We start from the raw sequence: 72,089 nt of genomic DNA, 5'->3' as shown, positions 1-72,089 counted from the left end.
TGATGCCCCCCACACGCGCCTGAATGGAAATCATTTAGGACTTTTTCGGCTTCCTCATGGGTGAGGCACCTCCTTAGAACTGTATCGATGCCACAAAGATAAAGTGTATCACCGACGATCATGTAGTCTTTTGATTGGTATCGAATAAATTTTTGTTCAGAGCGGGAGGTATTAGGCCTATATTTTTGGGTTTGGAGATAGATGATTATATCTCCATACCACGGATTGCTTGAAGATATCAGAAACAAAGATTCATCCACGATTGTTTCATCTGATGTTTCATCGTTGGACGACGATGGGAGATCGCATAGTAATTCCGTGAAAACCAGGGCTTTCTTTGACTTGGATTTTACAAATTCCAGATCAAACTCTTGTAGAATTGCTATCCATTTTGAATATTTGCCCCCCAGCAACTGTCGCGACAATATATAAGTCATGGGGTTGCAATCTGACAGAATGGTAGTTTTTCGAAAGAGGACATAGTGTTGAAATCTCTGTATCGCTTGAACAGCTGCAAGCGCCAGCTTTTCAACATAGGAATATTTTCTTTCTGTATCATTTAAGTTCCTACTTAAATAATATATAGGATGTTCAATTCCGTTGTCTTCTTGAACTAAAACCATTGCGATGGTTGTATCCGCTGCAGCTAGATACAGGTTAAAGTGTTTTTGATAATCAGGAGTGTACATTAATGATGCTTTCATTAGGGATTTTTTTAACGCCTCAAAGGAGGCTTACGCAACCTGATCCCAGACGAAGGGCACTTCCTTTTTCAATAGACGTGTATAACCTTTAGCAAGTTTGGCGTAATTTGGATTGAACCTCCTCAGAAAGTTTGCTTTCCCTTGGAGTTTCTGAATCTGAAGAAAATTTGAAGGTGGAGGCAAATTTATGATTGCCTGAACCTTACATGGGTCGAGACGAATCCCGTTCTTTGAGACTACAAAGCCAAGTAAACGACCAAAACTGACACAGAACACACATTTGTGTGGATTGAGTCGTATCTTGTAGTGTCGGCAACGTAGAAATATCGCTCTCAAATGCTGCGGATGATTGGTCCGCTTTTGCGAATGAGCCGGAAGGTCGTCGAGATATGGTTGAACGATGTTTTGATGTCATGGAAGGCATAATTCATTTCCCTCTGAAACGTTGCCCCTGCGTTCTTTAAACCAAAGGGTAATTTGCGATATGCGAATGTGCCCCACGGACAAATAAATGCAGTCTTTGACTGGTCCTGTGGGCGGATATTTATTTGATTATACCCGGAGAATCCATCCATGAATGAAAAGCTTTCGAATCCTGTGCATTCATCAATTATCTGGTCAATAAAGGGTGTAGGGTAGTTGTCTTTTGGACAAGCTTGATTTACATCCCTATAATCGACGCACACTAATTGTTCCTTGTTCTTTCATAACAGGAACAATGTTCGATACCCAATCGGTTAGAGGAACTGGGTAAATGAAACCAGCATGGAGAAGCTTTTCAACTTTTGCCTTGATGGCAGCAACTTTCTTGGGGTGCACCTGCCGCAGCCGTTGTCATACTGGTTTGACATCTGGATACATCTTGATTTCGTGTTCAACTATACTCGAGTCAATGCCTGGCATTTCATCATATGACCAAGCAAAGACATCTCAGAAGGAGCGTTATATATTTCCAATTCTGAAGGAGAAAAACATTTGCCAACATAAATATTCTCTACAACATCTGTTTTGGTCGAGATATTTATGGCGATAGTCTCTTCAATGTTGGACAAGTTTCGCTCGGACTCCACTGTGTTTACAGTATTTGATAGGAAATCAAAAACTGAAGGATGATGAAGGTCATCAAGAGTATCTTCTTTACAATCTGGAAGATGGGAACGATGGTGGTAATCTTCCCATGGTGCCCCTTCAATTACCATTGATTGAACAATTCCTTTGTCGATGTAATGCACTTGCGACCAAGGATCTGAAGGGGTGCCATATTCCTTAGACCTGTCTATCCAAACACTTGATGAGCGTTGATTCGGGTCTGCCTCCCATGCCAAAAACATTGATTGCTACAATATTTCTATTGGGCTTGGAGGCAATACCTTCGTATGATCCATGTTTATATCGTTTTTTGAGATCTTTTGAATCGAAGATACCATATTGCAGGTTCCTATCGATGCTACTTCCGCCAGATTGATTGGAGGCGGAAGGGAAAAAGTCCCCATTAATATAGGGTCTTTTAGTAGGCCTACTCCGATATTTTGAAGCGTATGGGGGCTTCCATGGATCATCAGAATGCTTCCCGTAACTTGGGAACTATTCGGGAGAAATGTTTGTTGGTCGACGATCATAATTCCTCCTTGAAAAGGAAATGCAATCTTCCTAAAGTAGGTCGACACAACTGCAGCCATAGCATATATCCATGGTCTTCCCAGTAGGATGTTGTAATCGAGGTTTCCGTCGATTACTTCGACATCTATTTCTACTGTTTTCCCTCCTAGTTCAACTTGCAAGTTACTTAGAATACCGTATGGGGTATATGTTCGTCCGTCAAATGCTTTTAATTTTGTTGAAGATCACGACAAGGTTGGAGATCCTAAAGTTTTCTAGCAACTCATCGACATAACACATGTAGATGCCCCCTCATCAATAATTGTTCGATGAACAGTTTTGTTGAGGGCTTTCACTTGAATGAGGAAAGCTAGTTGAGCTGGTAACTGAGGATCGTATCCTTTATGATTAAAGGACACAAGATTAGAATCCTTTGGGTCTATCCCATCGACAGCTGATAATAAAGCCTACTTTTGGGATGGGCGATTTTGCAATACCTCAAGTGTCGACATAGCGGATGGTGATTGGGCCAGATCTTCCACTATATTATAATGCTGTGCTACTCTGGCATGAGGATTAAATGTCGACTTGTGTACTACTCCCTTTGGCGGTTTTATTGTTAGCTCTGGAATGATGGGCGATGCAACTTCTGTCGAAGTTGTTTCCGAACTACTAGGTTGATCTTTATCCTTGTTGTTTGACAGTTTTGGATTCCTGTAATATTTGTTCCTTGTCGATATCAAAGCATCATTTTGCTGTTTCGAAACCGACAACATCAGTACTTGGGACGGGGAAGCATTTTCACTAGCAACCAGATTTGTTCCTGGATTTGGAAATGGATCAGTCAATACTGCCGAGGTTTTTGAATTCTTGATGAATCTTTTAAGCTCAGCCTTATGTGGACAATCTCTTGTCCAATGATCCTCATCACATATTACGCATGGATTTTTTGGTTTCCTATCTCCAGGAGGGTTTGCAGAAGATTTTTCAGGTGATGATTCCTCCTGTTTCTTCTTCTTCCCTTTTTTTTTCTTCTTGCCTCCCAGTTGCTTGGTTTCTTTGCCTTTATCTGTCGAGACGGCATTTACTTCCGAGGTGAGAAGTTCTTCTTTTGCATTTTGACTGGAAATCTTACAGGCCTTTTTAGATGTAGCCTTTGTAGATTTCATGTCTGTTGGACCAATCACACCATCATCGGCATGAGAGTCATTGTTCGATTTAGGAGGAGGGGGGACAGAAAATTCCGGTCTGGGAGCATCAGGGATTTTATCGTAGAGCGTGCCAGACTGAGTATAAATCAAGTCTAAATATTGCGCACGAGCAATAACTTGCTCTTCAGTGACGACTCCTCCTTTTTCCACATCTTCTGTAATGGAAGGTAATAAAGACTTAAAAAACCATTCAGCTAAAATCTGATCAGGAACATACGTTTTTACCATTCTACAACGACGTTTCCACTCATGAATATGATCGGATATGTGAGTGGTTGTTGTTTGCTTGAAATTGGTAAGAAGTTCTGTTCTCGTTTCGTACCTTATCGGTAACTGAAAATGGGTTAAAAAGGTTCTGGCTAGGGTACTGAAGTTGTCGAACGAAGCTCTGGGTAACTCGATATACCATTTTGCTGCCAGACCAGTTAACATCCTCTAGAAAAGGCGAAGTCTAATCGAATCGTCGTTTAGGGTGTTTGATGAACACCACAGATGAAATGTCATCACATGATTCGATGGGTCTTCACCCGGATTTCCATTAAATTTAGGAATATCTGACAGAAGTTTATGCGGAATCGCTGGCCACCAAGGGGCGTAAGCAATTGGATCGTTTGTTAACCTATTTAGATCCGGTAACTCCAAAGTTGCCACGAAGGGTAATTGTTGATTCAGGTTTGGCGAAGCATACCTAGGATATGATGGAATTGCCTGAGCAGTTGGTCTTTGCATACCAGCATAATGCATTTGATGCTGGTAACTTTGGTAAGGTTGATGGGCATAACCATTGTAGAATGGTTGATTTTGACCATTTTGAATATACGGCTGCCCACTATTTGCAAATATTTGTTGCTCAGATCCTTGGTATACTTGTTGGAATTGCGGTTGTTGGTATTGCACCAACCATGGTTGTGAAGCCATGTGCTCTTGTCCAATACTGACTGTTTGACCAAGATGAGGGGTAATTGTACCCGTTTGCACCTGTGTCACTCCACTAGTTGGAGATTGTGGTTGAGTCGTAGGGACAAGAGGCTGTTGCATTACCACTTGAGAAATCTGAGGTTGGCATACAACAGGCAGCACTTGTACTTGCGACACCGTCACAATAGCTGGCGTAGTCGGTATATTTGACATAGGTAAGCATTGTTGCATCGAATATACAACTCTTGGTAGTTGAGGTAGTATCGGCACCCAACCGCTAGATGTAATTCCAGCATAACCTGAATTTTGTTGTGAACTCCCATATGGTTGTCCTCTCGGAGGAGACAATGAAAGGGTATACTACCCCCCATACGGCAGTAATCCGGTACTTAAAGGAATTGTTTGCCCTTGAGAACCGGACTGCCCAAATTAACACCCTGAAGGATCAATTTGCTGAGCCTCAACATAAGAGTTCCCGATACTATTTCGGATGAAAAAACAGGAATGGGCCATACTGTCGAAATAACCCCTGAGTGGGCCTCGTCTAGCGATTGAGAGCTAGTTCGGACAGATGGTATGCCGGTGAACATTGTTGGAGTGACAGCAGGGAGTTCTGTCGTCGCTGTATCGGATGACACAGTCCTAGATGTCGACGGTTGTTTAGACATTTCTAATATATCCAAAAGATTTCCTAGCGATTCTACAGGAGCTTCTGATGGCGGTAGACTAATTTCTGATGAAGAAGGATATAGAGTGATCCCGACTCCAGATCGTGATGGAGTACTAGATGGAGGATCCTCCACAATCTCTTCTATAGCAATCAGACCAGTTGGAAGAGGTAGACCGTCAGGTCCGTAAAATATTTCTGGATCCGAAGAAGGTATAGAATTTGCAGCGACAGATCTTTGGGGAATAACACCTTTTGAATCAGCTATAAATGGAGTTGGCTCAGTAACACAAGTGTTTACCTTCACACTAGGATCAGTTCTACTGTCCTTTAGTGGCTGCTGAACTTCTTCTGTAAAGGCAGGGATGCCAGAAATGTTTGGAGTAACCGGAGTCGCCGATGGTGTTGGAACACTTGTTCTAACTTTACCAGGGGATTTGGAACTGGTTAAATGAGTTCGCTTTGTCTGTAACATTTTCGACTCTGGAGACAAAGACGGTTGACTCGTAAGCCTCCGTGAACGACGGGGTTTCAATTGACTTTCTTCCACGATTGCGGATTACTCGATCAACTAAAAATAAAGGGGAAGTATGTTTCCAAATTAGATGAATTTTAGACACTTTGACACAACTTGTTTTTTCAATTTTTAAGAGTCGAGAAAAAACGAAAGATGACTCTAGTCGCCTTAATTTTTAATGAGCCTGAAGTGACAAGTGCTCAGATGGACCTTTTCTATTAAGGAGTCTGAAAAGGAACGAAAGGGACTGCTCTGGAAATCTAGACAGAGGGATTACCAAACCAATTGCAAAACTGCAAAATACTTTTTACGGTATGGCAGTCAATCTTCCCGAATGCTGTGTTCAGTGCATTGTGATCGATAGGGTGGCATACATGGCTTCCTATGGATAAAGGATAAAGCCTATTGTGGTCTCCCAAAATATACTCAACGATACGTGGGAGCACAAGTTCGTACTGGCACTTATCATCTCAAAGTGGAGGAATCACCCAACCAACAGTGAAAACAATAGTTACCAGGCTTTACGACGCCGGAATATGTCTCTAGCCTAGACTTCTAGATGTTGTGCGTTAGGTTCCAAAGCGTTTTTAGATTCATTAAATTTATTTTATGGTTGATCTTTCTTAAGAAATTTTCCTTTCAAGTTCACCGTGTGATGTAGATGTACAATTCCTAAAATGAAATATAAGATGATAAACAGTCGTTTAATCTTCTTTTTGCAATGAAAATCCTAGCTACTAAGGAAAGAGAGACAGTGTTCTTTCAACAAAGAGCAGAAAACACAAACTATATGCACTGTCCTAAATCAAACCAACAAACAGTCTAAATGCAAATGCACATGCATGTATTTGTTTTCAGCCTTCTTAATGTGTGAATGATAAAAAGAAAGGTTGGTGGTAGCTGCCTAAGTTGAATGAGGTCGAAGGTTTGGACCAATCGCAATTCGTCACCATCTTGCCTGCTTCCGATTGATGACCATCTAATATATAAGTGTTGACCTAAGCTGCCGCACCATCACTGTGTGTGTTGGGGCTCGACTCCCGGACCGTACAGAAAAATGGGAAACACAAGGTATGTAGATAAAGCTTCTATTTCCTTTTCGTTTGAAGCCTTGGCATAGATCCGCGCAAATCTGAATTATTTTCCAAAGTGACAATTACTAACAAGTTTCTTTTCAAAACAAAATGAGGACAATGACGCCACTTCGTTATTTGGAATTGAAAACTTGCTTTCGACACTTGAAAAACTACTAACTCAAATCAAATACAAGAGTAACAGGTAATCGACTATCAAGAACAATCAGATTCTCTTCTATGACTGAAAATGACACTTGCGACACTTTCAAATCAAGAAACGAATGTACAATTATGCTACTTCTTTGTAAAGGAGAACTGAAAATGACTCAAAAATACATAAAAACATTTACAGTTCTTTGCACAATGGAGACGTAATAACAACAAGGAAAGGGGTTTCAAACAGAGGTGTACTGACTACAGGCAGCAAAACTCTTGAATAGATCTGAAAAGAGTGAACACAGAAACCAAAATTTAGGAACAAGGCCTTGTTTGTTCAGTGCACCTGTAACACAGTGAAACTGAAATGCAACGCACCTACTACTCTCGGGAAGTGCGATGCATTTGAAGTTCACATAACAGACAGTGCGTTGGACCAGGGACGAGACTTTGATTGGGTTCCAGGTCACAGTTTGCAGTTCAGTTCAGGGATTTAGGCCGAGCAAGTGGTAATCAGTAAATCAATCACAGGGGTAGATCTAAGGAGGTTACTAGAGCCACCACGAGGGCAATTAGAGAGCTTGTAATTCAATCGTTTAATTCATAAAAAAAACCTGGAGATTGACTGAAGCAACGTTGATCTACTTTGCACTTGCATAGAAAATGCAGTTCGAAGGCTAGCTGGCTTGACTTCAGGCTCCGTCTGTAAGTTTATAAAGTAAACAAATGTAGATGAACAAACAATCTATTCGCTCCCCAGCAGAGTCACCATTTTGTTATCGGGAAAACTAGTGTCTATGCAGAGCTGCTAGTCCCACTAAGGCTGGTAGCTACCTTAGAAACAAACACACTAAAAACTACTTTCGTTTTCCTTTATGAGAAATAGATAAGAGAAGAATAAGGAGACCAACCTCTCTCTTGCACTTGGTTCCTTGCTTGATTCTTCTCTCTTCTGGTAGGTCTTTGCCACTCACTGCCTTGTCTACCCAGCTTCAAAGAGTACCTGTAGAATCAAAGCAGCATAACACTGTCCAAGAAAATAGATCTATTATCATAAACAATATAGGATCAGATGTACATTGACCACACAAATTCATAAATCATTAATCATACAAGAATGTGGAGGAAAACTTGAATAGCTTTATTGATAATCAAGAAAGAGCAAAGAGGATTACAACCAATTGTTCTGACCCAGCATCATCCTCTCAGCAAGAAAGCCCTTCTTCACCTCATGAAAAGCTTAGATCACCCAACATTATGATATTGCACCAAGAAACTAACAACACTTCCTTACAAGATAAAAAATTTCAGCCTCTGGATCTCTGGGATGAGGGATCCATATATAGATGTCTGCAAGGGAGGTGAGTCAGCTTTTGAGATTTGATTAGTGTCTTCTCTCCGATAGTTTTTTATTCCACTTGGAGATTGATGATCTCTTACTCATCCCTGGTCGAATTCAGAGAGGCAAGTGTCACAGGAGAGGTTTCTGGAAGATGCCATGCTCCTCCACCTTGCGGATTGACCCTGCCATTTATCCCTTCTCGCCCATCGCACCCCATAGAAGGTCTTTTTGACATGCATCGCACCTACTGTGTGTATTCAGGTGGGATGCAACACACTTTGCCTATGGAGCAGGTGAAATGGTCCAGTTTTGACAAGTTCTGAGTAGTTTTTCATGGAGAACTTCTGGGAGATGCTGTAATCAGTTGACCTTGTTCTTTTAGGGGTTGGAACAACACCTTTAGGGACTTAGGAGCCCTTGGTTTATGGACATTTATGTTTGGGGTTGTAGTGCCCAAAATTGTCTATAACAAATCCCCCAACAAAGTCCATGGAAACACTTTCCTAAGGACAGGAAGGGACTGGCAGTGGAGTGTACAAGCCTAGTTTTCTATTGCTGGGCTTGCTTTTAGCACACATGGTACACCCTCTTACATATCTAGAAACTATTTCATGCATTTTTGGCCAATAGCAGTATCTTTGTAGTTGTGCAATTGTTTTGCTTACACCAAAATGACCTGATATCAAAGAAGTATGTGCTTCCCTAATTATATTAATCCTCTCTATTTGTGGAATGCATAGCTTTCCCACATATATATAAGGGAATGATATCTAACTCAAACTCATCTACAAATGCTGACCCAAAAGAAAACCTAAGTTTACATTGTTCAGTCACTTGTAGCTTTGCTTTATCACATAACCAACCTATTGGATATGGTTTCTTATGAGGCATGGTTAGTAATCCTAGCGTCTTTACAATTGCTTCATAAATTAAATTTACTTGTGAGCCACTATCAAATAAAGTATCAATCTTTTGATGCTTGGAAATAACTCTGATATGAAAAAGCTCATGTCTTCTTCTCTCATTTTCTTCACTATCAATAGTTTGGGTAGAATTACTAGAAGATGCTTCAGAATTTTTACCTTGTATACCCATGGCTGTGATGGTTGTTTCATCACTTCAGTCTGACCCCAAATCTCTCTGAACAACAGCAACAACCTTCTTCTTCTTACCATCAAACTTCTTGGGTTTCAACTCTGGATGCAAAGACCAACAATGTTCATCATCATGTCCATTCTTCTTGCAGTGAGTGCATGAAGGTTTGGTATTTTGTACAACATTGGCCTTCCTATCTTTCCATTTCTGCTTCCTCTTTTCCTTATTCTTGCTTGTAGTGGGTTTTGATGATCCCCCAATCTCTGGGTTCACATTCTTACCTCTATCCTCTTGATGGGTAGCTTGAATAGATACCTCATCTATGCTAGTAGGGTTAAACATGAGAATGGTATGTCTCAAATAACTATGTAGACCACCTATATACTTCAGCAAAGTTTCAGGTGTGTCTAAAGAAATGCCTAGAATTAAAGCTCTTTTTTAAACTCTTGGGTGTAGCTTTGTACACTTTTCCCTTTTAATTGGCGAAGAGTTTGCCAACTCATCGTAGCTTGCTGCATATAAGCTAGTGGATAGAATTGTTTTTTAATTGCAGAAACAAATTCACTCCAGACAGAAAGAATTTTACCATGCTTCTTCAAGTTAGCGTGTGTTCTGCCTTCCCACCATACCAAGGTAGTTCCTCTAAGGCATAGGCTGGCCAGCTAAATTTTACTTCTGTTTGAATCAATATTTTGCACCCTGCAATACACATCAACCTGTCTGATCCAGTTATCTAGCTTCTCTACATTTAACTCTCCATCATAAACAGGTAAATCAAATTTAACATCTAATTTAATCAAAGATGTTTTCTTCTTTTTATTTTCAGGGCTATCAGGAGGTGTGGATCGAGGAACCTCTTTTCGTTTCCCTTTGCCTTCAGAATGGCCATCTATAAGAGATTCTTATGTTCCTTTGTCTTGTTTGGAAGTGGAAGAATCTTCACTTCGACCTTTCTTAAATTCTCTATACATTTCTTCTACCATGGCTATCATGGTCATGAAACTGTCCATGAACTAAGAGTCTGATTTCAAGGGATTTTCCTCCTAGGATAGACTCTACCAATTTTTGGGTTAGTTTCAACCAATCCTCCTTCTCCTAATTTAAGCTTTGATCTAGTTATCATACACTAACAGTCTAGAACAAGCTTGTCTAACCTTAGCAACCTAAAGCTTTGATACCACTTGATATGATAATGAGATGTAAGACAATAATAAGTTATTACAGACTTATGTGCATGGATGTGCCTATGCTATTCTATGCAATGGATTGATCAGATTACGAAATACATAGACTTTGAAGTAGTTAAAGACTATAATAGATAAAACACATAAAAACACAGTAGATTTAATAAGGAGTTCACCCGATACTCGTGGGCTACATCTCTTGGTCTAGCCTTTAGTGGTGACCTCTCTATTATGTTTTCAAGCAGAGTTTTGTCTACAACAGTGAGCTCAATTTGAACCTCACACACAAACAGAAATAAAATAATAAGAGCTTACTTGAACCTCTCAATTTCTCTATGAGTACAAAGACTCCCCTAATGCTCTCTGTCCTAAACTTTGTCTCGCCATTTGCCTGAATACTTCTCTGCCCATTATGCTCTCTATCTATGGCTTTTAATGCCAACCGTGCTGCTTGTTCATTTCACATCTTTGGCTCTTAGTCTCCACATCCTCTTGAACGCTTTGAATCCCTCTCCAACATTATACAATCATTTCCTAATGCATGGAGAGAGGTGGCCACCCATTCCGTAGTGCTAGAGTGCTTCAGGCCTCTGAAACACCTGTAATGGTCGCGCTTTGTTTTTTCAGTGAAAATACATTTTAACAGAGAAAGTCTGCCAAAACTCAATATACTGGACTTCAAAGTCCTTTAAATATGATTCATTCGCCTATCAGGTCCACCCATAGGTCGCTATCGCATATTGGAAGGAACCATTCCTTTGTATTTTGGGAATACATGAAAATCGTGAAAATACATTAAAAAGGGCTCTATTATGGACTTGAAATTGTATCAAATTTCCTTTATAATGCTACCACATCTAATTATCGCATGGTGTATTGATATTGGCTCCACTCCATGTTCCAATGCGATATCGTATATCGCACATGACCCCCCACCGATTGTGAGTGCTCCACTGCATCCTCCAATAGCAATTTGGCGATGTAATATGAGTCGTCAATTTGCGTGCTTGATCGATGGTCCATATTAACTCCGCCAATTCACCGTCGCCATATATGTGTGTTGAGTGCCGATATCCCTGTTCTGCGAGTCCCAATTGTGATTTCCGATCAGATCTGGACCATTGATCGGCCAGATCTGACGGCACCTGTGCATCTATTATTACATGCCTCCACACTTTGTTTTATTCATGATTTCACAGGTTTTGGGCCTCCCGATAGTGTTTTTCTTCATTCTGAAGGGTTTCTCTACCATTCTAAAAGCATCCCTTTTGCGATATTTTCAATCCTTTAAAGGATTTTGGGCCTTGGGCACGATTTTTAAAAGTTTCATGAGGACTTAGAGGGCATTCTTGGATCCATTTGGATCAAACTCACTGCAAGGATGGAGATCTTTTCGGATAATAATAGGATTTTATTTCTTCTGTCTTAAGTAGACTTATCACGTATATAATAATCCCCTTCTATATATTGCCTACCCAAGGATCCGTAATAGTCCCTTACACCTCTAAGTGGCGGGTGGGCGAGAGTAGGTGGGCTCGATCCCCGGAGGGCAACCAGTTCAATAAAAAATAGATCTATCTAGCTCCTCACTGAACAGTCAGGATGTATCACCGAATAGGAAGGATAAGCTCATATATAATAGGGAAGACCCTATATTAATGCTATGTAGATCGATGAGGAGATGTGTGCTGGGGAGACCCAAATCGATGCTATGTAGATGGACCATTATAAAGTTGAAAGCTCTATTTCTTACCTATTTCAAGCCAGTTTATTATAAAGGGACTTATAAAATAATGTGAGGGAGATGGATATATAGGGGGAATATGCACTCCCTACTATCTAAACCTTGAGCCGCTTGAGCAAGATGTTGCTTTATCATCACTACTGGGTTCTCTCCCCTCTTGGTTACCATTGTAGGATTCTCTACCATCCTCTTCACCATTGGATTTCATACCCTCATTCTATTTTGCAGGGCTTATGTTAGATGGCTTAGTGTATATCCCAGGCTGGTGGATATATCCCCCCTTATTTGTCGGTATTCTTCACCTTTCTTTTCTTTCCCGTATTATATTTACTAGTCATGATGGGGGAAGGGGGGAAGGGATCACCGACACTCAGTTGAGTTGGGCAGAGGAGAGGTGGGAAGTAGCTCTAGAATGATTATATGGTATCCCCTGAGGCTGGGATAAACTAACTGGATGAAACACTTGGAGATGGGAACAAAAAATAGTAGCCTGGAGAAACTGGGGCTTACACATTGTTGCCTGCTGAACATGGGCTTGAACCACACCTACGGAATAACCAAACAAGAGGGAGAGAGGGTTCGAACCTGCAAATTCCGATATGACCGATAAACATCATTTGGTCATATACCGATAGCGTGAACTCCCTATTTTGGTCAGTAGTTTTGTGAACCTTTAGCATAACACCTACTTCTGCTATGTGGACTAAAATCTGGGGCTACTAAACACCTCACGACTAACTAATCTAGCCTAGTGGAATGAATCCCTGATCAGAAGAAATCCATATTTATTGGGAGAGGGCTTGACCAACCTATTCACCTTTAGGTATGCACCATGCACCGCTCACTTCAGGTCATTTGTGCACCTAAACGAAATCCTAATATCCTCTCCCTTCAATCAATAAGACCTAGTAAGTTGCATCAGCATATCCATTTGCATTGATCTCATACCCTCTTCTCAGTAAGTCACATTCGTACCCTCAAGTAGGTGGTAGCTCCGCTTATGATTTCATCTGAGTAGGTGAGAGCTAGGAAGGAGAACAAGAGTAGTGGTATGGACTAGACAGGGAAGGAACTAGGTTGACAAGAACACATTTATATATGATTATAATACTTATATACTATACGATTCTTGCTTGAACTAGTATAGAATAATATAGTTTTAGGAGTGAGAGTTGGGATGTCTTGCCTTATGTGACATTTTCTTCTGCTTTTTTTTGTCCTTTTAAGAAATAGAAGAAACGTTTGCTGGAATGGCTGAATCCACTGCATCAATAGAATTGATTGTTGCTTCTTTACGATCAATAACTAGTCCTGGTTCTGTAGGCTCTATTAGTCTGTAGGGTCTTATCCTTTATGGTATATCTTTTTAGAGTCTGGTCATATCTATTAATCTTAGAAGAGAAGGTAGTAGTTGGAATCTTATGCCCATATATTTAGACTAGTCATAGAAAGGGGAAGCTCATATGCCCATATATCTAGGCATAGAAGTCATAGGAAGGAGACCTACATAGTATGGATGTATGCATACCTTTCTCATATGCATAGAAAGCTTAGAATAGTATGGACGTATGCATACCTTTCCCATTCATAGAAAGGCTTAACTGATATAGCTGGAATAGAAATGGGAAACTTCTATACGCAACCCAAAGGGATTCAGCTAGAAAGAAGCTAGCTAGAAGTTAGAGTGAGGAGACCTACATACATAGAGGTTTAATTCATCTTCATACTATTCAGAAAAGAATGTATGTAATAATAGTAGAGGGAGGAACTATCATACATAGAGGTTAGAGAAAGGAGACCTGCCCTCACTTTAGTCATAGAGATGTTTTCTTAATCTTCATACAAAGCTAGGAGAGACTGAATACTATGGACTTATGCATACCCTTTTTGAGAAGGTTTCTTTAAAACACATACTAGCTAGAGGTAGAGGAAGGATAACTTGCTACCCGAAGGGATTAAACCTCTATCTAATAAGGCTAAAGGAAGGGGATATTTTTACCGAAGGAGGAAGTCTCTTTCTTTAAGGCTTCTACCCGTTCATAGAAAGGTGGTACTCATATACTACCCACTATCTAATAAAGCTAATAAGAAAGAATAAGAGAGAGGGAAAGGAAGGTTAGAAGGAAGATGATGAAACTTTACTCTCTAAACCACCTTTTAGTACCTCATTTTCCTCTCCCTAGCGGTCGAGCCTGCTTGGGAATCCATCTCTTGGGCCACCTTCCCATAGTGAATTTACCATTCTTAAGGTGTCTAACTCGGAAGGCAATGTATCCTTCCTTCCAAGTCAAGGCTACATCTTATTTACCTAAGGTCCTAGCCTATTATCCCTGTACCACATTAAGTGGGGACCAGAGCCTATCGAGGAGCCTCACAACCTGACTGGTTATGTGGGTATGAGAGCCTATCAAGGAAACAATTAAGGGTTAAGGGTGAGGTCCAAGACCAACCCACATCCCAAAGGAGCTTACTTGCTCTCAAGGGCCAGGCCCAAGCCCAACCCACACCCGAAAGGAGCTTACTTGCTCTCAAGGGTGAGGCCTAAGCCCGACCCACACCCCAAAGGAGCTTACTCGCTCTCAAGGGACAGGCCCAAGCTCAACCTGCCTCCCAATATGCAAGCTTTGTTACCCACATGAGGCTCTCAATGGCCAATATGCAAGCTTCATTAACCCCATGAGGCTCTCAACGGTGAGGCCCAAGCCCAACCCACTTTCTCTATGGTAAAGTGTATCTATCTGCCCAAGGAGGGTTAATGGTATGAATCATGGTATAAACCTAGGGTTTGAATCTAGAAAGGAAGATGGACTTCTTACCAGCTTTTATCCAAAGGGATATCCATGCACCCACCAAGGGCAACGATGGTCTTTTCTTTGCACCTGGCAATGAAAGATGTTGTCTAAGGCAAGGAAGGATTGAACGACATTCAATGGCATCATGACTAGCGCCTGAAGCATGAGAAGGACAAATATTGATTTCTATCCATGACCATCAGCCTTCCTTCCATTGGAGGGACACCCTGGCATGGTGAGAATAACCCCCCTTTATTGTTATGTCTCTTAAAGGATGTTTACTTATTCAATATATTTATTACCCAATTAGGCTCTCCTCAAGGGCCAACAACAAGCCCAACCCGCAAACCCTCGGAAAGGAAAGTTTCTTACGAACACCATCAGGCTCTCTCCCAAGGGCCAGCAACAAGCCCACCAAAGGAACGAAAAGATATTGATTGGAACAACTCCCTATATATATATATAGATATACATATATCTTAGATATAGATATTTTGTCATTCAGAAGGAGCTAGAGGGGGAACCCGCTATATCATCAGTTTACCAGATAGTCCATAGGAGCATGAAGCCACTATATCATATGTTTTACAGATAGTCCATTATTTCATCAATTTACCAAATAGTCCATACCGATATACAACCCATGACTATACATTTCTATGGTCCGCACCTCTTTTTCAGGTGCACATTAAAGCAAATATTTGATTCTATCTTATATCCTTATTTTAGAACCTCAAATACATTCAAAGGAATGCCAATTTAGGATACTTACTGCCACTCAAGCTATTTCATTTATTACTAAATTGATAGCTTTTCAAAACAAAAACTCTTCATTTGGCCTTCCTGAACCTTTCAACACACTTTTTGATTTGGGAGCTCACATGAGATTTTCACATCCCCATACGGATTACTAGTCAAAGGATCAGCTTCAACTTTTAATTTTACCCCTTACCACTTAGTTTGGTTAGGTTGTACCTTGAACATAGGGAGAATGCTTTCCACTCCACTGAGTTGTTTGGTTAGTCATACCTTGATAGGAACAATGGATATATATATATGTGTGTGTGTGTGTGTGTGTGTCTATAAGTATATAAAGGAGATAAGCATGGGTTGTAGTGCCACCTACAAGGATGGGTTACAAGCTTCAATTGATGACTTACCCAAATATTACTTTCTTTGTATGTCCATGCCTGGTCAGTTGAATCGTAATTCCCGGAAACAACAATAATGGGTCGGGATATGCATGCTTGAATATCCTCTTCCTCCAGATCTATAAACATAGGCATGGTATGGTTCCAATTTCTCAATCATAGGTGAATCATCACATTTGGCTAATTCCATAAATTTCAGGTTACTCATACCTACCCAAGAAACTGGTTATGGTTTCCAAATTGATGAAATCTTATTAGCCTAGGTTTTGTCCCTCCAAGACTTGGGTTAGCTAGGATGGATGGGGAACTATTGATAATAGAAATCTAGTACTAGTCTAACTTGAATTGAAATTGGTGTTGATTAGCGAAAGACATAGACGGGAGGTATAATTGAATTTGAGAATGATCGCACATCAATAGTTGGGGAGTAGGAAATAGTAGTTGGGGAGCATGGAAACTACTACTAAATTAGGTCAAATAAATGAGCTTTCCAAACGAGACATTCTTTCCTGAATGAGCTTGCAATACTTCTCTTCATATAGAGCCCAAATAGGTACATGAGGAGAAGACCAGATTCGAAAGAAGCAAATAGAGGGTTAGGGGAAGCTAATCAATATGCTTTCAGCTTGACCAATCATTCATTGAAAAGAGAGGGTTATGAAACCAGTCATTCAATAGAATGGATTTTTTATACTATCACTTCATGGAGAAGGAGAACACTTCCTTCTTAGCTTAGTTTTTCTTTTTAGACCATACTTCGCTTGAGCCTAGTGGAGTTACGAAGGAGAAAAACTCAGTGAAGTCATACCTTATTTACCTAGGCCTGGGTCAAACATTTGAAAGGAAGAGGATAGGGATAGCTCGCAAGTCTGGAATGCATTCTTTTTATTATTCCCAATGCTGGAAGGGGTTCAGTTGTTTAACCCACTTCTTCTTAGTCGGTAGTAAGATTAGTATATGCATCACTATCAATATTAGGCACTTCAATGCTTAGGGCCTTCAATGCCAGCAATAGCAGTAGCAATGGAATATGGTACTAATAATCCGTCATAATGGTATAAATGTGTCCTTGGAGAAAAGGGGTATTCTCATCCCTCATGACAAATAGACGATGTTCCCTCAAGATGGCTGAAAATGGTATCAGGTGCAACATAACACAAAAATATGAGGATTTGGGTTAATCGAAGTATTCTAATCCTCTCTGCTATTCTAGTGGTTAGTGCATCTATTCCCAATAGTTAATTCCTAGATAGTAAGATGCTAACCTACCTATTATTAATAGTAGGTTCTATCTAGAGATAGATCTGACCCAACGAATGAATAAGTCTTTCAATCCCACTCACCGAAAGTTGCAGGAAACCCACTTACTTGACCCTATACTTATTGCAACGAATTAACAAATCTCCCAATCTTTGTTACAAATTTCTTCCTACATCTATAGTTGATAAGCATGTGGTACCTATATATTATGACACAAGAGGATAAGGCGAGTTCTCGCAAATTGCTTCAACATGGGCAGCAATTAGAATTCAGGGGTAAGTCACTAGCCCAAATAGCTCATATGAATAGTATGAATAAAGAAATGCCTAAACTTAATTAATATATGTTTCCACTTCACTCCCGCTCCCAAACTAACTTTATTGGCAGGACCAATCACCCTTCCTCAAAGGAGTGGGAAAATGATCTTTACTCATTGCTTCAACTAGATTCTATAGATAACGCTTCATGGTAGCATTTGGTTTGGGGAACCCTAGATTATTAGCTTAGCCCAAGATTTTGTAAATGAACTTTGTATTGAGTATGAGTGGGCCAACTAGTTGATGAAATCTATATAGTTTGAAGGGGTATGAGAAGAAAGGCCCTGTTTTCAAGACCAAATCTATTTCTAGACCATATTTATTGAAACACCACCTCTAACCTCAATAATAAGAAATACATATTTATAAATTCTATTATGGGGGCATGCGATGGGTTTAAGGAGATCTTCTCTTTCTTATATCTCCCGGGCATAAGACTATCCATGTGGTCATGCATTCTATCTGTAATTCATTTTGCTCCTACTTTATAGCATGGTGGAAATAATGTATGACATTTTTAAATAGATATTTCTATGTATTTATATATGTAAGTGAATTTCAGTTAATGTTTCTTCTCTAAGGGGGGGTGCTCAGAGGGTTTTTTTCATGTGATATTTCCATCTAGTGCATGCAAAAGATGTACTTGGTAATGTATTCTCTCAAGTTATTGTCCAAGACCTCAAATCAAATCATGTTCATAATACTTGTTTATGTTGGTTGATGGGGGATGCCTTAATTCCCTCCTTCCAACAAATATCTTCCTATCGACATTGACTCATTTTATCTAGGAATGATATTTAGAGACCAAATAGACTTGGTGCTTGCAGTCATTAGTAGTGGGTTCTCTCATCTTCGATAGCGGGTATTCATTAATGGCCCCTGGTCAATAGATTCTACGAGTGTTTGACTTCAACACATCTATTAACACTTATTAGAATTTACTATGTACCTTGGGCATGGTCGCATACTATCTTGATGATCCACCTAGGATATTGTACAGTACCACTATGACATACACCATGAATATTGTGGAGGACCCTGTTGAACAACTTTCACATTCACAATCATTCTCTTGATGTACACTGAGACATAGATCCACCATTTCTATTTTGTGTCCATGATCATGCTTTTATATACATATTTCATGGATCCACAATGTATTTGATTTCGTGAACTTTTATATCTGAGCATGGGTATGCCCACCTCAGATAAGAAAGTAATTTTAGAATTTGGATTTTTTATAAGGTACCTTTCAAATCCTTGGTCTACTAGACTCCATTTGGATTCACTTGTAAGATTCCTTCGTACCATTCGAATTTCGTTTTGAAATCAACTCCCCTTCTAACCTCATACATTAGGGGGCATCTCGTATAGCTATATTTGATCACCCTTGACTATTGAATAAAGATAGGAAACCTTCATGCTTTCATTCACTAGTTTCTAGATCCTGTAAAAGAGTTTTGAAGTCCTTTCCCCCATCCTTTGTATTATTTCATAACAGGGTAAAAAGAGAGGAGACTTATAGGCCCTTGCAAGCATCTAATCTATCTCTCATATGTCTTTCAGCAAGTGACATAACGGAAGGAAATGGTTCCACTAGAACCCTATATCATTTTGGCTCAATTACTCCAACCCCTGAAATAATATAAAACCAATTCACAGTCCCTACTAATCATTGGGGTGGGGGTGTTTCATATGTATATAATCTTCTTAGGAAAGGAAGGGAGGCATTTCTCTCTCTTAATAGGGTAGGTCACGAGTTTTCTACCTACCAAGTGATTGGGGCAAGAGAGTCTAAGCCATTGCTAGGATCTTTTCCCATTCCCTATCTGAAACATGGGTAGAAGCCTTGAATAATAGGTGTTTCTAGTCAAGCCATAAAGAGAATAAAATAACTATTTCTATTCCACCGAATTTTCTTATATTTATATCTAACTGTGAATTAGTTCAAATTGTAACTAATTCTTATTAGCAAAATGTGATAACTTTATGACCTGAAAAAATGTGTTGGGATGCATGCGGGCATCACTCCCAAACAACGAACGATAGGTATTTCGTTGTTTGGTCATTCAGAAATAATCCTTACCCTAATGGATGAATTTATTGACTGCTCAGATCCTAAACCTATGAGTTGAAGGGCTTGAGGCTTTGGAACCTATTGTCCCTCTCTAGGTATGGGTAGGACATTTGGATCTAGAAATAGCTGGCCCCTTATCCTGCATTCATAAAAGACTAAGGGGAGAGGAATTTCAATAATGAGAGGAATCCCCCCTAAGTATCTCATTTCACAAGTAAGTCACGAAATCATTCATGAATTATGAGAAAGGCACCCCAAAGGGAACTGATGTGAGGAATGAGCCTGTAAGTAATGGGCTGCGAGCAAGCATGGCACCATGCCTAACACTTAAAATCTTTGAACCAGCACAACAACTTCTTTAATTGATAGGTGAGGCAACCACTTACTTACTAACTAATTAGGTAGGCGGGCCCTATTACTATTATATAAGGCCCTATTACCATTATGACAATGTTTTAATTATGAATATGTATGAAGATCCCAAACAAACACACACATAGACATCAGTTGGGGTGGGCCGATGATAGCTTAGCACACAAGCCCCCCTTCACCTTCGAATTCTTGGTCTGGAGCTCTGAACCAACGGAGATGAACCAACTCATTTACCTCAATTCATACATGCACAACTCACAATATTGAGCCTAAATTAAGGGCCTCGCTCCTACCAGGTGCTCACCCACTTTAGGAGTAAGCAGGGAAGCAACTAGAGGGGTATGAAATCTAATAGGGAAAAAGGAAAGTGATAGAGGATGTGTAAGCACACTCGACCAGACAAGCCTAAGCAATAAGTAGTAAAATAGGAGAGTGCCTTAAAAGAGATTTGTCATATATTAAGATCCTACGCACCCAGAACATAAAATGTACACTTCATTACATAAGTCCCGAGATTTCACTTTAAAAAATAGGCCCTCGCACATTACATAAGTCATAGGTTGAACGTAGCAAGGATATTGGGGCCTGGTCAACAATGGATATTAGGGTGGTGGCTGGGTGGGAGAGGAATAACTCAATCCTTTTGTTTTGTAAGGAACTTGATTCTAACAAATCTCAGATGATTTTTAAGTTATGGACAATGAGTTGAAGCCCATTAACAACCCTATAAAGCAAGAAGAGAAAGAATGCACTTGAAAATCCACAAACACTCTTGTCATGGAGACCAACAAGATTTTGGATGCTGAAGACTTAATTCTCTGTTGCCAAACTACTTCGAAGATGTTAAATTAAGGGGAAATTTGTAGGCTCAACCTATGCATTTTTTTAAATGAAGGAGGGGACGAAGGAAGGAAATAGCTTATCCAGGTTGAGTGGGAATAGAAATACCCAGGAGAGGGACTTACGAAGGTACTTGAGGGGCTCAAACTCTTATTAATGGCATACAAAGAAGCGGGCAAATGCATCCATCGGTCGCACTCCTCATTCCGAAGAATCAACATTGAGAGTCATATAAACATCACTGCCTTTCAGACATCTCCTAGACTTCAAGATTTCTTATTGATCCTAGTAAGGGGAGATGCCCCGAGCAGATTGAACCACTATATTATATGCGTAATATGATATGAGTAGATAACCCCAAACCATTATCTAACGCTTTTAGTTTCCCTTTTGCCCTCATGATAGAGAAAGTAAGCTTAAGTCCCAGAGATCGCTAGAGGGAGGAGGGTTTATGAACTCGTGGAGTTGTGTTTCGAATGCACTTTCTTCCTGATGATCTTGAATGCGTAAATCCCTCTCCACACCATACTCGATACCGGGGGTATCACCCATATCCTATAGACAAACAAACAACAAAACTCATTGAAGTGCCAACCCCTCTATGGGAATATTCCACCCCCCAGAATTATAGCCCCCCACCCAACCTTTTTCCTCCCACCCACCCGGGGGGGGTAGATAATTGGGTTGGAGGGAGGATGAATGTTGTTAGGGGATATAGTTGCATCAACACTCACTCATAACCCCTCTTCTTAAGGAACAAACTGTCTTTGAAATTCCACCTCTCCGGCTACATTGGGAATGAGTCATCTTGTCTTGAAAGCACTCGATCGCTAAGTTTTGAATTCATATCTCAAGTTGTTTGTTAATATGTATATAACAAGTGGATGTAAATCTGTGCTTTCGCACCCTATTGATCGCTTCTCTCATAAAAGTCACTGTTATCCTCAATGGCAAGCATCGTCGAGTCACATCAGTTCCCCTCCACTGAGCCTCTTTTGGTTAGTCTTCATAGTGGAGAAAAGAGAGTATCTTATATAATACGTATTTATATATGGAGGGTGATGGTGGGTGGATCGAGTGGATCGAATCGCCTATATATCTGGTCAGTAGTTGCTTGCCAGGTTGGGTCTTTAATCCCCAACAATGATGTTTTCAAAAGGGCACTTTAGACCTGATCTATGCGTTAATGTTAGATTTATTCCTGCCCTTATGTTTACCACTTGGTTGGCCTCTCTAGAAACAAAGAAGCAAAGTCAGGTTTAGAAGCGTCCTTCCCTCTCAAAGCTCCATAAAAACTGTACCCCTTTATTGGCTTGGCTATGAGGATTGGGAAGATAGTAGTGAATTTAGCTTTTGGTAAGCTCTAACGGGAAAAGGGACATTTTCATATTTACCCAACCCTGTTTTTGTTAGTAGGTCCACTCTTCGGGCGGGGGCTCAACTTAAGGAGAGTGATTAATGGAGGGAGATGAATAGAAATTTTCTGGCAAGCTTGACTCTAGTAGTTCCTCTAACGGTCTTGAAGACCCCAATGAGCCAACCCCATTCCTTGTAAATTTGAACTCATTGGGAAATAGAAGAGAAGGAAATGTTGGGTCACAAGGTTTCTCCGTAATGCAGTTGATTGATTCGTTGACCACTATTTCTACCTATTATCCCCTAGGATTGTTTTTTTTAGGATATCTGGATTGAATAACGACCCATTCTTAATGGCATGCTTTAACCAACTGGGTGCAATGCCTCGACTGGGAACTAGGATCATTCAGCAGGTTCAATATTGGAACCGCTCTTCCATCAATTCGACCTCCATCGCCAAGTTGTCTCTGAAGGTACTCGAGGGGCTCCAAACAAATCAACTAATAGTTCGTATCAATCTCCGGTGTTTGGCCCTTCACCCGGGTACAACACAACATCTCCCTACCCCCATGCATTTCTTTATTCAAGTTATGACCGATCGAATTGATGCATCTAAATAACTGTGTATTAGGCATGAATTAAGGGACCTGGATATGTTTCTTACGGAAGGCACTTCCCTCCGATTTATCCGCTATCACTTAAAACCTGGCTACATTTGAAGAGGGTTTTAGACAAGCTATTTTCAACCCTCATCCATCAATTTATGGTTCCCATCATCCGCACCTTAGGGTGGGAGGGAATTCTAGTTCTGGGTGGGAGGAAGATAGGGAATGGAGTCAGAAATGGATGCTCCAACGAAACATTCTTACCAACATTTAATGATCGATCAAAACCATGGGTGGTGAGAGGCCCTTTATTCCATTCCCAAAACTGTGAATGGGAAAAGGTTGTGATCACACCCAGCTCAGTGGCTAAAGAGCTTCAGTGGCACTTCCATTTCTTCTCCTCGCACGAGGGATGCACGTAGTTTTATCCTTTGGAAGGAAGGAATGACAACTTTCATGAACGGGTGAGCCTCAGTTCCATTGTTTCCCGATAGCTTGCCTAAGAGAGAAGGAGACTTTACAGGCAACACTCTTTAAGTCGTATCCGCATCTTATATAAATATTAACGATCATTGATTCAGAAGTGTTGGTTGATGTTCTCATTCATTGTTGGACTGCCTTCTTTGCTTTGCAGGAGAGGAGAGGGAATAGATAGACGCTTAAGAGTGGAAGAAAAAGAGGGAAGAATGCAGGTTCGACTTGAAGTCTCATTCCAATGAATATATCCTAATAATAATTAGATTAGCTCCATCTAAAGGAAGTGTTATGTGGAATTTTTCATCTACAGATAAACACAATTTCCCTAGGTGGGTAGTTACACCTAGAACAATAGATTTAAAGCGCTTAACCTTTTTCTATAGAAGATAAATAAGACAAGGGAGCTAATTGTTATCTTTTTCTTTCCCTTTGTCTCCTTTTTTTGGATCCCGTTTCTCCTTCTCTAACTTAATCTACTTGACAAGTACCTACAATCATAAACAGAGGACAAAAACCAATCAAAGCAAGAGATCTATCTACTATAAGCAAATGGAATAGAAATAATTTACACATATAATCATCATACATAAAGACAAGAATATGGGAAAACGTGTAAACAACTTTATTAAGTAGAAGGAATAATTACAGCCATGAAGTCCGATCCATTGCCACTCTTCCAGCTTGGGTTCCAACCAACATCACATCAAAAGCACAACAATTTGATAGCATAACAATACTCGCTTACAATATCAAACCTCACACCAATAGTATCTCCTTACAAAGTCTCAATGTCCAACCCCTGATCACTTAGATGAGTGCTCAATTTATAAGAAAATGGAGGTAGTTTGGTCATAAATGAGGGTAATGAATGGCCTTCAAAATTGGAGTTAGTTTCCATGGAGCAATGGATGAGAGGATAGGAGGTTAATTGATCCATAGCCTATCCAAAGTCGACCTCATAGGATGAGATAAGGGCTGGGCATCCTTCTAAAATGATCTAGAATCAGAGAATATTCCCAGAATCCAATGTGAATTTCGCTCATTCTCTTTGAGCGCAGGTAAAAGTGGGCCTAAGTGCACTGAAGTGCACCCTTGAATGGGCCTAACTATACTACAAAACACCTATCCCTGACCAAGGCTACGTTGGTCCCTCAAGGAGGCATTTCTGGAGGGATTCAGGCCAAGAAACTCTCAAGGAAGGAGGCATTCAAAGTGATGACTTGTCTAGGGTATATAGCAACTGAGTTAGGGTTTGATGAGCCCTAAAAGTACTGATCTGAATGATGGAAGTGATGTGCCAAAACAAACGTGTAACGGTTTCCCCTTAAAGCATGAAGTCAAAAATATTAATGTCGAGTGATATGCTTTACAATGTGATGATGAGGTTCCGAAGTGGATGGTAACCTGCATCAATTACAATACATAGTATCATGCTATTTTGGATTTTTTCATGAATCAATGAGGGAAGGCATACCCATGCTTAGCATATAAACTTTCATTACAAGTACATAGATAGTCATCTATAGATATAGACCCATGATGGGATGACCATCAGTGTAAATCCATTGTACGAATGATTTGGTACTTTCCTGAAATTGTAGCCTAGATGGATGAAACTAGATCTTGGGTCTTTTATCTCGTTCAATCATTTGCTCAAGCATGTGAATATGTGATCTAAAGTCTAACATGGGAAGAAACCGTCTGATTACTAGCCAATGGTGTAAGCCATTAACAGACGTGAGAGAAATCACCGATAATGATAATGATCCTCAAGGTACTGTAGTACATTCTGCATGGTGTGAATGGAGGTTTTGATGTTGAACATCATACAAAGTCTTTCGGTCAAAGGCTAGTGATATCAACCTATTGTCAGAAGCGAGAAACTTGTCATTGATGCATGCAAGCCCCAAGGTACTTAAAGGGTGTTTCTAAGTCAAGTTCTTGGATAATGTGTTGATGTTGACAAGAAGCGACTCATCACAGGAGGGCCTTGATGTATCCCACATCAATGACACAAAACTAGTGTAATTATTTTTGGAGACAGAATGTGATTGACGACAAAAGGTTCAGGAATGGCAGTCATGAAAATGAAGGTTTATGAGTATTGCAAAGTATGAATTTAGACTGAATGACTTCTCTTGAACATGTCAGCGACATTGAATGGATTGACAGCATTGACCCAAAACCAAAGTAATGGATGGTATGATAGACCAAAGTATGATGACCATCAAGTAGATAACCCAACCCAAATGGTCACAATGATGAAGTGAAAGTGTCATGTGCAAGAGCGACCTACTACCATAAAGTGGTTTATCCCTTTTCCCATTTTCTCTAGTCATTACTGATCAATACCCCTTTATTTTTTATCAATCTTGAGGAGGATAACATATGCTTGTTGTATAATTCCACCCTTCAGGTGAATCCATCGCTATGTGATATTTTAACGAGTCTAGAGAAAGTGAAACTCGGTCTTGTAATGATGGACAAGTTTGTCGCTATTTGATGTTTTAACGAGTTTAATGATAATGATAACTCAATCCTTTTCATGTTTAGAGAGTTTGAAAAGGGACAAAAAGAAAACTCCACAAGTTTTTTTTCGTAAGTTTGTCTCTCAAGTTCAAAAAAGTGTAAAACAATACAAGAGAGAACCTATTGACCATGTTTGATCAACGTATTCCTTTTTCGTAAATAATTTATCTCACTTCGGAAAAGGGTTAAACTTATACTGAGTAGATGTCGTTTCCAATCCATTAACGAGCTGAAAAGGACAAGTTCTCTACAATATTTTCATATTTCGAGAGTTTGAAAAGAGATTAAAGAGGATTCCACTTAAAGGAACAAGTGGTGTCTAGGATAGCAACTGGTTCCTGTGATATTGGAACTTCTCAAAACATGTTGATTTATGTGAAGAGGCTAGATAATAAGAGCACTCATTGCAACTGTTCCTCAAAAAGGGTAGAAAAACTAAGTGAAAGCATATGATCGACCAAGCATATTGTGACGATAGAAGGAGAAAAAACAAGGCTCATCTGTTATAGACATATTTGGGCACTAAAACCCCAATCTCATATGTCCATAAACCAAGGACTTCTAAGACCCTAAAACTGTTGTTTCATACCCTAAAGGAACAAGGTGAGTTGATTACATCATCTCCCAGAAGTTCTCCCTGAAAAACTACTCAGAACTGGTCAAAACTGGACCATACAGACTTCTCAGTGCTAATGGTGTGATGCATCTCACCTGCTACATGCAAAAAGTGTGATTCATACTAAAAATCCCTTCTGTAGGGTGCGATGAGCAAGAGCAGTCAAATGGCAGAGGCAGTTTGCTAGGTGGAAACCCAGAGAATCTTCTAGAAACTGCTCATTTGACACTTGCCTCTTTGAATTTGCCCAAGGATGAGTAAGAGATCATGAAATCTCCAAGTGGAACCAAGAACTATCAGTGGAATGACACTAATAAAAATCCCAGAAGCTGACTCACCCACCTGCAAATATCTATATATGGATCCCTCATCCCAGAGATCCAGAGGTTGGAATTTTTGTATTTTGTAAGGAAGTGTTGTTGGTTTCTCTGTGCAACATTGTATTGTTGGGTGATCTAATATTTTCATGAGGTGAAGAGGGCTTTCATGCTGGAAGGATGGCGCTGGGTCAGACCAATGGGTTGTAATCCTCTCTTCTACTACTTCTATCAATAAAGATATTTGAGTTTTCCTCCATATTTTTGTATATCTCTGAATCTTGTATTGACATATGCATTTGTATGGTTAATATACATCTGATCCTATATCGTTTATGGTTATAGATATCTATGCTTTGATGGTATTATGCTGCTTTGACTCTACAGGTGTTCTTTGAAGCGGTACAAGTAAGGAAGGAGTGGAAAAGCTCTATTAAAGGAGGAAGGAAACAAGCAAGGAGCCAAGCGAAAGACTGAGGTTGGTACTCTCTACTTCTCTCTCATATATCTCTCATAAAGGAAAACACAAGTAATTTTAGTTTGTTTGTTTCTAAGATAGCTACCCATCTTAGTGGGACTAGCAGCTCTGAATGGACACTAGTTTTCCCGATAACAAAATGGCGACTCCACTGGGGAGCGAATTGTATGTTTGTTTGTTTCTATTTGTTTGCTTTATGAACTACAGACGAAGCCTGAAGTTAAGCCAGTTAGCCTTCAAACTGCATTTGCTATGCAAGTGCAAAGTAGATCAATGTTGCTTCAGTCAATCTCTGGGTTTGTTTATGAACTGAACAACTGACTTGTAAACATCCTAAGAGCCCTGGTGGTAGCTCAAGTAACCTCATTAGATCAGCCCCTGTACTTTGTGTTTATTGCCTATCATTAGCTCAGCCTAAACCCCTAAAATTAGCTACAAACTGTGAGCAAAAACCAAGCTCAATCTTGTCCTTGGACCATCGCACTGTCTCTCATTGGCAGTCTTGATGCATCGCACCTCTCGTGTGCTGAAGGTGAGATGCATCCCTGTTTCCCTGTGTTACAGATGCGATGATTAGGTAAGGCTGTTTCTGCCTCCAGATTTTGGTTTTCTCTTCATTGTATTCAGCTTTATTCAGTAGTTTTGATGTCTGTGATTAGTATATCACTGTTGAAACTCTCTTCCTTTGCATTATTCAGCCTCCATCGACAAATAATTGTGAATGTTTTTATGTGTTTTTCATCATTTACAATTCTCCTTTGCAAACAGTATCTTAATCGAACTATCGTCTTTTGATTTGAAAGTGTCGCAAGTGTCGTTTTCAGTCAAAGAAAAGAGTGTTGTAAAGTCTTCCTCTTTTTGATAGTCGATTACACTTTTGCCATTGTATTTGATTTGAATTATTAGTATTTCAAATGTCGAAAGTAGTTTTAATTCAAAATCGCAAAGTGTCATTGTAATCTTCCTTTCGTTTTTTGAAGAGGAAATTGTTAGTACTATCACTTTGAAAGAAAATAGTTCAGATCTGTACTTAGTTTTCTTTTTCTCATTCTCACATTAAGGAAACTGAAAAACAACACATGCATGTGCATTTGTATTTAGACTGCATGCTGGAATTAATTTAGGAAAAGTGCATCTAGTGTGTGCTCTCTGCTCTATGTTGAAAGATTCCTATTTCTCTTTCCTTAGTAGCTAGGATTTTCATTGCAAAAAGAAAGTAAACAACTCTTTATCATCTTAGATTGCATGTTTAGGAGTTGTATATCTACATCATGCAATGAACCTTAAAGTAAAACTTCTTAAGAAAGATCAACTGTAAAATAAACCTCAATGAACATAAAAATTATTTGGAACCTAACACACAACATTTAGAAGTCTAGGCTAGAGACATATTCCGACGTCGTAAAGCTTGGTAACTATTGTTTTTATCGTAGGTTGGGTGATTCCTCCTCTTTGAGATGACAAGTGCCAGTACGGACTTGTGCTCCCACGTACCGTCGAGTATATATTGGGAGACCATAATAGGCTACATCCTTTATCCTTAGGAAGTTGTGTTTGCCGCCCTATCGATCACAATGCACTGAACACAGCATTCGAGAAGATTGATTACCGTACCATAAAACGTATTCTGCAGTTTTGCGATTGGTTTGGCAATCCCTCTGTCTAGATTTCCAGAGAAGTCACTTTCATTCCTTTTCAGACTCCTTAAAAGAAAAGGTCCATCTGAGCACTTGCCACTTTAGGTTCATTAAAAATCGAAGGTGACTAGAGTCATCTTTAGCTTTTTCTTGACTCTTAAAAATTGAAAAAGCAAAGTTGTGTCAAAGCGTCATAAAATTTATTTTAATCAGAATAACATCACTATTCCCTCGTTGGTCTTAGGTTGAGAAAATGGAGTCCACCAATTAAGGATTTCCCCTTGGGGGAAATCCTAGTCCCTTCTCTTCTTGGGGAGATGTTGGTGCACCTCATATGGCTACATTGTCCCTTCCAGGACTTACAATTGGCCTGCCAGTATGGATTTTCTTGACCTTGGTCACATTGTCCCAACCTTCTACTTCATTTGTTTCTCCCTCTCCTTCTTCCTCTTCGCTTGGTGAAGCTAGTAAAACTAAGAACCAAGTAACTGAGAAGAATAAGAAATGGAAGGAGAAGAAGAAGAAGAAGCCAATGGCGAGAGGGGTGAACCATGCATCGTATGGCAAAAATCCACACACTGCACCATCCAAACCTAAATATCCATTCGTCATTTGCAAAGGAGACCACTATCATCGAGATTGTCCTTGCATCCCATGGATCTTAAGGGACTGGTCTCCTCACTTGCACAATCTGGTGTCCTCAACCTCTAACGATCATGTTGAAAATACACCGTCAACTAGTGAAAACGAAGTTAATGGACAAAAAGGAAGATCTAAATTTCCTTGTAGACTATGTGAAGGTGATCATGCCCTCCACCATTGTCCCTTCCTAGACGAAGCTAAAAGAGTCTTGGATAACCATCCTACGTCACCGCAGCGACTTCCTCCTGGATACAAGAAACTCCTGCCGAGTCCATTGCTAGTTGAAAATCTGATTGACACACCTTTTTTGTCGGTTAAAGCACCTATCATTGAAGATAAACCCTCTGAGTCTGCCCCGAACCAAAGTCAATAGGTCGAGACGGCAGTCGACCTAGTCTTGTCTTTAGAAGGTCCACCTTCAGTTGATACTATCACCAAAGAGAATGAGGATGATACCATTCAAATTATTTTCGTTAACACAGAATCTGATGAGCATGGGGGAAATATACCCGTTCCTTTACCACAAGAAGGAAGTTCGTCAGAGATTTACCTGGCCATTCATTCAGTCCCTCCTCCAAACAATCTAGTTGTTTCCTTCGATTGGAATCTACTAGGTAGACCCCGCTTACCATCTAAAGTACCATTCTAAATCATAGTACAAGATTACAGAATGATCATGGTTGGTACTATCATAGATGAAGGGGATTTTGTGAGTATCCTTTCCTCAACTGCATGGAAAGCGCTTAGTTCACCATCGCTTCTGCCTAAGATTTGAAATCTGACAGGTTTAAACAAAGGAACCAATCGACCGTTAGGGATCCTTCTGAATTTTCCTATAACTTTGAGAAGGAAAACCGTTCATCTAAACATGATGGTAGTCCAAGGACCTTTATATTACAATCTACACGTTGGATGTGACTGTATTTATAGCATGGGAGCCATTGTTTCCTCACTCTTTCGAGTGATGTGTTTTCCGCATGAAGGTTGTTACAGGGAAACGTGTCTACTCAGAATTTCTTATCCCACTAAGGTGTGATAGCTGCCTTAGAAACAAACAAAGTAAAGCTACTTTCGTTTTTCCTTTATGAAGTATAGATAGAGAGGAACAAAGAAGACCAACCTCTGTCTTGCGCTAATCTCCTGGTTCGATTCCTCTCTTCCTTGATAGTCTTTCGCTACTTGTTCCCTTGCACGCCCAGCTTCACAGAGTACCTGTAAGATCACAGTAGCATAGCACTATACAAGAACATGGATCTATAATCATAAACAATCTAGGATTAGATGTAAATTGACCATACAAATGCAGCAAACATAAATGACACAAGAGTATGGAGGAAAACTTGAATAGCTTTTATTGATAAACAAGAAAGAGCCAAGAGGAGTTACAACCAGTTGTTCTGACCCAGCATCAACCTCTCAGCAAGGAAGCCCCTCTTCACCTCATACAAAGCTTAGATCACCCAACAATCTGATGTTTGTCTCAAGAAACCAACAACAATTCCTTACAATATGCAAAATTCTAGCCTTCGGATCTCTGGGATGAGGGATCCATATATAGATATCTGTAAGGGAGATGAGTTAGCTTGTGATTTGATTAGTCTTCCCTCTGATATTTCTTGCTTCCACTTGGAGATTGATGATCTCTTACTCATCCTTGGTCGAATTCAGAGAGGCAAGTGTCACAGGAGAAGTTTCTGGAAGCTTCCATTGCCTCTCCACCTCGCGGAATGACAATGCCATTTGTCATTTCTCGCCCATCGCACCCCATAGAAGGGATTTTTGAAATGCAACACACCCACACAATGTATTTAAGTGAGATGCAACACACCTGGCCTATGGAGCAGCTGAAATGATCCTGTTTTGACCAATTCTAAGCAGTTTTTCATGGAGAACTTCTGGGAGAAGCTGTAATCAGTTGACCTTGTTCCTTTAGGGGTCAGAACAACACTTTTAGGGACTTAGGAGCCCATGGTTTATGGACATTTCATGCTTGGGGTTGTAGTGCCCAAAAATGTCTATAACAGTTGCCCCCTAAAGCATGAGGTCGTTAATCTTTTGATGTCGGGTGAAATGCTTTATTATGAGGATCCGAAGTTCTTTCAAGTTAGGAGGAGACCTGTAATAAGATACAATACAATACATTATCTTCATAATATTTTCATGATCTAGCTGAGGCGGGCATTCCCATGCTCAACTTTATAAATTCAATTTCATGTACATAGGACAGACAATCATCTGAGTGTAGACTGATGATTCAGATAGAGCCATCATCCCTTTGATTGGATGATTATCTGTGCAACAATGATGTACATTTGATGTCTTTATTTCCCTGAATATATATCGCAGCCCAGATGGATGAAACTAGATCCGGGGTCTTCAATCTCGTTCGATCTTCACTCGAAGTACAAATCTATCCATGTGAGAGATGTTCTGGAGTCAAACATGGAAAGACATCGTTTGATTACCAGCCAATGATATAAGCTGTTAACAAGCGTGAAAGGAATAACCGATAATGATAATGACCCTCAAGGTACTGCAGTACAATTCACGTGGTGTGAATAAAGGACTTGGCGTCAAACACCACGCAAAATCTTTCAGTCGAAGGTCATTGATGTAAACCTGTCGCCGGAAGTGAGAAACTTGCCATTGAGGCATGCAAGCTTCAAAGTACTGAATGGGGTGTTCCTAGATCAACTTCTTGGATAATGAGCTGATGTCGACAAGAAGCGATCCATCACATGAGGGCCTTAATGAATCCCACATCAATGACACGAAACGGAGCAAATGATTTTAATGGAGGTGAAAACAATCTGGTGATATAAGGTTCAGGGTGGCGGTCATGAAAGAATGGAGTATAAATGTATTGTAGTGGGTGAGACATAGGTGAATTCTCTGAATGACTTCTCTTGAACATATCAGCGACACTAACGTGATGGATTGGTAGAATTAACCCCAAATTTGGATGGTATGATGGGACCATGGTGATGTGACCGGTGAATGAAACAACCCAACCTGACTTGGATGCGGAGTGAAAGTGTCATGTTCAAGAGCGACTTGCTACCAACAAAGTTTCTTCAAGTTTTCTTCCAAATTTTTCCCCAGTCATTGCTGACCAGTACCTCTTTATTTTTATCAAGCTTGAGGAGGATAACATATGCTTGTTCTATAATTTTCCCTTCGGGAAAACCCATCGCTATGTTTTAACGAGCCTAGTGATAGTGAAACTCGTTCTCGTCTATAGACAAGTTTGTCGCTATTAAAATTTTAACGAGTTTAACGACAAAGATAACTCGGTCCTTTTCAATTTTAGAGAGTCTGAAAAGGAACGTAAAGGAAACTCCAAAATTCCTTTTTCATCATCTAATACCTTAAGTCTGAAAAAGTATAAAACAATACAGAAGGGATGAATTTTCGATCCTTTTAATGAGCCGAACAAAACAAGCGCTCGATCTTTTTGTGTAATAATCCCTTAGGTCCAAAAAGATTAAAATTTAGAGGAGGGATAGCACTTCCGGTCCCTTTAATGAGTTTTAGAGGCCAATGGCTCAACAATCTTTTCATATTTTACGAGTCAATTGAAAAGATCTTAAAGGAGACTCGTCTTTTGAGGAACGAGTGATAAAATGGGTAGCTACTGATTCCAGGTAAGGTTTGGAATTTTCCAATCACGGTAGTGTTACAAGGATGGCTAGTGAGATCACTCTTCGCAGTTGTTCCTCAAAATGGGTAAACAACCGAATGGAGGTGAATGATCGGCCAATGCAAAAGTGGAGGTGACGGTGCAAACACGACCAAGGCTTTAAAGGCTGAAGTATTGCATTCACGATGGTTATTTACTGGAAAATTGGTTCATTTTTTAATGAGCTTAAACTCTGGAGGAACATGTGCTCATTGCGTATGTTTATTTTTTGACGAGCATGAAGTCCGTGCTAAAACTGCTCGATGTAACGGTCATTTCTTGATTTTACCGTAAATAGCTTTGTTCTTTCAAAGAGTGTACTGCATTTTCAATTGCTTCATCAAACTAGTTAGAAATGAACAATAGATGTCTGAAAAATGAGTTAGAACACTAATATTTTACTTCGAACTACATAAAAAAGTAATGTAAAAGTGCTTTTACCTCTCATTTTACCATTTCATTTGAACTTTGGTTTGTTGGAGCTTTGGAGGTGCTTTCCCCCTTTGATTTTCATCAGCTGATTTTGGGAGATTCTGTGGACGATTCTCGGCGCCGTCTGGACCAGGTAGGAGCTAAACTTGAGCTCTTTCATTTCATGCTTTCCATTTTGCATTCTGAGCTTGATTCCTAGTTTTTCTGAGCCTCTGGGGTTTGAAAAGGTCGCTCTGCCTTCAGCGCACCCTCTGTGTATCGAAAGGTGCATTGGATGTTGGCCTGTTCGTCCAGTAGTACGCCTGAGAGTGCCAGCTGCCGCCCCAGCAGGAGAGGTTGTTGGAAGGGCTATCCTTCGCAACCTCGATGTGGCCGAGACTCTCACAGCATTACAGGAGCAGGTTGAGGGCCTCACTCTAGGTATTCCAGATGTGAGGACTGACAAGCTGCCCTTGAGGTTGCAGCAACATACTACTGGTGTGCCAAGATGATGGCCTTGGCTCTTACGCATGATCGCACAGGCTGTGACTTGCTATCACGAGCATCATTAGACTAGGGTGCCCCCTAGCGTTTTGAGTTTTTTGGTCATTTGACCAATTTTGTCTTGGTTACAGAACATTATGTGTAAACCATAAACAGTTATATATATTTTGATTTTCGGAGTTTTATTTTGGTTAAGTTACATGATCCAAATGCAAATATTAATGGTATGCTTCTTTTTATAAATGTTGCAAATGTCTATCTAACACATAATTTGCCAATGAGTCAGTTAATGTGTTTAAGTTTCTGGAAATAAGTTGATATTGAATAAAATCAAATTGTCTTTCCAAAATCTTAACCCTTAGGAACATGCGATAAATAGCTGGATTTCGGGCAGAGTAGATACCAGTGAGTTGTAGTATGACGAGTTGTGAGTCTAGCCTGACAATCAGTTGGCGTATACCATGTGTGATGGCATCAGATAGAAGTTCTATCAACGCGCTATATTCAGCGATGTTATTCGTTGATCGACCAATACATACCCCTCTGAAACTTACTAACTCGCCGCTTGGATAAAAAATGGCCCAGACCGCGGAAGATAGGTTCCGCGAACTACGACTCGCTCCGTCGGCATATCCAACACATGACTCCAATAGGTTTGACATCTGCAATAAATGTAAAAAGTGGATTAGTTGACCAAAATAAACACTTTAGCGAAAAAAAAAAACATAACAAAAGCGTACAGGTTACCATACTGAATTACGCATAGTAACGCTTGAGGTACAACCCGTTACGAGGTTGTGCCAGTGGAATTCCGTCATAATCCATTAACTCATAGGCTCCTTTTGCTAACACTCGCTTAACAATATAGGGGCCCATCCATAAATACTTAAATTTACTTGCTCCCAATTTATCGGATTCTTGGTCATAAAGCAAGACCAAGTCACCTTCTGAGAAGACATGGGGTTTGACATTTTTGTCAAACTACGCTTTGACTCGTTTCTTATGGGCTTCGTTAGCCAAAGTGGCGTCACGACGGGTTTCATCCAATTGGATTAGTTCCAAGAAACGAGCTTCTTCTTCTAAAGTTCCGGGTAGGAGATCAATTGCGAGTTTGAGGGACGAGATTTCACATTGGATTGGTAAGACTGCTTCCAGGCCATATACCAGTTGGAAAGGTGTAAACCCAATTGCATTCCTTACCGATGTTCGGTAAGCCCACAAGGCTGAGTACAGGATTAGGTTCCACCTTCTTTTGTGAACTCCAATCATCCTTTGCAGCATGCGCTTCAGGACCTTGTTGATTGCTTCAACTTGTTCATTGGCTTGCGGGTAATATGGAGTAGAGCTGTCATGAGACAACCCTAGTTTGGCAGCTAATTCAACCATCATGTGATTGAAAAAATGTGATCCATGATCTGTGACTATAGCTTGTGGGACACCGAATCTGGCGACTAAATGATTGAAAAAGAAGAGGGCAGCTGTTTCACCAGTATTATCTAATGTAGGCATCACCTCGGCCCATTTGGTAAAATAGTCAACTGCGACTATGATATACCCATGCCCCCTGGTCGAGGTGGGGTTACATGTCATGAAATCGATGCCCCATTTGGCGAATAGCCCAACAACAACTATTGGCTGCAGAGGTGCGGGTGGTCTTCTGGTTTTGCTATCGAAAATTTGACAAGCATGGCAACTTCTGACTGCGTTTATGCAATCTTTAAACATTGTTGGCCAGAAGTATCCTGCTCATAAGATTTTTTGTGCTGTAGCATAACCGGATTGATGCCCCCCACACGCGCCTGAATGGCAATCATTCATGAATTTTTCAGCCTCCTCATGCATGAGGCAGCTTCTCAGAACTGTATCGATACCGCGACGGTAAAGTGTATCATCGACGATCATGTAGTCTTTTGCTTGGTATCGAATACGTTTTTGTTCGGAGCGAGAGGTATTTGGCCTATATTTTTGGGTTTGGAGGTAAATGATTATATCCCCATACCACTGATTGCTTGAAGATATCAGAAGAAAAATTTCGTCCACGATCGTTTCTTTGGATGTTTCATCGTTGGACGATGATGGGAGATCAAAGCTTTCTTTGACCTGGATTTTACAAATTCCAGATCAAACTCTTGTAGGATTGCTATCCATTTTGAATATTTCCCCCCAGCAACTTTCGCGACAATATATAAGTCATGGGGTGGCAATCTAATAGAATGGTAGTTTTTCGAAAGAGGACATAGTGTCGAAATCTCTGTATCGCTTGAACAGCTGCGAGCGCTAGCTTTTCAACATAAGAATATTTGCTTTCTGTATCATTTAAGTTCTTACTTAAATAATATATAGGATGTTCGATTCTGTCGTCTTCTTGAACTAAAACCATTGCGATGGTCATATCCGCTGCAGCCAGATACAGGTTAAAATATTTTTGATAATCAGGAGCGTACATTAATGATGCTTTCATTAGGGATTCTTTTAAAGCATCAAAGGAAGCTTGCGCAACCTGATCCCAGACAAAGGATACTTCCTTTTACAAAAGACGCGTATAACCTTTAGCAAGTTCGGAACTGCTTATCCCACTAAGGTGTGATAGTTGCCTTAGAAACAAACAAAGTAAAGCTACTTTCGTTTTTACTTTATGAAGTATAGATAGAGAGGAACAAAGAAGACCAACCTCTATCTTGCGCTAATCTCCTGGTTCGATTCCTCTCTTCCTTGATAGTCTTTTGCTACTTGTTCCCTTGCATGCCCAGCTTCACAGAGTACCTGTAAGATCACAGTAGCATAGCGCTATATAAGAACATGGATCTATAATCATAAACAATCTAGGATCAGATGTAAATTGACCATACAAATGCAGCAAACATAAATGACACAAGAGTATGGAGGAAAGCTTGAATAGCTTTTATTGATAAACAAGAAAGAGCCAAGAGGAGTTACAACCAGTTTTTTTGACCCAGCATCAACCTCTCAACAAGGAAGCCCCTCTTCACCTCATACAAAGCTTAGATCACCCAACAATCTGGTGTTTGTCTCAAGAAACCAACAGCAATTCCTTACAATATGAAAAATTCCAACCCCCTGGATCTCTGGGATGAGGGATCCATATATAGATATCTGTAAGGGAGATGAGTCAGATTTTGATTTGATTAGTGTCTTCCCTCTGATATTTCTTGCTTCCACTTGGAGATTGATGATCTCTTACTCATCCTTGGTTGAATTCAGAGAGGCAAGTGTCACAGGAGAAGTTTCTGGAAGCTTCCATTGCCTCTCCACCTCGCGGAATGACACTGCCATTTGTCATTTCTCGCCCATCACACCCCATAGAAGGGATTTTTGAAATGCAACACACCCACACAGTGTATTTAGGTGAGATGCAACGCACCTGGCCTGTGGAGCAGCTGAAATGATCCTATTTTGACCAATTATGAGCAGTTTTTCATGGAGAACTTCTGGGAGAAGCTATAATCAGTTGACCTTGTTCCTTTAGGGGTTAGAACAACACTTTTAGGGACTTAAGAGCCCTTGGTTTATGGAAATTTCATGCTTGGGGTTGTAGTGCCCAAAAATGTCTATAACAAAGGCGGAGTGGTCCACCTAGTTGACCAGCTTTCATTCCCTGGTTCAAACATATCTACTAGTCAAATGCCATCCCTAATTGGTCTCTTTATGCAAGGAATGTCTCATCAATCTCCAGTTTGTCCACTTGATGATTGCGAGTGATTCGGTGATTGTGATTGAAACCCAGGAGGCATGCGCCCTGGTCTGCTTCTGCAGAAAAACCCCATATATAAGGTAGGTTTCCGCATAGGAATATGACTAGTTTGACTATCCTATCCATTTAGGAAAATGGATCAGACTGGAAAAGGATTCCCCCGTCAAAGGTTATGTGATTGGCACTGACAACAGTCACCTTTTTCCATTTCGATGAACATCACCAAGGAAGTGTTTTGTCTGCTATGCAAATGGAACAATCTTGCTAATGCAGGAACTTCCGTATGGTAACCTGGAAATTCTACTTCGTTATACTTGGGGGCATGCAAACATTTTTACATGCAAGTGAAAAGCGACCATTTATTTTCTTAGTTTGTAGGCTCTCAACCCTTTAGACTCATAGGTTGGTCATTCCTAGCTTGCATAACAAAAGGCTTCAGAGCAAAGTTGCGCATGGGGCAAGCTCCCTAAAAAATGAACCTACTAATAAGAGACAGCCTTATTATATGACTGGGACGAGAAAGTTTATGCGAAGTTCAAGCTCGTTAAAAAATAGACCTAGCAATGAGAAAATGTTCCCCCAGAGTTCAAGCTCATTAAAAAATGAACCCACCTTCGATAGATAACCATTGTGATCACATAATCATCAGATTTTGAACCTTGGTCGTGTTCTTACCATCACCACCACTATTTTTTAGCCAATCATACGCCTCCATTTGATTGTTTACCCCTTTTGAGGAACAGCTGCGAAGAGTGATTCTATTAGCCACCTTCTTTACACTGCCATGATTGAAAAGTTCCAAATCTTACCTAGAACCAGCTGCTATTCGAAAACATCACTCCTTCCTCAAAAAACGAGTCTCCTTTAAGCTCTTTTCATCTAACTCGTAAAATATGAAAAGATTGCCGAGAAATTGGCCTCTCCAGCTCATTAAAGTCATTGGAAGTGCCATCCCTCCTCTATATTTTAATCTTTTTGGACCCGAGGAATCATTACACAAAAATATCGAGCGTTTGTCTTGTTCGGCTCATTAAAACTATCGAAAAGTCATCCCTTTCGAATTATTTTATACTGTTTCGGACTTATGGGATTATACTATGAAAAAGGATTACTGGAGTTGTCTTTCTGTCTCTTTTTAGACTCTCTAAAATTGAAAAGGACCAAGTTATCCTTGTCGTTAAACTCGTTAAAACAATAGCGACAAACTTGTCTATGCAGACAAGAGCGAGTTTCACTGTCGCTAGGCTCGTTAAAACATAGTGACAAGTTTGCCTGAAGGGAAAATTATAGAACAAGCAAATGTTATCCTCCTCAAGCTTGAAAAAAATAAAGAGGTATTGGTCAGAAATGACTGGGGAAAAATTGGGAAGAAAACTTGAAGAAACTTTATTGGTAGCAGGTCACTCTTGAACATGACACTTTCACTCCATCACCATGGTTGAGTCGGGTTGGGTTATTCCATTCACCAGTCATATCATCATTGGTCCTCCATACCATCCATCTTGGGGTTAACGCTACCAATCCATTTCAGTGTTTCTGATATGTTCAAGAGAATTCGCTCAGAGAATTTACCAACCTAGCTTACATCTCATCCGCTGCAATACCTTCATGGTTCATTCTTTCGTGACCGCCACACTAAACCTTGTATCATCAGATCGTTTTCACCTCCACAAAATAACTTTCTCTGTTTCATGTCATAGATGTGGGATTCATTAAGGCCCTCCTACGATGGGTCACGTCTTGTCGACATCAGCTCATTATCCAAGAAGTTGACCTAGGAACAACCCTTTCAGTACTTTGAAGCTTGTATGCCTCAATGGCAAGTTTCTCACTTCCAGCGACAAGTTTACATAAATGGCCTTCGACCGAAAGATTTTGCATGGTGTTTGACATCGACTCATGTATTCACACCATGTGAATTGTACTGTAGTACCTTGAGGTTCATTATCATTATTGATGATTCCTTTCACGCCTATTAACAACTTACATCATTGGCTGGTAATCAGGCAATGTCTTTCCATGTTCGACACCAGAACATCTCTTCACATGGATCGAATTATACTTCGGGTGAAGATTGAATGAGTTTGAAGACCCCGGATCTAGTTTCATCTATCTGGGTTGTGATATGTTCAGGAAAATAAAGACATCAAATTTACATCATAACTACATAGATAATCATCCAAGCTAAAGGATGATGGCTCCACCAGAATCATCAATCTATCACACAGATGGTTGTCTCTCATATGTACATGAAAATGGATTTACAAAGCTGAGCATGGGAATGCCCGCCTCAGCTAGATCATGAAAATATTATGTAGATAATGTATTGTATTGTATCTTATTACAGGCCACCTTCCAGTTCGAAAAACCTCGGATCCTCATGATAAAGCATTTCACCCGACATCAGAAGATTTACGACCTCATGCTTTAGCGGGCAACTGTTATAGACATATTTGGGCACTGCAACCCCAATCTCATATGTCCATAAATGAAGGGCTTCTAAGCCCCTAAAAGTGTTGTTTCATACCCTAAAGGAACAAGGTTAGCTGATTACATCATCTCCCAGAAGTTCTCCTTGAAAAACTACTCAGAACTGGTCAAAACTGGACCATACAGACTGCTCAGTGCTAAGGGTGCGATGCATCTCACCTGCTACATGAAAAAAATTTGATGCATACTGAAAAGCCCTTCTGTAGGGTGCGATGACCAAGAGCAGACAAATGGCAGAGGCAGTTTTCTAGGTGGAAACCCAGAGAATCTTCTAGAAACTGTTCATTTGACACTTGCCTCTTTGAATTCACCCAAGGATGAGTAAGAGATAATGAAATCTCCAAGTAGAACCAAGAACTATCAGTGGAATTACACTAATCAAAATCCTAGAAGCTGACTCACCCACCTGCAAATATCTATATATGGATCCCTCATCCCAGAGATCCAAAGGTTGGAATTTTGTATTTTGTAAGTGTTGTTGGTTTCTCTGTGCAACATTGTATTGTTGGGTGATCTAAGCTTTTCATGAGGTGAAGAGGGTTTTCATGCTAGGAGGATGGCACTGGGTCAGACCAATGGGTTGTAATCCTCTCTTCTACTACTTCTATCAATAAATCTATTTGAGTTTTCCTCCATATTTTTGTATATCTCTGAATCTTGTATTGACATATGCATTTGTATGGTTAATATACATCTGATTCTATATTGTTTATGATTATAGATCTCTATGCTTTGATGGTATTATGCTGCTTTGACTCTACATGTGTTCTTTGAAGCGGGACAAGTAAGGAAGGAGTGGCGAAGCTCTGTCAAAGGAGGGAGGAAACAAGCAAGGAGCCAAGCGAAAGACTGAGGTTGGTACTCTCTGCTTCTCTCTCTTCTATCTCTCATAAGGGGAAACACAAGTAATTTTAGTTTGTTTGTTTCTAAGATAGCTACCCATCTTAGTGGGACTAGCAGCTCTGAATGGACACTAGTTTTTCCGATAACATCATCTGATTAAAGAGGCTGGTAGAATGGCAATCACGAGGGTTAAAATGGAGATGGGTTCATTTTTACACAAGCTTGAACCATAGGGAACTATTCTTGGATTCAATTTCGTGTTTACACAAGCTTGAAATGAAACAATATGCTTGGATTCAGTTTCATGTTTACATAAGCTTGAAATGAAAAACTATGATTGGATTGGTTTACATGCCCCTAGCATGATGACTTGATTCTAGGTGCATGCCCCCCAAGCTTCATTACATTCACCTAAGTAGACTACTCATGGCTATCAGGTGGATGGAATGAAGGTTCATTTACAAGATTAGGTGAAAGATTCGACTGGGATTTTACGAGATCTAATCAAAGACTCAAGTTGGAACTTTTCTCCAAGGGACCTTGTTTCAATTTTTAATGAGCTTGAAATAAGACAAGGAAATCTGCTCAGATTCCTTGTTTCATTTTGTAACGATCTTGACACAAGGCAAGCAACTATGCTCTCAGACCTGTTTCATTTTTTAATGAGGTTGACACAGTAAAAGAACTATCCTCATATTCCTTGTTTCATTTTTTAACAAGCTTGACACAAGACAAGGAACTATGCTTATATTCTTGATCATGACCCATAAGAGGTCATGACTTCTAAGAGGTTCTCATCATATGGGAGAACGATGCTCTGGAAGGAGAGATTTGGTTCCAATGCCCAAAGTACATAATGTACAGCATCACGGAATTGATTGTCCGTGGATGTAGGCATGGAACGAGTTTCCACATAATTAACCCATGGCGGGGAACATACCATTGGGACAAAAGGACCATTTAGGGAAGATGGTTGACTAGAAGCCATATTTGGACCGGGAAATGAAAGTTGGTCAATGGTGACAATTCTGTCTTCATGCGAGAAACACATCACTCAAAAGAGTGTTGAAACAATAGCTGCCATGCAATAAACATAGTCATGCCCAAGAAGTAAATTTTAATATAAAGGGCCTGGGTCTACCATCACATTGAGATAAACAATTTTTCCTCCAAAATTACTTGGAAACTGAAGAAGGATCCCTAACGGTTGACTAGTTCCTCTGTTAAAAGACAACATATTCTCGGTAACAGGCACAAGTGGCGGCGAACTGAGCACTTGCCAAGCAGTAGAGGAAAGGATACTCACTGATGCACCTTCATCTATAATAGTTCTAGGTACGACCATATTAAAAACCTGTACTATGACTTGGAAATGAACATAAGAAGGAATATGACATGTTGCTAGTCGATTCCAATAAAAGGAAGTGACAAGACTACTTGTAGGGGGTGCCATAAGAACGAGAGAATTACCCCCTTGAGTTACAAGAACAGGAGGATTTTCCTTCTGTCTTGCCTCCAAGCTCATTGGAATATGAAAAAAAAGAACCTTAGTGGTATCATACTCACTCCCTACGGGAAAGGTGCGATTAGCTAAAGGTGAAATCGGGTCAGCTGTTTCCTCAACGTGTGATTGGTCAGGTATAGACTCATGGGATTCACATTCAGAGAGAGTGTGTTTGACCAACAGTTGATTTGGGTTAGTAAATTTATCAACTAGTGAAGGTTTAAGGGAGAGTCTCCTGTAACCATATGGAAGTTGCTACGGAGAAGCAAGACAGTTATCTAACACTTTTTTGGCTTCATCCAGATAGGGACAAAGGTGAATGGGGTGATTCCCTTCACATAACCTACAGGGAAACTTAACTTTACCCTTCTTTCCATGAACTTTACTACCACTAGTTGATGGTGTGTCACCAGCATGATATCCAGAAGTTGATGACACAGGATGATGTGAATGAGAAGACCATTCTTCTAAGATCTGAGAAATATCAGGACAATTTCGAAGAAGATAGTCTCCCGTACAAATTTTCCATGGATATTGAACTTTGTGAGGCTTATCAGACAATTTCTCATCAGAATTTTCACTCAAAGCAATGGTTTCTTGGTTTCCCCCCTGATAATTTTATTCTTCTTCTTCTTCTTCTTAGCCACATGGTTACTAGTGTCAATACTTTCACCAGGCGAAGAGGAAGAAGGGGAGGAAGAAAAAACCGAGGAAGAAGGCAAAGGGTCAACTTTAGGATCAACTGGAGGTTGATTTTGTCCAGTTGGAGGAGTACTCGATTGCGGAGAAATCATGACATTTTGAACCAAGGAGGTTGAAAAAAACCATATTGGCAAGCCAATGGTAAATTTCGGAAGGGACAATGTAGCCATATAAGGAGCAAAAATATTTTCGAAAGGAGGAAAAGGGCTAGGATTCCCATCAAAAGGAATTCCTTGATTGGTAGACTCCGGAGTTGTTGCCATATTTCTCAACCTAAGATCAACTAAAGAGTGATGTAGAAGATGTTATCCACGGTAAATTAATTTATTTTAATCAAAATAACATAAGAAAACAAAAGAGAGATAATCTAGGCAAAAGGATTCTCAAGTAACTGTGAACTGCAAAATACCTCCTGGTGAATTCAGAAGTACGGGCAAGCAATCTCCCCGAATGCTGTGTTCGATGTATCGCAGTGTACAAGGTGGTTGACTCGGTTACCTAAGGATGGATAGCAACCTAATGTAGTCCTCCCATATATACCCAAAAGTACGTGGAGGCCCAATCCGTGTTAGCACTGTCTAATGCGAAACCATACAGTGAGAGCATTCGGTTGACTCGGTTACCTAAGGATGGATAGCAACCTAATGTAGTCCTCCCATATATACCCAAAAGTACGTGGAGGCCCAATCCGTGTTAGCACTGTCTAATGCGAAACCATACAGTGAGAGCATTCCTTTATACTTTACATACTGTAACACCACACTATATACCCAAAGGTACATGGACGAGCCACGATATACTCATGTACGTGGAATGAGGTATCATACTTGGAATGTATCACATACAAGTTAGCGACAATTGCTATGTTCTACGAAGCCGAAACACATCTCTAGCCTAGACCTCTAAATGTTATGTGTTAAGTTACAATGCTCCATTAGGTTAATTGAGATAACTTTTAAGTTGATCTTCTTAAGAATTTTCCTTTCAAGGTTCACCATGTGATGTATGTTTGCAATTACTAGAATGCAACTAACATGAGAAACATTTTTTCATTCAATTAACAATGAAAACTGTAGCTAGTAAGGGATAAAGCAATCAAATCTTTGACAAAGAGAAAAGAGCACACATAATGCAATTTCCCTAGCTATTCCTATCAAGCATTCATAAACTACAATATGCACAATGCAAATTTTTCTTTTCAATTCCCTTAATGTTGAGATGAACAAAAGGAAACTAATGCATATACAATCAATCAATCTTTTTGCAAAGAACGAAGACTTTACGACAGTTCCTTTTCAAAAGAAATGAAGACTTTTACGACACTTTCTTTTGAACAAAGATTAATCGACTATAAACTAACTTCAACAATGAATTGATAGTGATAAAGAAATCATTTAAGAAACACTAAACAATCAAGGCCAAAGTAGGGCTAGGGGGGGAAACACAAATTGATTTCAGATGTACAACAATCATTGATCTTTCGGCAAGAAGAAACAGAAGGAAATTTGGGAAAAATTAATTCAAAGATGAGATTTTTTACCTAAGGAGGATCAACACAACCCTGAATGGGAGACAATGCACTCCAGAGCATTGTCCTCAAGCCAAGGGTGCTTTGCAGTGCTCTGTCTCTTGACCAGACCTACGTTGGTGCCAGAGAGGCAATCCTAGGGGCTTACAAACAAAATTTTTACCAAAACACACTTCAAAAAGGCTGAAACAAGATCAATGGAAGCAAGTAAAGTCTACTAGGTTGCACTAGGATGAAGGTAAACTACCCGGAATGATGATCGATCCCTAGTGGAGTCGCCAATTTTTTATGTGGAATTTTGCATCTACAGATAAACATAATTTCCCTAGGTGGGTAGTTACACCTAAAACAACATATTTAAAGCACTTAACCTTTTTATATAGAAGATAAATAAGACAAGGGACCTATTTGTTATCTTTCACTTTCCCTTTGTCTCCTTTGTTTGGCTCTCGTCGCTCCTTCTCGAACTTAATCCGTTGGACAAGTACCTACAATCATAAACAGAGGACAAAACCAATCAAAAAAGATATCTATCTACTATAAGCAAATGGAATCGAAAGTATTTACACATATAATCATCATACATAAAGACAAGAATATGGGAAAAGGCATAAACAACTTTATTAAGTAGAAGGAATAATTACAACTATGAAGTCCGATCCATTGCTACTCTTCCAGCTTGGGTTCCAACCAACATCACATCAAAAGCACAACACTTCAGTAGCATAACAATACTTTATTACAATCTCAAACCTCGCACCAATAGTATCTCTTTACAAATTCTCAAAGTCCAGTCCCTAATCACTTAGATGAGTGCTCATTTTATAGGAAAATGGAGGTAGTTTGGTCATAAATGAGGGTATTGAATGGCATTCCAAAATTGGAGTTAGTTTCCATGGAGCAAGGGATGAGAAGATAGGAGGTTAATTGATCCATATCCTATCCAAATTCGACCTCATAGGATGAGATAAGGGTTGGGAATCCTTCTAAAATGATTTAGCATCATAGAATATTCCTAGAATCCAATGTGAATTTTTCTCATTCTCGCCTAGCGCAGGTCAAAGTGGGCCTAAGTGCATTGAAATGCACCCTTGCATGGGCCTAACTACACTGCAGCACATCTACCCCTAACCAAGGCTGCGCTGGTCCCTCAAGGAGGCATTTATGGAGGGATTCGGACCAAGAAACTCTCAGGGAAGGAGGCATTCAAAGTGATGAATTGTCTAGGGCATGTAGCAACTCAATTAGGGTTTGATGAGCTCTAAAACTACTGATCTAAATGATGGGAGTGATGTGTCCTAATAGACCTATAACATGAAGGCCTCTGGGTGATGCGACCCCTTATCCACCATTATTTCTCAATTTCTTTCTTTATAATGCTTTTGGTGAGGGATAGTTTTCCCCAAGTGGATGTGAGAGGGTTATATCACTCGACGATCCATCCCTTTGGAAGGGAAATCTAGGCAGTATTCAAATATTCATTTCAATATAGCTCGACTTGTCATAAATGGAAATTGATGAAATCACTCGAGGCATTCCATTACCAATCATATTACGTATATTAAATACTTGGATCCTTTCAAGTCGAAGCGGGTGGATATTCGGAGCTTTGAGAGCGAGATTCGATGTAGTTGAAAGGCGAAGGGGCAAAGGCACCACCAAGAGAAGGAGAGCGAATCAGTGAGCCGACTAATAGTTAGTCACTTTCCAGCATAGTTGAGTGCTATAAATGGAGGTAGGAAGGTCGAGTGGATGTTCACCAATGTAGGCTAAGCTGGGTCTTTGCTCTGAACTGACACCGTCTTAATATAAAGGAAGGGGAATTGAAAATGACAAGACACGTCCTTACTGGGTATCCCATCCTCCATACCATAATCCTAATAGAGCCTTGGATATTGGAAACCGGTATCCAAACCGAGGATATTTTTCGTTGTTTTCTTACTAGAGACTTAAGGGTGGGAGAGTGCATTTCAAGGGATTGACAGGGACAATACCAACTAGGGCAATGAAAAGTATCCATCCATACCCCCCATAAAGACCATCGAATCAAAACTCATCAACATCTTTCTCTGACCCAACCAGAGGGGAAGATCATGTTTCACCCCATTATCGAGTGAGAGTGTCTATGAGACCATTACCAAATAAGATACTTTATATCTGTCTCATACTCTATCTATCAATGAAATAATTACCCTCTAATAGGGCCTACCAAATTGAGATCTTAACAACCGCCATGAGAATCCAAATAGAAACTGATGTAAATGGATCTGGGTATAGCTGATCAAGTCCTCCTACTATTGGTTCCTCAACAATTGATATCCTACAAGTCCAAGTAATACCCTTCGCACCCTTGATTCCGCATCTGTGATGATTGTCCTTACTTGGCTTATTATTATTGAATATCCTACTAGGACCTTTATCATTGGTATGAATGATTCTTTCTCACTTCTTAGCAATCCCAAAGAGACTTATTTATATATTTTATCTCTTTCGCCCCTATGGATGGGATGAAATGAATCTCACCACAAGCTATGGATGGATGAGATGCCATAGCCTATGAAATAAGAAAAGCAACGTTCTTAGCGTTTATAAAGAAAACACCCCAAGTCAAAGTGAACGAACCTCTGCCCTTGACTTACCTCGACATGTTTGAATAGGTCTACCAATAGGTAAAGCTAGCATTAAAGCATGATATGATACCTTGGGTCAAGCATGTAATAGGTATTTCTATTTATCGTTTCAGGAAAAGAGGTTTGGGGCCATGTTTTCACTTTCAAATTCATGAGTCATTTTCTTACTTCAATGGTCAATTAAGCACTTGTAAGGCTAGGTTATTGAATTCAAATTGACCAGGTACAATACATGTTTCGTAATGGGGGAATAATACATTCTTGTGGGACATGTTTACCTACCTCTCATTCATGCCACCATCCTATCGCACCTTTATTCTATTGGGACATTTCTTATCGTAGCCTACCTCTCTCATTCTAAGGATGATTGGCTTCTCAATAGTGTGCGTAGGTAAGATCATGGCAATAACAGTGCTTTCAATAATGTGCGTAGGTAAGATCATTTGACAGTGCCATTGATGGTGGGTTATCCCAATTGATGTTTCTCATGGGGCAGGTGATTCTCGATATCTTAAGCGATGGCAGTAGGTGGGTTGTTGGGGGGGGGGGGGGGGAGAACCATTTCCAAGGCCAGTTGCAACATGGAGTGTGCAATATATATCCCTATCTATAGTGGTTTGTTTGCCAACTCTGTGTTCATTAGTGACATACTCTAAATTCCTATGGTCGGTTCTTCTTTTACCAACAAAAAGCATGGGAGATTGTATCAAGATCCTTTGTATACGATATTATGCTTGTTTCTTGCCATCTTTCTAAGTAAGTATCCCCTAGCCTCATAGCTTTTTTCACCCTATCTTCGACTAAACCAAGTGCTTTCTCTTCCCATAGCTGATCTTCTATTCCCTTGTGATTATAAGTCTTTGTCCAATAGAGTTTCTTCTTCGCCCCATATTTGGCCAGTAAGTCTATATATATAGCGTTTATTTCTTCCCCCAAGGCTATCAGTAAGTCTTTCTATTTCCAACATTTCTTTATCGCCCTAGTTGTTCGGCCAGGTCTGTCTCTCTCTTACCGATTATTGTCTTTCCAAGACTAACTGATTCATTATCCCAATAGCCTTTCATTACTCCACCCTAATCCTTTATATCTTATCCCTATCTGTGTGGTTATTAAGCATTTATTTTTTCCCTAATCCAATCTTCTCTTACTACCCAAGTGGTACGGTTCACCAGCCATTATTATTCACCCTAAGTTTGGCTATAAGTCTATGGCTATAGGGCATCTATTCCCCGCTACCAGTTCTATCTCTAACCCTATGTTGTATAGTTCTGGAGATAAGCCTATCTTTCTCACCCTAATCCTTTCTGTTTTTCCCATAACATCTCTGTCTAACCCGATTTCCTTTTGTTCGGTCTAAAACAACATCCTATTCTCTTAAGCTACCACCTACTGTTAGGGCATATCTTAAGTGCTTCTCTCTACAACCTATCTTTGTTGCCTATGAATATGGCTTATGCTTACTGTCTTTATTCCATAGTATATATTATCTATCTCTAAGACTATATTTACCTCAGTGACTTATTTGGTGAGGGTGAGGGTGAGGGTGTTGTTTCTACAAGTGCTTCTAGCGGTGGTGCTATTACAAGTCTTTGCATCTGCCTTTGCTTCTACTTTGAGTCTAAGTTATGAGTACTTATGTAACGCTTGCCTAGCTTGATGGTTACGAATAGCTTACTATAACTATAGAGCTACAGTTACTTACTAAGATTCTTTCTAGACAGCCAATAACAGAGGTTAGGTTACTTCCAGATAGCAGAGATCAAGTTTCTTATAGTGCTATAGAGCTATGGTTACTTCCTAAGATTCTTTTTATATTGAATTGAGCTATAGAACTATGGTTACTAATAGCTTAATAGATATATATCCCCAAGAGATTGAGAGAGAGAGAGATAAGTAACTTAGGTACAGAGTCACTCTCCCTTAGTAGGCCCCCCACCCAATAAGTAACTTAGGAAGGCAACTTATTTCATATCAATGAATCTATTTCTTGCTAGTCATAAGGTGTCGTAAAGCCTAAAGACCATAAGGGTGCATAAGAAATCTTGACCATAAGGTGCCATAAGGCTTAAATACCATAAGGGAGAGGGAGAGGATATGTAAGCAAGCTTGACTAGAGGAAGAGGGAAAATGGGTAACGTCTATCTATCTGAAAGAGAAATGGTTTTCTATTTGGCTTTCTGGCAATGTTGGCTCAATGGGCATTGGAATTAATGGCCAATAGGAGTAGGGCCCACGTCAATGGATGACTAAGTGACTGACAGGAAATTTAATGGCTGGCTTAAAAGTGGGAAATTCACTACTGAAAGGTGGCCTATCAAGACGCGAACACAACCTATCGAGATGGGAAATTCCCACGATTTCAAGTGTGGTGGTACGACTGCTATGGTTGGGTGGGATTGATGGGATTGTTAGTATCATTGGAATAGCCAGATTTCTAAATGGGATGGATGCTATGGAGAGAGTGGATGGAATGGAGGGAAGGATAGAAGGCAAGCAATGCTCTCTTGCACTAGATTCATGAGGAAAATAATTGTGTTACGGGGCTTTCATCTTGTGGTGCTTAGTTTATTTTTATGAGAATATGGATGCAACAAGTGAAGGTACTAGAGGTCAAGGTCCTGAAGAAGAAATAGAAATAACCAGAGGAGTTGTTGCAGAGGTGGACAAGACAGTCGAGGAAGGCATCGACGAAGCTGGTAAGAGCACTGTTGACATGGTCACAAGCAGGGGGGCCATGATAGTTGAGGCAGAGACTGATGAAAAGGATGAAACCATGGTTGCAATAATGGCTGTAGATGGTATCACTAGGCTGGTCATGCTAGGTATTGATGGAGCTGTCGATCTAGGTGCAGACAAGACAATGGAAAATGGCACTATCGAGGTGGTTGAAGTTGGTGCCATTGAGATAGTCAAAATAGTCACTGACGAGGCAGTAGTAACTTCAATCGACTATTGCAATGGCATTGATAATGCCTTAGAAAAGAAAGGTATGGATGTGAAATTACTACGAACTGATGTTGATAGGAATTGTTGAATTTGTTGGAAGCCTTCGGCTAAGGTGGAAACAACGATCGATGGTATACTTTGAAGTAATTTAAACAGTTGCGGTGAAACAACAGATGGTGGCGGAAGATGACAGGATGGGGACAATGCTTCCTCGGTAATTGGCACAGATAAGGTTGGAGGGATGTCTTTGGTTAGTCAACTTCTGGAGTCGACCTATTTGAGGTTCTAGGATTGGTTGGAACAGAGAAGGCAGGCTCTCATTGCTAGTTTAAGGTGGAGCGGGGCTTTCGGAGATCGACCTTTAGGGATATAGCTCAACCAATATGCCACCGAGAGATCAAGAACCAGGTTGTTGGTTTCATGTCGAGGAAAAGAAACCTTTTACGTAATGCATTCAATTGATAGATATGTAGAGGATCGCTTGACCTTAAGGATCCCAGTTGCTATTTTTGTAGTAGAGTACTTAATAGGCCAGGGTGAAGGCTGATCATCCATGCCTACTATATCTAAAGAAAAGGTTTCACTAAAATCCTCTTCTTTCCTTGAGTAAATAAACGGGCTTTATGTTCCTCCCATCCAATTCCTAGGCGGAAGTTTTCACAGCTACCAATAGAAAGTCTTCGAAGTTTCTTAAGGAAAGTGCCTACAAAACTCCTTGGAGAATAGACCTAAAATCCCTCTAGAATCGACTTGATTCTCACTTTCTTTCCCCTGCAAGCTTATGAAAAGTGAATTATACCTGTCGATTCCGGCATATAACACTGTAGCAGTCCCAGGCATGAAAGAGTGAATCTAGTAGTAGTATTTCCTCGCAAATGTCATGCTACCCTCCCAGAGATTCACATTCGGGCCTTAAAGGCAGCCGATATTGCTAGAAGAAAACTAGGGATTTTGTTACCCATCATGAGAATAGGTACGTTCCTTTCCTTGACAAATGTAGATTTCAAATTTCGCTCTAGCCCAATATACACACAAAAAAACTCTTTGAATATTGCAGAGACAAAAGTGTTTATAAGGAGTTTAGCTCATCAAACACCCTTAAATCAAAGGAAGGGATCACTAGCACCGCCGAAATCCCAAAAACTAAGGGGAGTTCTAGAAACCTTTAGAATGTTCGAGACTAGCTCCATCTTCCCATTGGTGGGTTGAAAAGTGAAGTCTGGGTGTGCCTGGTACGTATTGTTCCAGTGTGTTCGCCTACATGGTGTGTTCTCAACTGGTTGTAGGCATTACGTATTGTTCCAATCTCTTAGTCTCATGTGAAGCCCACTAAACCAAAGGTAGGAAAGATACTGTTAACGGGTGCGTCTTGCCGTAAAGGTCTCTATCCTCTGTGTATCCTCTTCATAACTACTTTCCAGAGTTGCCTCATTTAAATAGCCATTAGAAGGGTTCTATTTCTAAGAATATCCCCTTCGTAACTGCCTCTAAGTTGCCCCACCCTCATAGCTGAAATTAGGGTGATTTCCCCACCTCATCCCCTAGATGATTGCCTATGAACTTCCCCAACCCAATGGGAAAAGTTAGGGTTATTTCCAAACTTATTTACCTAGATTATTGCCCATGAAATTCCAATTCCAGTGGCATAAAATCAAGGATGTGAAGCCCACTCCACTATAGGAAGGATATAGTTCATTACTGGGACAACCTCGCAGTAAGGAGAACTATCTTCGTAATGATGTGCCCCTCTCTCCTCTTCATAACGCTAGAAAAGCACGTTGAATTCAATAAACCCATGCCACCAAGGTTTGGGTTGGGATACCAGGCTAGGAACTACTCCCATGCATGCCTACCCCAAAGCATATTAATTTCGAGCATCCCATCCTCTAGGAGCACTACTTACCCTCTTACTGGCATAGGCACTCATGACATACCTTCTGGTTTCTATGGCAGGTGGATGGTGGACGTGGTATCTTCCACCTTTCTATTGCACTTTTTGTGGGTAGGAGCTGTGGTGTTGGCCATCAATAATATATTGGTGGTGCTCGCCACATGTTGAAATCGAGGTGAACCATAACCCATATTGCCAGTTACCCATGAACTAGAAGAATTAAGGACTGGTTTCCTACTTAAGCAACTCGTGAGATAAGGAAGGGGATTTCTTACCTTTTGCCCTGCACACTGAAGAACTTTCTTTGCAAACAATTAGATTGGAGGTAAGAATTTGAGAGACTTGCTTTTATTATGATCACCTACGAGAATGAGACTAGATAACTTGCGAAAGAACTCAACTACTAGATATAGAGTTGGAGCAACAAACCCATGCACAACCAAGCATAGTTGAAGACGTCGAAAAGTCGAAGTTGAGGAGAAGGTTCTTGATTGATAATGAAACAACCATAATAGATTCTAAATGCTAGCTAGATGAGATGAATGGATTGATGAAGCCATTGAGTCAGAACTAGCTTCCTCCTCCTTATCACTCAACTATTTACCGATACACCACATCGCCCTAACGGGACAAGCGATTTTATACCTTTAAGTAGTGAATTTCCCATCTCTTGGAAGGAAGTAATAGGGTATCTGATTTAGTTTGATTTTTTGGTGACAAGGCCCTTTTTTCCTCTTGGCTTGTTCTTCTGGGTCTTGCGACCCATTGTGCCGTTACCTATCACTAGTACTATGTGTGGTAACATTCTCCTTATGTTTCAATACTGAATTTGTGACATGAATGTCTTGGGCATGGCTTGTGTGGCATGAAAATCTTGTTCTAGCACTACCTACCTGTGATTGCATTAAATGGTGACAATACTCGACTCCTCTAGCAATTGAAATCCCCGCTTAGTATGATCACCTTATTATTTGAAACAGGACCAATACACCTTGCACTAAGTACAAATCATAGAGTACTAATACCATACATGTTACTTATGGTCAATACATGACAAGTTTTCTTCTTTATGCATATAGAGCTATTACTCAGATGTGCTTGTATAATAGTCATATCTTACTTTGATTGCCATGAAGCTGATGAGTGCATTGCTTGATTACACTGAAATCAATACAAGACCATTCCTAGAAAGTCACTTAAGTACCTTAAGTTTATGGAAATGTACTACTATAAATCAGTAACAAGTACACCTATGAGCTTATCTATCTATTCTATTACCATAGCTTTGAAACCAGTGTTTATTACTAACTACTCTCTGTCAATGGGAATCACTATGCTTATAGAGTTAATGCAAGGATCCATCTGAATGAGTAGAGCTAATTCCATAATCAGTTATGCATGTTGTATCTATCTCATATTACAGGATTACATGTGTTACATAGCTTACTTGGAGTTACTTTTTCTAATAGATATGATGTAAGTAGCAAGTGTTTCAACAGGTATGATTAGTCATAACTATTACCATAATAATGTATGTGCTAATATTTACCCTTGTTCAAGCTATCATGTGAGCACTATCAGTATGATTCCACTCTGAAACTAAGCCGCATAAATGTTATACCATTAGTATTACCATTAAGCTTTAATAGTATAAGAAGTACTTACTTACAACACTATACCTTAAGCAGAGCTCAGTTTCTTTGAATACAGATGATTATGTGATATTGATTACTTCACCTTGTATGCATTGTTCACTATTCTAAGGATGTTTATATTAGGAAAATAAGCTCATACAGGAAATGCATATCACCATAAGGGTATAGCTCTTTCTATAATAAGTGATATTACTATAAATGCCATATATATCTCACTAGTGTCTAGCTTAGAGTCTGTACTTATTACTGATACTACGTTTGTAACCACAATGAGTAAGATTTGACATAATGAACGTGATCATAACAAGGAGTCAGCTTCATGGGTAAGCTCGACATGCTATGAAATCAGTATTACTAGCTAGTTAGTATAGATAGAGATAACCACCATGTAGTTTCTATAATTAATGGCAATTCATATCCTTTATGATTCAAAGGGTCAGAACTGTGAAAGCTGAACAACCAATACATGTAGATCAATCAAGTCAGCTCATCTCTATTGGGTTAATGTAATATGCCAGATCATTGAAACTGTATTTCAAGCTGCTTATACCATTATCTCCATAAGATATGAAAGGTGTGTAGTTACCATGCTTAACTGCTTACACTGTGTATTACTAATAACACAATAAGCACTATATCTTAAGATCAGGTACCATCATATCCCTAATCAATGAAGGTGTGATATTAATATCATAACAACTTACAACTATATGTAATTGATCTAATTATCTTTTGCTTATAGATGTATGAAAAGAATCACACGTGAAAATTGGAGCTTAACACAGAAATCTAATGTGCACACAAGAAAGAAGAAGAAAACACATAAAGGATGACAAGAAGACACTAGAGCCATCTTCCCTTCTAAAGACCATATCAAAAGGGTCCTTTGGTAGGTAACCAAAACATGTCTCAAAAGGTGAACGTTGTGTAGATGAATGCACTGCTTGGTTGTAGGAATGTTGTACATATGGGAGATGTTCATCCCACAACTTGGGATGTTTCCCACAATAGCCTCGTAGAAAGTGTACCACGGTATAGTTGACAACCTTTGTCTGTCTGTCAGTCTGCAGATGAAATGCCGTGCTTCTTTTCAATTTGATGTCCGGCTTCCACAAGCTGGTCCAAAACTCTCCAAGAAAGTGAGAGTCCTGATCTGACACAATCGATGTGGGTAATCCAAAATGGACCCAAACATGCTGAAAAAAGAGAAGTAGTCTAATATGCAATGATCTACTTTTTACAAGGCATAAGAATACACATCTTGCTAAAACGGTCAACGACGACATACAAATAGTTGCGACTCTTTTTAGACAAAGGCAAACCTCCTACAAAGTCCATTGACACACTTTCCCATGGGCGACTTGGAATAGGGGGTGGTGTGTAGAGCCCGAGTTTTATATTAGAGGGCTTTGAAATAGAGCACATCACACAACCCTTTACATAGTGAGTCACAATATTTTTCATATGAGGCCAAAAACAAAATATTTGTACATGACATAAAGTCTTTTCGATACCAAAGTGTCCAGACACAAGAGAGGTGTGGCCTCTCAAATTACATGTACTCTTTCCCCTGTGGGAACACACAACTTACCAAGCTAATACAACAGTTTCCCCTACAAGTGATAGTTGTCCACCTGTGAACCATGGGTTAGTTTTGCATAAACATCCTTAAATTCATCATCGTTAGCATATTGTTCAGGATAACTCTCAAAAGACAATGAAGCATTATGCAAAATAATAGAAGCAGAAATAGGAGGGCGAGATAGCATTTCAGCCACTTTATTGCTAGTGCCCTTCTTATACTTTATTACCAGATGAAATTTTTGAAGAAAACCCATCCACCTGAAATGATGAGATTTCTGGAACTTGGTTTGTGACTGAAGGTACTGCAAGGGCTGATGATCCGTATGGATGATGGTCTCCTTGCTGATCAAGTAGTGTTTCCACTTTTTCACACTCTACACCAAGGCATAAAGCTCCTTGTCATAAGTGGGATAGTTTATCATCGCTTGAGAAAACTTTTCAGAATGGTAACAAATTGGCTTCTTTCACTGCATCTGTACAACTCCCATGGCATAACCATTGGCATCAGTTTCGATCTCGAATGGCTGTTGGAGATCGGGTAAGGCTAAGACTAGCGTGGTGCTGATATTTTCCTTCAATGTTTTGAAGGACTTCTACTATCTTCCTCCCCATTGGAAGACCTATTTCACACTTGTCAATGTGTGCAAAGGCACTGCAATAACAGAGAAATTAGCAATAAATCTCCTCCAATACTGGATTGCACCTAAAAATCTACAGACCTCGATTACACTAGTAGGCTTAGGCCAATTTACAATTGCTTCAACTTTATAAGGATCAATCATTAACTGACCATGACCAACAATATGACCTAGGTAACCCAAAGAGGTTTTCCCGAACTCACACTTTGACAATTTTACAAAGAGTTTTTCTATTTTTAGTACATCAAGCACTTTCTTTACATGACACACATGTTCAACCCAATTCTTACTAAAGACAAGTATATCATCTAAATATACAAGAGCAAATTCATCAATGAAAGGAAAAAAGAGATCATTCATGACCCTCATAAAAGTGGCTAGAGCATTGCAAAGTCCGAATGGCATCACCATCCATTCAAACAGCCCCTGTTTGGTCTTGAAGGTGGTTTTCCACACGTCCTACTCTGCAATTCGGATCTGGTGATAACCACTACACAAATCCAACTTGGTAAAATAAACAACATTCTTTAACTGATCTAATAAGTCATCAATGCACGGAAGGGGGTAGCGATTTTTTCACCATGATCTTGTTTAGCACGCGGTAATCCATGAACATCCTCCATGTGTCATATTTCTTTGGGACTAAGACAGTTAGTGAACCACACGGAGAAGTGCTCGACCTGATGACCCCTTGGGCCAGCAATTCCTGCACCTATTTCTTGATTTCCTCCATCTCAATGGTCAACATCCTATACATGCCAATATTTGGTAAAGAAGCGTCATGCTGCAAATGCATTTCATGTTGGATTTCCCTCTTCGGAGGTAATCCCTTTCGTTCCTGAAATAGCTCATCATGATTAGAAATTAATTCAAATAATTCCTGTTTATGTTCTTGATCACAACCCTGGAAAGCATCAGCTAATTCTACCTCTTTTTCCCTTACAACCATAAACATGCAACCCTTACTGGAATTCACCAGTCTTTTCATTTGTCCAGTGCTTACAAGGCTGACATTGATTTTATTTTGATGAGCCCTTACTATATATTCTACCCCATCTTTTGTGATTTGGTATTTGCTTTCATGACGGAAAAATAATGCCTTTCTATCATATAGATATGGACTCCCTAACACCATGCCATAGATATCCAATGGTATTACATCCAGTTCTACTTCATCCACTAGCTTAGAAGCGATTACAAATTTGACTTTACACTACTTGGTTACATTTAGTTTTGCTTTATCATGTATCCATCCAAGCGAGTAAGGTTTCAGATGTGATTTTGTTTCTAAGCCAAGTTTCTTTACCAGGGATTCTGTGATTAAATTTGCTTGGGATCCAGTATCAAACAGAGTTTTAACTGTAGTATGATTTACAACAACTCTGATATGAAACAGTTCAATTCTCTTTTGATCATTAGGAAGGGACTCATTTACAGAACTAGTGCCTTCATGCAATTCAAAATTAACATGAGGTGTAAGAGTACCTTTTGTTCCTGCGGCTGTGATTAACGCTTCATCTCCGGAATCTGATAAGGTCTTGCTACACAGTTGCCACTGTCTTTTGCTTCCCTTTTACTCCATACTTCTTGGATGCTTTTCTGGGTGTTGTTTCCAACAATGATCATCATCGTGGCCTTCATTTTTGCAGTGATTTCAATACAACCTTTCTCCTTCTTTGGCTATTTCCGTCTTCTTCTCCTTTCCTTTCCATTTTGCTTTAGGTTTTCCATTGGGAGGTTTGAACGATGGTTTTCTGGACTAATCATCTCTCTCATTTTTTCCCCTGTTCTCAATATGAATTACCTTCACGCTGGTTGAGTAAATAGTGGTTGTTTCAAACAATAACAATGAATACCTAATATAGCTATTCAATGAGCTAATATACTTAGTTACAACTTCAAGTGTATCAAGTGCAATACCCAAATTCAGTGCTTGCTTTCTAAACTCCTCTGTAAAACTTTGAACATCCTGACCTTTGCCTTGTCTTAAATACTACCAATTCATTAATGCTTTTTGCTTGTATCCTAAGGGATAAAAATGTTCCTTTAACATAGAAACAAAATTAGGCCATGAGGAAAAGAGGTTACCCACATTCTTACTGCGCTACAATTTGCTCTCCCACCAAACGAGAGCAGTGTTGCTCAGCCATAGAGAGGCCAACTGAATCTTTGCCTCATCCTCCATGATCTACTGAATCCTGCAGTAGACCTCAATCTGCCTAATCCAATTATTAAGCTTCTCTACATTACTTTCACCAGTAAACATGGGAAGATCAAATTTAACATCTAATTTAAAGAAAGGCTTCTTAAATGCACCCTTTGAATTTCTACGATTATGGTGGTGAGAGGAAGGAGAACCTTCACTCGCTGAAGAAGAAGGAGGGGGTTCTTCTCCACCATTCCCATGTGCTGAACCTTGTTCTTCTGGGTTTCTCTCTTCTACTTTCTCCAGCCTCAAAACCAACTGACCGATATTCTCTGCCATTATATAGGAGGTCTTGCGGAAATTACGCTCCTCTTCAAGATGAGCTTCATCTTCTGCCATGTTTCTCCTTCGATGTGCATGCCCCTCTTCGGGATCGAAAGGCTCTAATTCCCCTTCACCTCTTCATAGTCTGTCTCTTGTTAGCATACAAATGTGCAATTCACATCTAAAAAGACCTGCTCTGATACCACTTGATCCAATGATCTTTTGCTTATAGATGTATGAAAACAATCACACGTGAAGATTGCAGCTTAACACAGAAATCTAATGTGCACACAAGAAAGAAGAAGAAAACACATAAAGGATGACAAGAAGACACCAAGACTTGATAACAGAGTTCATCCAACTCGAACTACATCTCCGGGCCATGCTCTATCAATGGGGAGGCCTTCATTCATTAAATGGCATGAAAAGAAGAGAATTACAATCACCAGTTACATAAAAAGAGGCTTATACCTCCATTCTGAAAAGTGGTTGTGAAATGGAGACCTTAGATGGAGAAATGGACAGCATCACTACATCCATGGCATTGAGAGGGGCTGAAAACATATAAAATTTTCCCAATCCTGACAAATTGATCAATCGGCCCTCCTACAAGCTGCTGCCTCAAACTGTGTGCCAGGAAATCCTCCCTCCGTACTTTTCAAATCTTTGGACTTTTATAATGCCTCTTTTGGTTATAGGAGCACTTGGATCGGAGGTTGTTTGTTTATAATGGAAGTCGTTTCCTTGAAAGTATTGGCGGGCAACAAACCCCTTTAAAATAGGCCTTTTTCTGTTTAAGCAGATAATACAGAAAACACTAAGAAAATCGAAGTCCCCGACTTCAAATTTCCTTAAATCGGGCTTATAAACTCGTCGGGTCCAATCCCCATATTGCAATCACACATTGCTGGTTCCACAACCCTGTTTAGTGGGGGATTTGCCTACTACCGATCGATGATCGCCGATATTGGCCCTGACCGATCGCATTGGCATACCACTCATGTAATGGCTCGGGCTTCTAGTTCTGTTGATCGCCAATCTGTCGGTCACTAATCGACTGATCGCATCGATTACTACGATCACTTTTCGGCCGATCGCACTGATCGTTGATCGGCCAATCGCACCGATCATCGATCACAATCGCAAGTAGGCCCTGCCCAGCGCTGATATCGCATGCTTGAAATCATCGATTTCTTGCCCTTGATTTCGATTTAGTTGGGGATCGCTAATCGGGGGTCCTCCAATTACGATTTTCCTTTTAAAAGTTTTAAGTCCATTTTTAAGAGAAAATGCCTCATTTTCAAAGGAACTAAGGCAAACCCTTTCTGCCACAACTTCATCATCCGGATTTGGATCAGAGTGTCATTCGTACCGTTGGAATCAGGGTGACAAGAACTTCGATCTAATGTTAGGATACTTGCTTTTCTGCCACTTTGAATTTTGGTCTTTTCTATGCCATTGTATCTGAAGATCCACCTAGATCAGTAATCAAAGCTCATATCACTAGTTCACCCTAATTAGCAGGTATATAAACTACATGTTGTAATCATCTGTATTAAAGCTCTTACCTATAGAGTATGTGTACAAGGTTTGGGTTCAATTCCCATGATATTAGTGTGTTTGATTTCTTTGATCTTAGTCATATTAGTGATAAGCTCTTATTATGGTAAAAGTAGTAGGTTAAACTAAGTAGCAATCTCCTATATAAGCTAGTATGTAAGATCGAATACATGGAGGTACTAACCTTATAGCAGTGTAAAGGTAAGGTGAATTGCATGGTGTTAATAGAGTAGATGTAATTAATAACTAGTACTTATGCTACACCCTATTCATATTAGGTGTAACAACTCTATTTATAAACATTCACTCTATAGTAGTAATTCCATATGACCTGTAAGCTTAACTTAGAGCATTACAGTGATCAATAGAGCTCAATAAGCTAGAACAGTGATGATATTGGTACTAAAATGACATGAGACCAATAAGGTCTATCATATCTGTAATAGTGATGTTTGATTGAATATGTAAAAGAAGGTGATAATACTACTAGCATCTAGTTAATCTGTTAATTTTAGGTATGTTCTATGCTAGAGCAATTTATTTCAATTTTCACAGTTAGCTCAATATCTTTTCCAGATTAGCAATCACATCAGCATTAAAGTAAATTACAGATAGAACATAAACATAAATCATAGAAGACAAGCCAAGATAAGGGGACACAAGATGTGGCACTAGCTAAGAAAAACTCTAATGTGGGGAAACCCTTTATCAATTCTTCTTATATGTTCTTCAATAGTTTAGCAGAGAGAGAGAGAGATATTACACTTACAATAGAAGTCAATACTTTGACTTATCTAGATAGATCATCTCTAAGAAGATGATACGTGAGATCAGTTGAGGACATGCTGCTTCAACTGATTCTCCAAGGTGACTCCTTCACCTATCATTGTGCTGCATCTCAACATCATGCAGCACCTCACTGTGTTGCACCATGTTTCACCCATCATCACAATGTTGGACCTCATGACTATGTTGTACACATCATACTACTGTATCTTATGCTGCCACTGTTGTCCTATGTACCATACTGTTGTCACAGTATTAGTGACATTGCTATTCCATGTTTTCCATACTGCTATACCATTTACTTGCTCCAACAAGCTTCATTGTTGTCCCAATTACTTTGTTGCACCATGTACTAGATGTCCCATTTAAACATATTGTACCTTGCTGCCATGTACCATGTACTAGCTGTCCCAATTAGACATATTGTACCTTGCTGCCATGTACCATGTACTAGCTGTCCCAATTTAGACATGCTGCTACCTATCACATCATTATGATGTTACTTGTTGTGCACTATGCTATATCATTATTGTATTGCATATACCAGCCTTAGATTCTTTCTATGGATTGCAGCCTAGAAAAGCAGCTAGGATATAGTTCAGGCTCAAACATACAGCTTCTCCCTCAATATAGAGACAATTGTTACTATACATAAACAAAAGTCTTTAGTGGCTGCTAGATTTTCATTGCAGTGACTTAGGGCAGAATAAAAGTAGCATATTATCATATGCATCCATCTAGAATGCGACCATAGTGTTAAGGACAATGTTAGTTACTATCATTAGGCCAGCGTATATATCTTACTACAGCGGATTAATGACATTGTATCTGTGGTATAGATGAAAATTTCTAGGGCTCATTTGCGGCTTCCTTTAACAATGTATGGAAGCCTCCTTGCTGCGTTGAGGAGCCCTCTTCAAGGATAGAGAAAGGGTCTCTATTTATGGTGAAAGGTATTGTGGTTGAGGCATGAAGACCTGTGGCTAGGGCTTGATGAGGCTAGGGAATAATAGGACTACATATTAGAGCAACATGTATAGGCTCCTTTGGAGAATGTATGAGGGCAAGTTAGGGCAAGGAATGGGAGCCTCCTTATTGATGTTAGGGTATCCATTTTTCTGTGTCTAAGGGCTGTCTCAAACCCTTTCAGAACAATGTATAGATTAGGGCATGATAGGAGTGCGTTAGGGTCTATTGTTAGGACTCCTTTGCCGTGCTAGATCTCCCTTTCCTCCCGCATCTAGGGCTTCTTTATTAGGGTAGTGTAGAGCCTAGGGTACTCCCTATAGATAGTGTAGAACCTTTCTCTATTAGGGCAACGTTATCCCTTAGGATCTCTCTTCTCACCAAAACCCAAAGACAAGTAGAGAGGAAGAGATCCCAAGTGAGTGTGTCCAAATGACTTTCAAGGCACCTCTATTTATACTAAAACGTTGAGCACATGCAAGGTTTATTTGGTTGTTGGCCAACCTTGACGAATTGTCCCATAACACAAATAAATTCATATCTCCATGAATACTTATTAGAATTAGATGATATTTAGATCAATCCTACACCTCTCGATAAGAGGGATCCAAGAAAAATATCAGCTGCCATTAATAAGATGACCCACATGAAGTTTGGCCCTAGTTGTCAATTTTAACACAATCTCTAATGATTGACCTATACCTTAGAGTAATCACCATATCTATAAGCTTAGTCTTTATGAGACTATTTCATTACATTGAACATATGGGAATCATAGGATATGTTGTATTCAATATGGTGTTAGCTATGGGCTTAATGTACATGCTCTTTGTAAGCTTGATCTAAGTAAGAGCCTAATCAATCATGGATCACACTAAACTAATAGCATAGTTATAACTAAGTTTCAGAATTCCTGTTAATCATTACACGTATGAATCTATGTAAGTAATCTCATATCAAATAAGCGGGTAATCAATCCTATTACTCGTACTTATTCAGTTTATGTATAAGAATCCGTAATCATAGCGTACTTGGACCTTACATATATGGGAAAGATCTCTATGTGATATACTCAATACATAAACACAGTAATCAAGCTTATACTCTTATTCTTGCTTATGAATACAGTGTATAGAGATATCAATACTAGTTACATTACCTCTATGGGATTTTTTCATGTTACTTAAGCAAATACAATTAAACAAGCTATTCAATCTAATAAACAACTTAGATTATTATGAATATAGTGTACTCTAAGCAATACATAATGTTGAATGATATGCCTTGTATAAGTATACATGTTACAACTTGATAGATAGGGTCCTTTGATTACGTAAGACTGATTGGTTATAGTTGTACACCTTAGACATAGCATGTAATGATGCATATGTTGAGCTGTGATATCAAAATGTCCATTATTTATGTTAAGATGATTGGTGATACTTGTAATGATATGAGTAACCACTAGCTAGTATTGATTACTAATCTTAATCTAACCATGTTACATATTAGTAATACTTGAGCTTTGTTACCTATTTGATTAGAGGTATACCTATCATTGATTGCTTAGAATGAGTACCCTTGTTAGTACCATGAATACTCTCTTAACTCTATGCTCACTTATTATGTAAATATAGTGGATTCTAGTGATTCTATACTTTATATAACATGAACATCATGAACTATGCCTCGTGATTACACCTCTATCTCATTACTTATGAAGATACCATCCAAGGATATCAGTGATATGTGTAGAATACGCCCTTTTCTATATATATGGCATGGTATATGTTCCCTTATTCATTACATGTCATCGGTAACATACCCTTCCAATATATGAAAATAGGGCAGTCAGTCATATGGGTACTGCTATAACCATAATCAATCACTATTGGATAAGAAGACCCATTGAATAGGAGCCTATACGTATGTGCTAGTAATGATCTCTTGTTTCTATACATAAAATCAATGGTAATAGTTAATACCTTGATAAGAGTAGTATGCTTAACTTAAGCCAATTCCATGGATAACATGAGGTACACGTACAAAGATTACGATAAGCTAATATATGGATTAGACATAATGAATAGATAAGGAGAAGCTTCATTGCTTATAATGATACGATAACACTAATATCCAAATTTATTACTAGTAATCCCGTAATTGTTTTGAGCATAGAGATGTAACAAGCATATTGAATGATATTGAATTAGCATGGTATCTTTCACGTATATGAATATGGTTAATAAAATATGCTTGTATCACACTAGCTTGTTTGCCCATGAACCTTATATGGATCTTACACACTCTTTTAGATATGTAAACACAGTGATTACCATGTTATCCTATTAGATTACGTAGCCTCATGATATTAGATAGGGTTAGCTTAACTTATTATTGCAAATAACTTAGAGTCTAATAACCTTGTGCCAGTCTATCTATTACTTATGAACCTGCTTTAAGGTCAACATATTAGGTACAACTAGATTGGCTACCATTGCTTTAAGTACTTGTGGTTTCTCTATTCGATATATTGATTAGGCATATAATGTAATCTATTAGCTACCATTGCTTTAAGTACTTGTGGTTTCTCTATTCGATATATTGATTAGGCATATAATGTAATCTATTGGCATTATATGCTATCCTAATTAGGCATATAATGTAATCTATTGGCATTACTAGTATGATTCCTTTGATTGATGTGAAACAAGTTTGATTTCATATTCAAAGACATGCAGCTGAATGAAAGGTGATTATAAGGAACATAAGATAGTTACAAGAATATGTACTAACACGATAGAGTTATGATCATAGTTATAAGTAGGAACATGTAGTGATAGTACTTATTAGGGAGATAATATAATTAACACATACTGGTCTTTACCTAATGATCAAGGTATCATGGTTTATCATCATAATTAAGGATAAGGAATACCAAATGTTCTTGATTTCATGATTAATCATATGGGCTATTCATATTGGTTCAACTTCTATGATACTGCTCTATTCCCATAATATAGGTGCTTGTAAGTTAATGAACATGATCTATTATATTTCCCTAATAATTGATACTACAAACCCATATGTTATACGTATGAATCAATGCTTGTTATGATACTGTAAGTAACTCATATGAATGCGATCAATACTAGCACATGAAGCTTTATTAGTTATATAAGCAGTACCGTATCAGCTTAACCACATGTTTACAATATGTGATACTAAAATCAGATGACCCCTAATACAATACATGATGTGCTTGAACTATACCACTATCTTACTAGTACATGTAGTTTGGAATCAATGAAGCTAAGTAGATCCATATTAATCATATACGACTTATTGTTGTTAAGTAATCCTGGTGTTGTAATTGGAATTCACATGTATAATGTGTAATCAAATATGGAGGTAATTACTCATATCTATCATAGTTATGCTGGATACTTCTATAGAGATCACAATACCAGTATAAGCTCTTTCACACCTTATATGTTATGTATAATACGTCATAATGGGATTCAATCTTACACTACCTTATTGATACTTATTTTTTCTCCCTTATTATTCATGTAATTACACTAATCAATGGGACTAGATCTAAGCTCTTATCATTATTCGGTAACAGTTATATCATGTTTCATTGAGTACTAGTCATGCAGTTAGTATGAGATTGTTACATTAGCTTTCAACATATTATGGGGAAAAGCAACATCATGGAATGCAAGTATGACTAATCATGTGTAATTTAGCTTATCTCTCTATAGAATACTGTTAAAATTGGAAACTAGTGACAAAATCCATGTGGGTCATCCTATTAATGGCAACTGATATTTTTCTTGGATCCCTCTCATCGAGAGGTGTAGGATTGATCTAAAGATCATTCGATTCCAATAAGTATTCATGGAGATATGAATTTATTACTGTTATGGGACAATTAGTCAAGGTCGGCCAACAACCAAACAAACCCCACTTGTGCTCAATGTTTTAGTATAAATAGAGGTGGTCTTCAAGTCATTTCCACACACTCACTTGGGATCTCTTCCTCTCTACTTGTATTTGGGTTTTAGTAGGAGGAGAGATTCTAAGGGATAATGTTTCCCTAATGGAGATCTGCGTTGCCCTAATGAAGAAGCCCTAGACACAGAAAGGAAGGGAGATCTAGTATGATGAAGGAGGCCTAAACAATGGACTATAATGTAGCCTATCGTACCCATATATATATATATATATATATATATATATATATATATATATATATATATATATATATATATATATATATATATATATATATATAGATATATATATATATATATATATGTTGTTCTAGAAGATTTTGGGACAGTCCTTCGAAGCAGCAATAGAGATACACGAACAAAAAACAAAAGGCCCTAATATGCAGTCCAATAAGGTTAACTAGATGCAGTATAAGGAGGCCTAACGAACAACAAACAAAGGCCTTAATCCGCAGTCTAATCAAGGATACCTAGCTATTTGTTTGTCTACAATACGTAGCCCTTATCAACAACACAAGGAGTCCCTATGTATGTTGTAGGTGACAGCATGAATCTAAGTGTTGTAGGTGCCTAAGTGTGATGGAGATGACAACATGGACTAAGTATTGTAGGTGCCTAAGTGTGTTGTAGATGACAACATAGTGTTGTAGATAAAATTGTTACAAGGCATGAGTTAAGGACTGGGAATTCACTGTCATAAAGAAGCAACAGTGAAGTTTTCTCTCTAGGTTGTATGTTATCTAGTGAACACATGATAGCAACATCTTCAGTCTGATGTATGGCATGTCAGATATATACATGCTATAATAAATGGAGCACAGTCTTGTGGAAGGAAGAGACAACCTTCCCTTAGAGGACAATTGCAAACAAATCAAGGCATACATTGTGACGATTAGTCTCTCTCTCTCTCTCTCTCTCTCTCTCTCTCTCTCTCTCTCTCTTTCTGTTTAACTATTGAAGAACATATAAGAAAAATTGATCAAGGGTTTCCCCACATTGGGGTTTGTCCCTGGCTAGCACCACATCTTGTGTCCTCTTATCTTGGCTTGTCTTATGCGATTTATGTTTATGTTCTATCTACAGTTTACTTTAATGTTGATGTGATTGCTAATCTGGAGAAGATATTGAGCTAACTGTGAAAATTGAAATAAATTGCTCTAAGCATAGAACATACCTAAACTTAACATGGTATCAGAGTTGAGGTGAAGACAATGCCCAAGCACGAGTAAAAGAGCAATCACCGAAGATAGTTGGGAAAGGACAAAAGGATTAATGGATTCCTCATCCCTCTTCAAATTCACCAAGGGTGAAATTGAAGCAGAGAACATTATCAGAATGATGCAGCTAAAGCTTATGATGGCCTACCTAAATAACACTTCATTGGGAAGTCCAAATCTAAGGGTGGAAGGAAAGGTAGATGACTTGTTCGACCATTATGCGAAGGAGTGTCTGAATGGCAGGGACACATCACTTGATGATGATAACAATCATTCCAGGGAAATCTTCAATGATCAGAGGAATGACAGGTAATGCAGGTCATCAAGGAAATGACCGACTCTTTAGAGAAAGAAAGGAACCCCAGGTATGAAGAATCAAATGTTGTTTCTAATAAGATAAAGAAGCATTATATAGTATTGGCCCTCTCCTTCAGATTCTTTGGGAATCTAGCTTATTGATTGTAGTGCTCTAAAGCACTTCAACAGATAGAAGGGTTCTCTCTCTAATTTGGTAGAGATGGAAACAATCATGGGATTATAGCTGGAGCCAATGCCACTTATCCCTGAAAGGGTGTAGGAAATATTACTCCTCTATTGAATGAGGGTAACTCGATTCATTTACATAATCTCTTTTATGTACTTGATTGCAAGAAGAACCTGATGTCCATTTTGGCAATGGAAGTCAAAGGTTATAGGGTGGCATTCATCGATGGAAAGGTATGTGTATGAAAATAGATTTTTCAAATATGCTTTTCCTCGTAGGTTCATGATTGGCAATTTTTACCAAGTTGCAGGATGGTCCATTGGGGTCCATGTCAGTTGACACATCTGATCTATAGCACTGGAGGTCTAATTATTATGGGGCCCTACCCTATGTGAGTCAGATAGTGACTGGGATGCCTAAATTCAAAAAGAGAATGAAGGTACATGCCTGAGATGTACCAAAGGAAAATCTTACAAGGGGACCATTACCCTCATGTAGCAGGTCCACAGGTTTGGAACAACCCGAGGGGTTTCAGATTCATGATCAAGAATCTCATGTATGCATGTGGAAGAAATCCCTCTATGGCTTGAATCAAATCACCCTAGGTTTGATATGAAAGGATTGATAGCTATTAAATGAAGCTGAGATTCAATAAGAGTGAAGTTGATCCAAACCATTGTTTGAAGGTTGTGGATGATATACCTCTCATATTAGCACCTTCTAAGAATGACATAATTTTGATAGGTGCAGACCCTCTCACTCGCAGAAGTAAGAGGGAGTCGGATTCCGGATGTGGAATGGTAAACTGCAAGCCCGTGACTACCTCAAGGATCTTAGCTTTCATAAGTTATATGGTGATGATGTTGGACCAGATTTGGGAAATGCCTCTGAGTTTCATAAAATCATTTGCATTGATATTCTTGGTGAACTTCTGTCCAGATATATGTTTTGCAGTTAGCATGGTGAGCTCATATTTGGTTGAACCTCACTGGATAGGTTCCAAGAACCTTCTGAGATATCTTCGGGGCACAATCTATCATGGATTGAGATACATTTATGAAATATGAAGCAACATGATTATTGGAATGCTGACTGGGTAGGCAATGTGGAGGATCACTAGAACACTTCTCAGTGTTGGTTCTCTTTGGATTCTGCTTTGATATCATGGATGAGCAGGAATAAGAGGTCAGTTTCTATAAGCACTGCCAAGATTGAATACATAGCTATGAGAATGATATCGTGTGAAGCTGCTTAGTTGTGGAAGCTCTTCAATGAGCTGTCACCACTGTGATTCTCTGTGACAACTAGGGGGGATTCAATTGTTGAGGATTCCCGTATTTGATGATTTCTCTAGCAAATAGACATCAGATACTACCTTATCTTGGATATGGTAAGTCAATGAGTGAGGAGGCTCCATCGCATTGAGACTGATGTATAGTGTTACACAACAATTTGTCACCATTTGTCACCGTCCCTGTTACCCCTCACCTGTACACTGGAGGACTCATTCCGCGACCTGTGAGAAGTGACATGACTTGAAACCACTTGCATCGTATTCCTCTTAGTATGAGCCTCATTTTCCCTGAAGACATCTCCTGCAAAATCCTCATGAAAACAACTCTTTTTACATTAGCGTGGGTTCACAGTTCACTGCCCGCGCCAATGAGGGAAATACTCTATAAAGGGCGCGCCATTAGCGCTCTGTCCCAGAGTCGCACTCGCGCCAACCGAATTGAGTAAAGTTTTCAACGACCAAACTCCCAAAGGTTCTCTTCAACCCATTCACCAACTGAATCTATGTTGAGCTAGGATGGTTTGGCTTCGAATCTCCATAGAAGGGAAAGTGGTTTGCCACCTTTCATGGAAGTTTCTAAGTGATAAAGCTAATCCCATGAATAATGTGGTTGATCCTATCTCTTTCCCTCTCCATCTATAAAAGCTTGCCTCTATGTATTGAGCAAGCTAGTCACAATAATCAGAAGGATTACAATAGTTCCAGGAGTTTAAGAGTTTGAAGCTGCAAGAGCCTTCTTTGCACCCATAAGGCCAAATCTAAGTAAGGATATTCTTGTCACTCAAAGAGAGAAAGGATTGTTCCTCATCCCAACAAGCTTTGCAAGACTTGTGTAACTGACTACCCAGCCAAAGGAGGATTTGACGTCAGAACAATGGTTGTATTCTTCTTTGTTATTTATTAATAATAGATGACTATCATTATGGTTCCACTCTCATTGTCTCATGTTTGATGTTGAGTTATATCTTTTCTGACTGATATATAATTGCATCTACTAGATTTTACACTTGTTTTCGTGTTGTTCTTTGCGTGTGCAAGTATCCTATCACGGAGATCGTGTGGATTGTGACCGGCCGAGGCAAAGGAACGAAGGCGACATCTCTTCGATGAACACTAGCGTTGGAATCCAAGTAGGTTCTCACCATCCACTTTGTATTTGCAATTAGGAACTTGCGTGATAGTATTGTATGATTGTTGCTAGACCCGGTCTGGGTTAGTAGGGATCGTCTCTGTCCACAGAGAGGATGTACCTCCACAACATATAGGTCACATACATTTTAGCAAAGCCGCAAGGAAAGTTCAAATCTGTGACTTTCCTTAATGACTTGGAGTCGTTGAGAGACCTTCATATAAGGGTCCTACATGTTGTATGCATTGAGATTTGGGAGCTTTGGGGGATTGGGGTACTTACTGGAGCAACACATGACCATAGGGAAATTCTCCCTCCCCTAATGGTGTGTTGTGTACAGGGTGAATAGCTCAGCCTTCCGCTGTGATACCCTGAGGCGACTTTGGGATTGGATGATTGATTCACCTGTGAGCTAGGATGATTTAATCTCTTGTGAACCAGGATGATTAGTTCTCTTGTGGGACAAGATGAATAGTTCTCCTGTCAAGGCATTATACCCATGCAGTCTGGAACTCATGGGAAGTACCTCTCATCTGATCAATGAGCAGGGAAATGGGGTTAGGGACTATAGTAGTACTATTGATGGATGCATCGTTGTATCTACCGTACTCCCTATGCTAGGATGACCTCCATCTAATTTGGGATCAATATGAGTGGTTTGAGACATTCTCTTGTGATATTGATCTGGGATCAATAAAACTGACTTCGGGTCAGTAAGGGTGATATGACACACTCTCATCAGATGAAACTAACTTCGGGTTAGTAGAGAATGATATAAGAAATTCTCAATCAATTCTTCTTCCTCATGGTTTAGCAGAGCAAAAATGAGTAAATCTCAGCAGAGTAGAGTAGTGCAGGGCACTGATGGAAGAGATAGTACAGTCAGACATATTTATCAGCGGATGGAGTTCTCCCTAGTTGAGAGGGAGTGTTAAAATTGGCAAGTAGGTCCAAAATCCATGTGAGTCATCTTATTAATGGCATTTTATATTTTTCTTAGATCCCTCTCATCGAGAGGTGTAGGATTGATCTAAATATCATCCAATTCCGATAAGTATCCATGGAGATATGAATTTATTAGTGTTATGGGACAATTCGTCAAGGTCGGCCAACAACCAAACAAACCCCACTTGTGCTCAGCATTTTAGTATAAATAGAGGCGGCCTTCAAGTCATTTCCACACACTCACTTGAGATCTCTTCCTCTCTATTTGTCTTTGGGTTTTAGTAGGAGGAGAGATCCTAAGGGATAATGCTGCCCTAATGGAGATCTACGCTGCCCTAATGAAGAAGCCCTAGATGCAGAAAGGAAGGGAGATATAGTATGATGAAGGAGGCCTAAACAACAAACTCTAACGTAGCCTATCCTACCTATATATATACATTGTTCTATAAGATTTTTGGATAACCCTTAGGAACAACAATAGAGATACATGAACAACAAACAAAATTCCCTAATATGCAATCCAACAAGGTGCCCTAGCTGCAGTGTAAGGAGGCCTAATCAGTAGCAAACAAAAGGCCCTAATATGCAATCCAATAAGGTGCCATAGTTGTAGTATAAGGAGGCCTAATGAATAGCAAACAAAGGCCCTAATCCACAGTCTAATCAAGGATACCTAGCTGCTATTTTTTCTACAATACGCAACCCTTATCAATAGCACGAGGAGGCTCTATGTATGTTGTAGGTGACAACATGAATCTAAGTGTTGTAGGTGCCTAAGTGTGCTGGAGATGACAACATGGACTAAGTGATGTAGGTGCCTAAG

Source organism: Pinus tabuliformis, chromosome 5_1 (assembly GCF_031772625.1).
Source record: "Pinus tabuliformis cultivar Carrire ecotype Pingquan chromosome 5_1, CPIR1, whole genome shotgun sequence".
In the NCBI taxonomy this organism is placed as follows: Eukaryota; Viridiplantae; Streptophyta; class Pinopsida; order Pinales; family Pinaceae; genus Pinus; species Pinus tabuliformis.
The sequence above is the reverse complement of the archived record's forward strand: the minus strand, read 5'-3'. Positions refer to the sequence as shown.